Below are 71,193 nucleotides of genomic sequence, written 5' to 3'. Positions count from 1 at the left end.
CGTTTCTCTCTTCCTCAACCTCGATTTCACAGCCTCCACAATGTCCAAAATCAGGAATTGTGATTTATGGGACAACAGCACACTTTTCTACTTCACATCATTCAGACGGAAATGGGCCCTGCAGTATTTCGCCATCCTTTTCATATATAATTTCCTCTGAATATACCGAAGGAGCACATTCAGAGACGATGTCTTTCAGGCGTGTTCCTGAACGCATGTGGTAATTTCCACTGCGCAATCATGCCTGTTTTTTTTTTTAATGCAGCGACAGCTCAAGGAATACAGCCGGCTGATATTAGCTTTGTCCCTCTGCAAGAGGTACTTTTCTTAATCTTTCAAAAATTGTATTTACCTTAGATGACCCAGTCATCTCGTGCAGGTTAATTTCATACTCAATCATGCTACTGACCTGTTGCAGTCAACTTGAATAAGCAGGTGTGTGTGTGTGAAATACAAGTTTTAAACATTTTACTCATCATCTTTGTACCATTTCTTTAAAAAAAAGAATTGCTCACCACTGCATTTTGCTTTTGTGTGAGGTTTACACTGCTTCATTTGTTGAGGGTTTATGCCTCGGTTTTAACAGAAATTACACAAAAAATAAAACAAAACGATCTCAACATTTTACATATATGAAGATAAACTTGTAAAATTAACTGCAAGTGAAAATCTGAATTCCTTGTCATGATGGGGAATTCATTAAATCCTTTTTTAGGTAGTCTCATTGAAGGGAACATCTGAGTCGTGATGTAACATTTATCAGTGTAACCTTGTCGATCCTTCATTCCTTTCTTCAGTAATCATCTCACAATATCCGACCTTGGTCTTTTCTGTCACTGTTTAAGTAGACCTTACCGTTTGAAAAATTCAATTTGAAGAATAATAGGACAGTCTTTAGTATTTTTCTTTTGCCCAAGAGAACCACGGATGACCAAATGAACACAGTCTATTCATTTTCTTTTCAGCAGAGCTTGTATGTCGTTGCAGAACTAACAGGAATACAAAGAGCCAACGTTTGGAGTGTCAAAATCATTTCACATAATAATTGAGAAACAACAATTCCAACAAGTTGTTTCTCTGTTGTGTGATACAAGCACATCCTGAGAATATTCATAATTAATGCATTTTTCCCAACAAGCACTATCAAGAAGAGCCGGATATGAGAGCATTTCTGCAGAAAGCTAAAGCTACTTTAGCAACAAAGCAGCTTTCATTCACTGCTGCCTCAATGATCTGTCGGTTCGAGCATCATTGCCATTTAGTTGTGGGCCTCAGAGTTAAGCAAATTAGGAACAGCAATTGATCGAATCGTTTCACGGGCCAGGTTTGGCCTGAGGGCAGGAAGCCATTCCTTCAGTAACACTCAAAGATTTTAATAAGCTGCTGAATGAAGTGTGTGAATATTTACACTTGACTTATTTGCCATAAAACTCTCAATGCTTGATTATTATTTTTTCTTAATTACTATTATTTGACACATGAAAAAAAATTTGTTTTTGGAAAGCATCTGCTTTGAATTCTTGTAGCACCTCTGGTCTTTCCCTCTTGAGAAACAAGTGGAAGATCATCATCCATTGACAAGCAGAGCCTGGGGGCGTTGGGGGGGGGGGGGGGGGGTGACGTGTGACGTCTGTGTAGCACCAACCTTCATGAGATCATGGCTCTGACTGGCAAACTGTGAAGAGACCTAATGGCTCTGAAACCTCATTGCTGGTGCCTCTCGCTCTCTCTCTCTCTCTCTCTCTCTCTCTCTCTCTCTCTCTCTCTCTCTCTCTCTCTCTCTCTCTCTCTCTCTCTCTCTCTCTCTCTCTCTCTCTCTCTCTCTCTCTCTCTCAATCCCAGGTAGCCCGTTCAAGGCCAAGCAAATAGTAAAAAAAAAAGAAAATCCAAGCTGGTCCAAGTGCGGACCATAAAGTTTGTAGCCCATCAGGGGCGCGCGCACATGCAACCAACACACGAACACACACCTTGTGCTCCAGGTGCGCACGAGGCGCATCCTTCCACATATTTCCTGAACCTGGTGGAGGCTACAAAGTACCGATCGCTGACCTGGTTGGTTGGGGTTGGTTGGTGGTGGGGAGTAAGGGGGGGTGGGGGGGTGGAGGAGGAGGAGAGGGGGAAGGGGAGGGGAGGGGGGGGGGGGTGCCATGATAACACACACATTGTACGGCCAGTCCGACGGAGTACCACTCCCTGGGAATCTACTCCATCATCGTGGCCATTATCTGCCCCTGCAACGTCCTCCAAGACATGATTACAAAAAAAATAAAAAAATAAAAATAACCGTGCACAAAAGAGGAACGCTTGGCCCGAATACAGAGAAAGAGAGAAAGAAAGAAAGCCACCACCAGCCCCCCCCCCCCCCTAAAAAAAAAAAAAAAAAAAGAGAGAGAAGAGGAGAGGTAATGTGGAGCAGCGACTCACCGTGCGGTGGCTCCGTGCGGCAGCGGGCGGCTCGTCTTCAGGCACCTTATTTTCCAAACGCCTGCCGGAGACAAGTCAGCCTCATCCGACTGGTGGAGCGATGCAGCACAAGTGGAGGAAATGGGCTCGACTGTGGCCGATGTTTCCCCACTCCGCTCGAGAAGGGGAGGGAGGGGGGGGGGGCTTTGGAGAGACAGACCGGAGGAAAAGAGCGAACAACTCTCTCTCTCTCCGCGCAAGTAGAAGAGGCAGGCAACACTCCTTTCTCCCCCCCGATCGGGCTGTTTTTTTGGGTTGTTGTTGTTTTTTTTTTGTTGTTGCTTTCTTTCCCCCCCCTCGTCCTCCTTCCTATCCCATCCGCTTCCCCGACACGACTGCGAAGCTCGGTGGAGATCCGCTCGCGCGAGCGCACGTCGAGTAATAATAATAATAATAATAATAATAATAAGATCCAGTCCCGTCGGGCGGCTCGCGGTGGGAAGAAAAAAAAAACGCGCAGCTCCCAGTTTTGCGCACCAGTCAGCGTGTCGCTACCGAACAAACAACTCGCAGCGCAAACAGGGACTGACTGAGTGACTGCGGCGCTGACAGACTGGGTGGGCTGGGCTGGACTGAGCTGAGACCCCCCCACCACCACTCCTCCTCTTCCTCCTCCTCTTCCTCCACCACCGAACACCAACCAACACGACCCCCCCACCACCACCACCTCCCTTTATACTGTCACGCAAAGTCCAACAACCCCCCCACACCCGTCCAAAAACGATCCTTCACGCTTTAAGTAAGAAATATGTTTTACATAACAAGAGAAAAACCAGAACATCCTCATCCTACTTTTGTGCTGCTGGAGCATGTGATATCAACATGGTGAGACTTTTAAAGAGGTATCCACGCGCGACTGCAATCGCAACTTTGTGGCGTTAATTGGACGCCAGCGTGGAAACACCTGTAAACACAAAACTGAAGATTAATTCCAGGAAAGCTCCTCCTGTCGTGTTGTTGAACTTCACTATCTTCAATTCAGACGATCAAACGAAAACCCCTTCGTTTTCATAAATGGCTCCGCGTTGTTTGTGATTCAACACATGGATCTTGTGAATAAGCAATTCTTGTTTCGGTCCAAAATGTTGCGGCTTCAATCTGGCTTCTTTAGCGCCATATGCAAGACAGTGAACCAAATGACTGCACCCAGTGGCCGCCATTAGTCGAGACAGTGCAAATAATGTGGTATACATGTGATGGCCATTTACCGTTACTAAATCTAATGGTATCAAATATTGTGTGGATCGGGAATCATGCGTCTCCTTGAATCTTTTGAAAAGAAATCATAATCAAAAATCCATTCCTTGTGGGTAAAACTGACTTTTTAAAAAGTAAAACGCAGATTTTTCAAAATGAATTCAGATAGAACTGAATATTTCAAACTGTAAGCCATAAATACAGTAACTACCACGAGAAGAGTTAAATCCAAACATTAAACACACAAAAATAACCAAGACTGGCAGAAAAAAACAAAATCTTTCTTGTTCAAGGTCTGGGAAGGCGGGGCTCATCCTCACAGACTTTGAAAACCACTTATCTCACACACAAAAAAAAAATACTGCACTTCGAAGTACTTTGAGGTAATTTATACTCCAGCTATTTCCATTTTGGGCATTATTGCATGATTCTATCCGCCCATATCCCTTTATCCAGCAGGTGGAGTCGATCCCCGGTGGCCGTGGCCAGAGGTCAGCTTGTCTTTCACAGAGAATACACATAAACATACAATCAGACATATTAACATTCCCACTTACAGGCAATTTCTGAACTGTGGGGGGAAATAAAGCCCATCACACACGGGGGAAGCATGTTCATAGAAAAAGGCTGTCATTTCTTTATGAGCTGTGAAGCAACGCAGGGATTTGCAGTTCAAACGGGTAGCACTGGTTTATTTTAATACATACTAGATAAAACTGTGGAGTCCAAAATAGCTGCACCTCCGGCTGATCGCTCATTTATACTGAGTTCATAACTTAGTAATAATAATGTTTGATAAAATAATAATTTGTGCAGTGTTGCTATATTTATTGTAGATGCTTGTACTGATCAAATAATGGGAACACATCTTCCAACAATTTACTGTCTGAGCAGCAAACCTTTGCAAAGTTGTATTGATACACGGGGAATATGCTTCACGGATTCCAAAGGGTTCTCATATTCCCAGGTTTAGTGTCTGTGAGCTTATTGCATTACACTATATTTATTATACAATGTGTGTTGCAGGATTTAAACCACATCCATTTTTAATGGGGGGAGGGGGGGGGGGTCACAGTTTAGATATTTAGAATTTTTTATCCCCTCACAGGCCTCCTTGCGGATTTGCTGAATCAACCAGACATTTTAACATTTGCTTTTCCTATAACTCCATTTCACCCTTTAATTAACTACACAGATAAGTGATTTTTTTTTTTTTTTAAAGAGCTTAGAGTTCACCACAAGAGTCAAACACATCTTATATTTTCATTAACTAGTAATTAAATGGAATTCTTCCACCATGCCATTGCTTCTTGAACAGTAGCTTAACAAAATGATTGGCAAGTGATGGATTGCGATTGCTACGGTTTCTGCACATTAACATTTTAATTACGTTCTATTAACGGCTGTAGCGGGTATGGCCTGGATTAAGTCTGACTTTAGTTCATCAATGCAGTTTTTTTAGATGTGATTTTGAACTCCAAACGTCTTGGCCAAGTAATGTGATCTGTCCTGAGAATGCTGGAAAAGTTGTTAAAATAAAAAAAAAAAAACATATTTCAGTATTTACCACAAAGGAACAGAGTTAAGTAGAAATCGTGGTTGTGAACAGGGATGTGCAAGGGAAGGATATAGTTGTATATTATATACCTTTGAGTCTGGAAATACAACCCTCTGCTGAATTACGCCAATAATTGTTATTGCCAATGCAATGCGTCCCCTCTCACAGTGGTTACTCCCACAAATAGGGCGAAACACACCAAATACCTGGCTGCTTTTTAAAAATGTAAGCAAATCCTTGTTTCTAACTCTCAAGAGCCAGACTCACAAATTTCACTTTGTGCACACACTCTCATGCCTCGTGAGTTTTGTCAAACACCAGGTTGTGGAATTTTGTTGACTTCTTAATGAGTTTAACTCCAAACAATACTGTTGTTACCAGTTCAGGTCCATTTACAATTTAAAAAAAAGTTATGATCTTTTAGAGGTTTGATTTGTTTTTTTTAAATGCATCTTTTAAGGAAATGAATCTACAAACGAGGATGGCTATATACTGGGAAGTGCAGGCACACACATAAGTCAATCGCCAATGTCTCGGGCAAGTGAACGGTAATTTACTAGATGACGATCGAGGAGTACGACTTCCCCTAAGCTGCCCGGGACCATTACGCAACACTTAGTTTACCCATTTACTGCCAGTGGAGGGCTTATCCTTAATTGCACGCACACTGTGGGATTCACAATTAAGCTGAATCAGGATGTTGGGGCTGGTTTGAACAGAACGACCGCTGACGAGATGGAGACCTAAAACCCAAAGTAGACAAGTTCAAACATGAACTAGTCCTGTGTACAAAAGCAGGGTCCAGAGGCCCTCGTCCAATCATCCCCCCCCCCCCCCCCCCCCCCCCCTTCCTTCGCCATAGTTCATAATATCCAAAGAGTTAAGCAGAAAAATATTAACTGGTCTTTATTGAAATAAAATGAGTTGTAAAATCATAATGACTTATTGTTCAAACATCAGCATGCTGGTTTGCTGAACTGACCACATCTGCAGTTCTTCTTTTGTTGTTTCTGTTGTTGCTCCTTTTCCCACGAAACAGGAAGCCAAGAGACACGGTTGTAAACTTCAGAGAAACTCAGACATAATGTCTGCTGTCATGTTTCTGTAAATGATTGCTAAAAGCCTTCGCTTTCACACATGATACGGGAAGTTAAAACACGAGGGCTGACGGGAGTCAAACCGTTTTGGCATCGTAATACTGGATGCTAAACAGAGTGAAGAACACGTTGATGTAAATGAACCCTGAATGTTGTATTTTGCTGGATGATGCTGGCCAGTGGAAAAAACGTGTCACGGCCGTAAGTCAGACACCGTGACGGTCTCAAGATGAAGCTTTGAAAAGCTCAGAGGTAAAAATTTTAATGACTCCCAGCCTTCAGTGTTTCCAGCACCCTGTTGTTTTCCTCTCTCTATAATGAGCGCAGCCAATCGCCGATCGAGATTTTTTGCGCCGTCTCAGAGAACTTGACAACGAGGCAGGGGTGCAGCAGAGCTCGGGGAGAGACGGGGGCGACATCATCAAGTGAACTCCGTTCTGGGAAGACGTCGCGACCGAGACCCATTTCAACTATGCTCGATTTCACAGTCCACCTGGTGGCCTTGAGGATCACCGTCTCCTGCGTGGGATTCGTCGGTAACACGTTTCTCATCTTTTCCATCGCGCGGACCAAGCTGTCCCGGGTGAAATCCTTTGAGACGTTTCTGCTGGGACTGGCGACCGCCAACCTGGGAGAGATCATCATCATCAACGTGTACGACTTTTTGATCCTTCAGATCTCCGCCGACGTCGACCCTTGGTCGTGTCGCCTCTTGAAGTTTCTGACCGTCTTCGGCGAAATCTGCAGCATCCTCTTCACCGTCCTCATCAGCGTCTTCCGCTACCAGAAGCTGAGGGATGCCGGCAAGAGGGTCAACCTCCCCGCTTACCTGGACAGCGTCAGGTCGGCCTGGGTGGTGAGCGGCGTTTGCGTGACGCTCTCGGCGCTGCTGAGTCTCCCTGTTTTTGTCGTCGACTTTCAAGGCTCGGCGGAAAACGTCACGAGAAACAACGGCAGCTGCCCGCCTGACTTCTTCCGCTGCAGCACAAGCTATTGTCCGGTACCGAACCGCGTGTACAAGTACACACTGCTCTCGGCGTGCCACCTGTTGCCGCTGATCGTGGTCACGGTGAGCGGCGGCCTCATCCTCGCGGTGCTGCTGAGCCGGAGGAAGACGGTGACGCCGGTGGTCGGTGTGAGCGGCTCGAGACAGTTGGCCAAGAGGGGCAGAGATCCGAGGCTCCAGCGAAGCACCGTCGCCGTCCTGGCGGCGATGGGGTTGTTCCAGGTTGACTGGACTCTCTACTTGATCTTCCAGTTGACGTTTAGCGCAGCTGATTCTCCACTTTGGGCTGAAGTTGAGTTCTTCATCTCGATTTCCTACACATCCCTGAGTCCATATGTTTACGGGATCGGAAGTAACCTGTTCACGCTCAATACCTTTAAAAAACAATAATAAAAAGCTTTTCAAGCGTTTCTTGTGAATAAATTGTGCAATATGGTGATATTTAATTCATTTGACATTGAACAAAACAGTCTCTTTTATGAGAAAAGACATAACATTGGTTGCAATTTAAGAATCCAAAAACTCAAATTATAGCTCCGGTGCAAATGTATTAATATGATTTTATTAAAGCACAACTCTGAGTTGAAATGTTTCATGTGATCACATCATTAGTATTGTTGTCCATGGATGCCAAAAAGCACAGAGGGGCCGTCATCATTATTCGGGCTGAAAAACAAAATGTTTTGCTCCTGAACGTTGGTATTACCCCGTTATAGACCCAGAAGACGGTCTGTAAATCTCATGTACTGCAGTGTCATTTAGAATAAGGTTTTACAATGACAGATGTCCTCTTAATTGTGATTAAACCGGTCCGTCTTGATACTGAAGCAGGTTCAGTGACCGTGACATGACGAGGTGGAGTCAGAAACTCACAGCTCACAGTTCATTTAACTCAGGTGTGTCCTGATGAAACCGAAAGTCAAAATAAAAGATCCTGCATTTCAATCGATTGAGTTTAGATATCGCGAGTACGACACATATTTCCAGTTCCTGCTGTCATGAACACAAATATTTCTATAATTGAATATTGACACATGCATTACTGTATGAGCTTTTATTTGGCTGCTCAGACTTATTTAATTCTCTTGCTCTTCCTGGTGGAACTGGGTATTTTAACTTGGGTCACATAGAAGGTGCACCAGTCCTCCATATTACTGTATAATAACACAAAACATACAACAAATCTAAGCAGTTTAATGCAATTAATGGCACAATACAACACGTAGAATTCCGTTAAAGCAGGTTTTGAGTGTCTCTGGTTATTTTAAAGACTTGGCTGTTAAGCATCTGTCTTTATTTGAGCCTTATACTAACAAAGTGTGCAAAACGTAAGCATTTCAAAACACTGCAAACTGAATATTTACTTGACAAGGATTTTGTTTTAACTGTCTCGTCCTTATGGGTTCGCCGACCAGATTTATTTCATTTCACATAATTTTATGAACAAAAAGATGGAAAAGATGGAAAATGTAAAAAGAATACAGCAATTCATTAAAAAAACAACAATTTAACCTACTGTCATCCCTGGGGAGCATTGAGACGCCTGCACACATGTGAGATTATTGATTTGATCATCCTTTTGAAGAAAAAAACAAGTCGCACAAAAAAATACAGTTTTCTCTTTATGGTATTGTGAACTTTCCAGCTTTGGTGTATCTATGAGAAGCTGAGAAAACGCTTTGAAATGTGTTTAGGTGATTTCACACTCGCCGGTGAGGAGATGAGTACTAAAGGAACAACTGATGTGAAGCCGATTGTGTTTATGTGAAACCCATTGGAAGTCCATCCCCCGTGTCTGAATATACACACCTTGTGTTTGGAGCTTATCTAAGCTGAGGATTAGGACATGGAGGATTATGCACAGCTTGTGATTCCTTCTTCTTCTTCTTCTTTTTTTTTTTTACCTAATTAGTGTAAATGGTGCTCATATATATATTGTTTGTTTGTTCTTTTCTGTAGAATGCTGATCCTACAAATTGAAACAGTGATTGCCCGCTACATTTTGAGATTTTTAACTTAATATGTTAGCGTTTACCTGAAATAAATCTCTAAATCATCCTGATTACAAGCAATACAAACAGGTATTTTGTATATATGGTAAATATTTGCCCTTTCGCTTTGTTCGATCACACTCATGAATCAAAGTACTAGTTTTTGTGCTTGTTATTTGATCAAAAGTAATGATTATGTATTACATACTTATATATATATATTCAACAATTTTACAAATGAAAAAAAAAAGGTTTTCATTACTAGTTTTTTGGAACTTCGTTAAAATTTACCACACGTCTCCTCAGTCCCCATTGAACAAATTGCATTTTCATACTAGCCTGTGCAACACATGAGATGCACAGGTTTACTGTGTGCATCTGTGCTTCTTTGCACTTCACGAATGTATTTCGTGTTTTTCCGTCCATCTTGGGTCCGTACAACTTCGCAGCGATTCTTTTTGTTGCAGCCGGAGTTGTTTTTCCATGTCCTTCCCACCAGCTTCTCAAGAAGCTCCTGTTCCAGCTTGTGGAAGTTGGAAAACGGTTGAATGTGTTGTTGTTGTCGATGGTGACATTGACAGCTGGGATTGATTGTGAAAAAAAAATAAAGATTTGGTTTCGGTAAGACAGTAAGGAAAATGTGTGGGAACGTGAAAGCAGACGGGTGTCATAGTCGAATCTTGGTGCAATCTCCCAACCTTGTGTGCGAATGGCAGGGGCAGAAACACAAAACACACACACACTAACAGCAGGCCATAGAGGAGGAGGAGGAGGAGGAGGAGGAGGAGGAAGAGGACAGAGTAAAAGGTACACGGGATTTACAATTTCCACTTTTATTAGTCCAGTGGACCAGAACATCCTCTTTGTGTAAATGTTTCAGGGGCCGTACGGTGTGCGTGTTTATTGATCTGATACATGTTTCTTCACAGAAAATCAGTTTTAAAAAAATGTATCCAAATTAATCATATAATTTTTGTGTTGTTTAAGAAAAGATCAAAGCGTCCCACAGATCCAACATCACACATGAGGTATAAGTGCTGATTTTGATGTGAGAATTCGAGAGATATTTGGGCAGTGGAGGTGAGGTCGCACAGCCATCTTATCTCACAAACAATGGAGATCAGAGTTGTTTTGGACGCCAAGTCAACCACTTGCCTTTTCTTTTAAAGCTGCGCGTAATACTGACGCAGTTATGCGGAGTGGTTCCCGAATTGTGCGCAATTATTTTTTGCCCGCTTGTATGTCACTTCTTTTTTTTTATTTCATGAAAATGACGAATAGTGACCCGTAAAGTCGTCCACAGGGAGCTTTCCCATTGGCTACTGACGCCCTACCGCCACCGTGAACGTGTTACGTCACAGGCCGAAAGCACGGATGTGTGTGAGTGTGTGTGTGTGTGTGTGAGAGAGAGAGAGATAGAGAGAGAGAAGGGGGGTGAGCGAGGAGAGTGTGAGATCTACACACACACACTGGATTTTGATCGAAAGGGCTCGAGAAGTGCAGGAAACACACGGGGACGCGGTTGCGGGCGCTCAGCGTGGAGGAGCGCACGTGCGGGACATTTTCGCACAAACTTGCTCCAGAGTTGTTGGAACCTTCGCGCGGCGGACGGACGGACTCCCGCCCCCCAAAAAAACCCCCAAACAAACAAAACAAAACAAAACAAAAAAACAACCTCCGGGATGGTCGAGGACTCCCGCCTCCCTCGCGCCGGCGGCACGAGAATCACGCGCCATTGAGGAGGGGTGATATCGTGCATGCGCTTTGGCTGCTGCTGCTGCTGCTGGTGCTGGTGGTGGTGGTGCTGCTGCGTGCGCTCACGGGGCCGGTCGATGCTCGCGCGGCCTGGCGTGGCTCTTGGCCTCCATTTGCCACTCCGTGTTTACCTTCGAGGGGAGCCGCCGATGCGATCGCGACGCGCAACAGTTTGGAGTTTCAACCGCGAAGCCCGCTGTTGTGTCGCTCGCGCAGGAGAGGCCACGAGGCGCTCAAGGTGAGGCTTTTTTAAACGAAGGCTGCAACTTTTCCAAGTTTGGTGGAGAAGACGGCCTTCCTCTCTCTCTCTCTTCCTCTCTTCCTCTCTCTCTCCCTTTCTCTCTCTCTCTCCGCGGTGTGTGAGGAAGAAAGACCCGCGGGCCCAAACTACTCGGATCCCCACGTTGCTTCGTGTTTTAAAGAGGAAACAGTTGGAGCAGTGAAAAAAGAGAGAGAGAGGGGGATGGAGGTAAACATGCGGATCTGATGCCGCTTTAACACCTTTTTCACGCGGCCGCAGCAGCGTCGGTGTGAATTGATCTTGAGCAGGGGTCACGACATCAAACAACGATTCACACTTGTTATTTGTAAATATTATGTGTTTCCCCCCCCCTTCTTCTAACAACACAAGAGGAGGATTGCGACATCCAGCTTGGAGCGTCTTGCAGCCATGCTGCGTGACGCCAGGCTTCCTATTGGTCACTGTGTTTTTCACCAAGACAAAGTCCACACGTCTCACCCTACTAAGAAATTATTACACCCAGCTTTTGGAATAGTAGGATTACTATCTTAACTGTCCTTTTTTTAAAAAGTGTCATCAAAATATTCATTCATTCCAAGTTGTTTTTGGTTTCTATTATATTAGTCATTCTGCCTCAATTCCGTCACGTGAGAATATCCCGGGTGCGGACTTTATGTTCTCCCTGTGCATCCCTTAGTTTTCTTCAGGTACTTTAATCTCAATTGCTTATAAAATAAAGAGCTTTGTCATTGTGTTCATAATTCTTCCAAGCAGCTTATTTTTTTTGACTCGCTACCACTCCCAGTGGTACAAACTTGAACTGCAGGGTTGTTGGTTACCTTGCAGAGGTTTCTGCAGGGTTTTAAGATGATTTGTGACTTGTCTCAGTTGGAAACTGTGATTATTATTCTGTTCAGCGTCCAAGCTCGCTGTATTTAGACACGATTTATTCCACTAACCTCCTCAAGCCTTCAAATCTTTAATTTAGTTTGGAGGGAACGGATCTTTCAAGGATATTGTCGTGACGAGTCGTGTTGTTGCCCCCAATGAAATTCGAAATTGCATGAAAAGAAAAAAAAAAAAACCTTTCTGATTTGTATATTTAGAAAGATGCTCTCGAAGGTTTAATAATTTAATCCAGCTAGAAAATAATTTTTATCACTGACCTGCTTCCCTCATTCTAACCCCCGTGGATCCACTCCCAGCAGATCAGATCTCTAGACAGAGATGCTTGATACCGCGTCTGAATTCGTGTTTCACATTCCCTCACGTGGCCAAAGTCACCATTAGCTCCTCAAAGAACCACATATAGCCCACACTTGTAAATAAATGATATCCATTAGTGGCTAATTTATTTTTCAGGAGCGTGTGGCTTCTAATAAAATCTCTGTGTGGCGGTTATTGGTTTCTGCTCAACATAAAGAGCGGGTTGCGATACCTTCGTTTGTGAAGACTCAGCGAAACATATTTGTGTTTGTATCTTTCAGGTATTCCAGGTTAATGTAAAATTCTTTATTTCCTTCCTCAGGCGTCGGATGCGTCGCGACGTCCAAGGCCGTCGGTGACGTCTGCCCCTGACTCCGAGCCGCCATCCATGGAGGGGAACGTGGCAGCGCGAGACGAGGACGGCGCCTCGCCCGACGTCCCCTTTTCCGCGCCGCCTGCGTCCATCCCGTCTTCGGCTCCCCCCTTTCCGACCACCGCGAAGCCCAATTTCACCGCCGTGTACGTGGCGAGCGACGAGGTCTGCTCCGCCGTCTCCTCGCCCGCCGGAGGCAGCCCGGCCAAGCCGGCCGAGACGACGACGTGCGCCGCCGCCACCGCTCAGACCAGCGCGCCCACCTCACGCGTGGCGTCGGCCTCCGACTCCCCGGTGCACACGGGGACGGGCCTCGCCGACGCGCCGGAGACTCCGCCTTCCCCGTCTGCGTTGACGTCCCCCGAACCCGGCGGCCCGGACTCGGAGGACAAGCATTCCAGGGTGCTGACCTTCAACGGCGTGAGCGTCACCCTGGAGAACGACAGCGTCTGGAAGAAGTTCCACGGCTACGGCACGGAGATGATCCTCACCAAGCAGGGGCGCCGCATGTTCCCGTATTGCCGCTACCGCCTGTCGGGCCTCGACCCCCTGCGCAAGTACATCCTGGTCCTCTCCATCGTCCCGTGGGATCAGCACCGGTACCGCTGGAGCAAGAACCAGTGGGAGGCGAGCGGGCCGGCGGAGCGCCACTTCCAGGGTCTGGTCCGAATGTTCCCCCACGGCCACTCCCCCTGCCCCGGCTCCGACTGGATGAGCAACTTGGTGTCTTTCTACAAGCTCAAGCTCACCAATAACCTGCAAGACCGCGAGGACCACATCATCCTCACCTCCATGCACCGCTACATCCCCCGGCTGCACGTGATCCCGGTCCTGGAGGGGGACGGGCCCACGGCCGACCAGCCCGTGGTGATCGGGCCGGAGTGCATGACGTTCACTTTCCCGCAAACGGAGTTCATGGCCGTGACGACTTACCAGAACATCCGGATCACTCAGCTGAAAATCTGTTTCAACCCGTTCGCGAGGGGATTCCGGGACGACGGGAACAACCCCCGCCTGCAGAGGATCAGCCGAGGGCCCGAGGCGGAGACGGAGACAGAGATGGAGACGGAGACGGCGCCCGATGGAAAACCTGATGAAATCGCGACCAATGAGGAGAATGTCGTGGAACCGAGGTACGTTTGAATTCTCAGTTGGTGCGTATGATGCTGATTTTGTTCAAGAGTCTTTTTTTTTTTTCTCCTGATGATGATCTGTTATTACTAGTTAATATACGTGTGACTAAAATGAGTATAAATGCAAAAAGCACAAACTCAACTGTAGCTTATACTAATATAAGCATTCATATTTGCAGTTAGTGTCATTTCATTATCATTTCAGATTGTCAATCTTGCTTTAATAAAGTAATAACCGCCTGGCTCCTCAAGACATTACAGAAACTTACTGTAGAGCCTCTAATGAGACCATGCGATGTTTATTTCGTCCGCTTGAGCTGCTGTCACAGATTTATTTTGCTCAGATTCAATTTTTTTCATGTGGTTATACGCAGAATTCAAAGGCGAAATGCGTCAAACTCCACCGCGAACCTTCTGTAGGCCTGCACGAAGTCCTGCGCCCAAAATGAACGACTTGTTCACGCGAGCTCCAGATGCATTTGTTTTTTTGTGGTTTTCATTTGTTAAGAAGCTGCAGAACACGGTGAACATGCTGGAGACTGTAAACCATTAACCGCAAACATCTGAAAAGTTGTACTGTGTGTGAAGGTTCACAGTAGCCGTCTGGATCCCATGTGTTTTTATTTATTTTTTTGTTCATTTTAGAAAAATCCTTCAATGCAATGTTTATCTTTGGCTTCTTTTCGTTGCTTATCACTAAAAAGCTGGTATCCTTCAGAGCAAACTGCACATCGCTCGTGTGTATAACATAAAATTCACGCGCTCACTGTTGATAATAGCTAATTAACTACAGCACACATTTATTTAATTTGCGTACCACATGATTAAAAAGGGGTGGCCTCCAGTAAAACCACTTTGGCAGCTGGATCCTCCGCTTGCACTCAAAGGGGAGTTTCTAGATTACAATTTGCATCGGTCAAAAAAACAAAAACAAAAACGCGTGCACATTTCATTTCACTGTGCCCAGTCGCCACTGCGAGGTCGGTAAGCCTCAGCTGGCAGTCGCTGTGTCAGAACCATCTGTGAATTAGTTCGTCCAGCTCTGGATCTCCTGCTTTAAGCCCACGATTAGCTTTTCTTCCTCACAATAACCGTTTCTCGCCTTTTTGCCAGCCCAGTCAGAGAAGAGTTATCCGTGTCGAGCTGCATGTTTGATCATTTCTCCTTGTTGTGATTGTAAATTGTTTAGCTTTTTCGTCCGATGGTGATAGAGGGTTGTTGTTATTTTTAGTTTGTATTGTAGCTGAGACATCTAGTTATAGTATTTCGGAGATGTGTGTCACTCTTCTGAGACATTATATTATGCCAAACTGCTTCCAGCAGCAGTGAAGTGTCGTCTTTATCACGTGACCAAATCACTTGTCTAATTTCACATTTGTTGTATTAAAGGTACGTCCATAATAATTTCAGCATATACAAAGAGGTTTACTTGATGAATGAATATGATGACTATGTAATCCTATTATACCTATTTTTATTAAGCAAACCCTGCAACAAAGTTTTTACTTCCAAGAAATTCAGTTTTGTATGTTTTTTATTCCAATATTGGCTGCAGTTAAAACATTTTGACAATTTTCTTTAATGCTGCTTCAATCACGTAATTTATATTATGTAAATAATAGTGCTGTCAAATGATCACTTTTTTTCTTTTTTACTAATTCAACAGTTTCCTAGAATTTTTCACGATGAAACTTAAAACTGAAGCTTGTAATGCAGATTTTTTTCATGTGAAACCATGGAATCAATGTAGACTCAACACACCAGAAAGAATATTTACATTCAAAGACTATTTTGTAATTTCCTTTTAGCTTTGAGGGAATGCCGTTTCTCCAAGTTTAGCAAATAAATAAATATATTGATTAATTAATAAAAAAAAAAAAACATCCGCACGTACGCAAACACATACAGGAGGGAAGGAGAAATTAATATTTTACCTTCCCGTGTTTCCTCCAGCGTTTGCAGTTTGGCTGCTGGTCAGCCAACATGGCAACCTGCTGTTTTACTGCAGAATTGCCTCTGTGGGCCTTAAATTCGTCTTCACACAGCGTACAAATTACTTTCACTTCCTCTCAACAGCCGTTTTGAAGTGAAACTTTCTGCCTTAATATATTATAACCATGGTTGCTCGGTATCCTGCTGCTCGGTAGCCAGGGTGCTGCACCTGCGGCTGTAAGGGAGTTAAAACAAAACAAAAAAAAAGGGTAAATAAAATTGCAAGTTGTTTTATTGGCTTTATTACAGTGAAAACGGACACATTTATAACATGAACTGTCGTTATTTCATGAGTCTTCAAAGACATGTACTTATTTGATGTATTTCATGAGTAAAAATACTATAGTCACATGTAAGTGCATCACAAATTTAACAACCCTTCCTGTTCTGCAGAATGAACAGTTGCAGTGACTCTCCCTCAAACTCGCAAGAAACCCGACTGGTGCCCATCATGTCCAACGCGTCGAGTAAAAACGAGCCCTACACCCCCTGCATGCACGGCAGGTATGCTCTCGGCGAGCTCGTCCTCGTGGACAAACGTCCACCAGTTGAGCAGAAGGACGCCGACGCCGACGCCACCACCCCAGAGCCGCAGCGGGGCTCTGAAGCGTGGACGTCGCCCGGATCCGAGGCTCCCGCGTCCACGCTGGAGACGTCGCCCGGGTCCCGCAAGAGGAAGAGGAAGATTAACAGGCGCTGGGCGAATCTCCAGCCGAGAGAGCGTAAACTCTGCCTCCCGGCCCCCCACAACTCGTCGTCGAACACGTCTGTGCAGCCGGAGACGGACGACGTCGAGGGCCTGCTGTTTGTGTCGTTTACCTCAAAGGTGAAACGCCGTAGATGTTAATAGCTGTGTGGAGTTTTCAGCAAAACATTTGTGTGTGAAATCTTATCGACTCGGTTGCTGCCGTCGTGACAGGAGGCCCTGGAGGTGCACATCAAGGACAAGCCAGCTGCTAACTCGCCACCGCCAGCTCCGGGTTCGCCGTCGAGGGAAACCAGTAAGCGGCGCTGGCGTTTCTCGTCGAGTCGGAACGACACCGGCGCCACACGAGCCTCGGATTTTCCTCGAGGCTCGTGCTCTGCGTTTGACTTTCTTACTCACGTGCAAATGTTTTCCCGGCCTTTCAGCGGAGGTGACGCCCGAGACCGACGGCGAGAAGATCGCCCGCCTGCAGCCTGTCCTGCTGACGGACCTCCGAGTTCTCCGACACAGACAGGTCATCCACCCCGTGCTGCAGGAGGGTGAGGGCTCGTAGCCGCAGGGAGACGTCCCGCCAGTCGAGCAGGCCGAGCAGAGTGAACTCACGACAACCCGTTTTCTCTTCTTTCTTTCTTTTTTTTTTTTACCTGTTTTCTTTAGTGGGCTTGAAGCTGAGCTCTCTCGACCTCGCCAAGTCCATCGACCTGCAGTATCTGGGAGTTGCTCTGCCGCTGCCTCCGCCAAGCCGCTCAGAAGAAAACCTTTCTGCTCGTAGTAAGTCGGCCTTTGTTTGAAAATAGCACCTCGTCTGACTTATCGATGCACAGATTTGATATTTTAGCTATACCGTCTGGCATGTGATCGCTATTCATTAAGGTTGGATCTAGTGGCAGACTCTTTGTTTACACAACAGGGATTGGTGGGGAACGGCATTGTGACGACGACGACGGTCACTGCTCACACACACAACCAGCAGCAAAACTGAAAACACTGTAGATTGCATGTCAAAGTCCAGGGGTGCTGTTAAAGTCTAAAACGTGAACCGCACAAGTCGTATTCTGGTATATGGCATTATTTTGTTGATCAGCTTGCACATGCAAAAAAAATTAATAAATCATAGCCCATCTTTATTATACAGATGATGCACATTCCTTATTTAGAAAATAATTATAGTGATATTTGTCATTTTACTCATATTGGTACAAATGTGTGTCGTTACCATAACTGCTTGACTGATCTAAAAGGAAAAGAGTGAATAAAACTGAGAAATAGAATAGTCATCTAGTGCCTCACTCAAACCACCCAGTCGCCAGCATGTCACACATTAATAACATGAGCTGATCAGAAATCTGAAATGTAGTAAAAAATGTACAAGCTTTTGGAAATATAAATAAGTCATCCTGGAAAAATCTAAATGAATCTAGTGCTCGTCCTTATAGATTAGTCAAACACTGTGGTGAACTTGCACAACTTGAGTCCTTTATTACATCCATCTCAGTGGAATCGGCCTCCTCGTTCTATATTTAGATGATTCGGTGATGAATTAACAACAGGCGTCGTAGGAACTGCCTGCTTCCTATTCGCCTCGCGTCACCCTGAGAAGCGCTGTATTTTCAAAACTTGTCGAAACACAGCAGCTCCGACAAGTGAGCTCAGAATAACACGAGGGATTAAAATAGTTTCAAATGTCTTCTTGCTTTGATTCAATTCTTGACGTGAACTAAACATTGTTCAATCATGTGAGGTAGAGGTAATAGAGGCTCTGCAGTTGTGAAAGCGAAACGTCCCCACTGTAGTGACAGGAAACTCTTAATCAACCCCTTAATTGATTGAATCTTTCATTTACCAATAGGTTCCTTGTGTTTTTTTTTAAGCTCACGTACTTCAACCATCTCAATGTCGACTGTGCAGATTCCCTTTCTCGGTTTCGTACTCATTTATAGAAGTTGATAACGGTGCGTTGTCCTCCACAGGTAAGGGATTACCCTTCATCTCCCGGACGGGGAAGACGAGCGACATGACAAAAATCAAAGGCTGGAAAACCAAGTTCATGACGAGCAGTGAAGCCTCTTCGTCGAACTGCGAAGGTAACGCTGCTTTGGCGGCCGTGTCTCGGTTTGTCTTCTGCCAAGATTACTGTAGTCTTTGTAATTAAAAGATTAACTGAACTGAAACCAGCTGATTGCGCTTGTGTCTGATTTATGATTCCTCCCCAGCCGATTAAAGTCTCTTTTTTTATTTATTTATATTCTCTCTCCGGAAAGGATTACAAAGGAATCTCTCCGCCTTCTGCAGCAACATGTTGGATGAGTATCTGGAAAGCGAGGCTCGGCAGATCACGGAGCGCGCCGACGCCTTCTGCACCGACGCCTTCTCCGCCCACTCGGAGGGCTTGGTGACCTATCAGCTGCCCGCCAAGAGCGCCAGCTACGTGAAAACCCTGGACAGCGCGCTGAGGCACCGCGACGCCGCCTCCAAGTCGCCGGCGAAGGCCGACAGGCCTTGCCCGCTTTCCCACAAGCCGCTGCTCTACGCCGCCCTCACGTCGCCGCCGCCGCCGCTGCCGCTGGACGGACCCGCGAACGCCGGGAAGGCAAAGGCTTGTCTGGAATACGCGTCCGAATCCTCACACAACTTCAGTGATTCTCCACCACGGTAAGGACGGAAGCCGTCGTCCTCTTTAGTCCCAGTTTGAGCTTCAATGGGCTGTTTTGGCACATTTAGGGCTGTTGTTGTGTTTTCATCTTAGGTTCATTTGATTGTAAGTTAATTGTCTTTGCAATCTATTGTATTGAGCTTTATTCAACATTTTAATTAGCCATAGAAACAAAAAAAAAAAAAAGTAAAACAGTTGAAATTTTCTCGTTTATTTTAATTGCCGCAATCGAGTGTTTGACCTAATAGCACAGCGACCGCTTCAGTATTTAATTTCTCGATTGAACAGAAAGGCTTGCTGGGATCAGGAGTGAGCAAAAGCAGATTGAAGGTTGAAGACTTGGAAGGAATCACTGGAACTTGTTAGAACACTGAGAAGCCATTTCATCCATTGAAAGACATTAAGACAAACATCGGCGCACGCCAAAGTGTGCCAAAGAGCAATTTTACACTGAAATTATTTGGCTTTCAAGGCTGCGGGAGGTGTGTGTCGCTTCAACGGAGAGACGGTAGTTCACAGCAACGCACTGCTTCTGCATATCATTTGCATATGGCGGATGAATAAGGCTTAATGTCAATTATTAAGTACTCCTATCGGTGTCAGCAAGTAGCTAAAGGTCAGTACTTGTATGCGCACTCGTCTATTAAACAAGTGGTATCGGTGCATCACTAATCCTAACGGTAAGGTACAGAGGAGGGAGCATCATGGTTCTGGGCTGCTTTACTGCACTCTGGACTTGGATTCAGGTCTGGAGCCACAGTTTCACTCGCATGAGAGTTCCAAATGATGAGGATGAGCTAAGAAAGACGTTCTTCTGATGCTGAGCGGCTCTGATCCGTATCGACTAGATTAACTTGGTTAAAGTTTCTCTACCAGCACTTGCATGTTCGAAGAAACGACTCCCGAGTAACAAGACAGGACAAAAATCCGGTGTGACGGGTTTGAATCTGGGCTTTAATGAGGAGAAAACTCGTCTGAACAGCCGTTCGGAGACGCCGTTTGAAAGTAAAAGCCGAGACGTTACAGTCGGGATTTTCCCGAAGACGCGTTTGAGGGCAGAGAGGCTAAAGTGTTTCCGTCTCGGGGTGGACAGACTGTCAGGAGGGCAGAGGAGAGAAGCAGAGGAAGACACGGGTGTGCTGGAGGGTTTTTTTTTTCTTCCTTTTAATGTTTCCAGGAGTTCAGTGAGGTACGAGGGAGCAGGATTATGGGGGGGGATTTGAAAGTGACGAGCAGGATTTGAAAGTCGATGTGGGAATGGACTGAGAGCCAGTGAAGCTGTTTCAGGACAGAGGTTGTGGAGAGGTGAAGTCGTGAAGACATTTGTGTCCTACATCAGATAAGAGACGGGAATAAGATAGTGGACATGTAATTTTCTTTATAAATGCATCATTATATTGCATATTTATTTTTGTGTCGTACAGTTAGGCACTTGGTGTTTGTCTATTATATTAGATCTCCAATCAATTCAGAAAAACAGGAAATTCTAAAGGTTTGGCACTGAATTTCCGAACTGCGGCGTCCAAACCTGCTAAGATTAATTGGAGTAATGAATTATTAGTACTTTTGTCAGCAGTGGCGCAATTTGGTCTTTGAAACACGCAAACATTTGACATCATCTCGGAATCATTGTGTTGTTTCGTAACAGTCCTTTTCCATCATTTCAATCAAACCGAGGCAACAATCTTGGCGTTACACCGTCGGTATAGCCTGGCGCCTCGTCAGATGGTAAATGACAGACGCTCATCTTTTCCTCCCTCAGGTCGTCTTCATGCCCGGCGTTCAGTTGGAAGCCAGCAGCGGGTTTCATTGCGCGCCGCAAGACGCTGTCGCCCAGGCTTTTCGGACTCACCAAGGTCCAGCGCCGCCTGTCGGAGATGGAAATGGAGGCGTTGAAGCAAGGCCTGAGCAGAACGTGCCTGACTCCGGACAGGCGGTGGGTGGCTCTGTCCGCGTTGGTGACGAAGCAGGTAGGAGTTGCTCGTCTGCAGCGCGATCCGGCTTTTCCATTTGGCTCGGCGTGTCAAAGAGTCCAGCGCCTATCAGACGCTGACGAGGCATTAAACACTAAACCGCCACAGAATATCACACATTCTCAACTCTTCCTTTTTCAGAGAGTGTAAAGAAAATAAAAGTGTGGACTCAGATGGCACGGCAGTTTTAAAAAATCATGTGGTGAAAGACTAGAACCCTTTTATTTTTTTGCCTTCATGCAGATTGTAATGGATAATCGTGCATTTCTAAATTCGTCTGCATTGCTCCTCAGACGACAGGCGCCTGTTCAGCTCAAATTTGTGGCACACGACACCGGGTCGGGTCACACTTTGTGGAACGGGTTGAAATATATCGACGCATAAATTCGCGAGTCAAAATAAGCGGGATGCTGGCGGGCGGGTAACTGATGAGAGAACACACACACACAAAAAAAAAAAAAATCAAGTTGTTTCTATTTCTTAAACTAATTAATCACAGGAAGTCTTTACCTCGTTTTGTTTCCCCAGCTTTGTGGGCGCGAAAATCTTTTCTCCACACTAGTCACATCCGTGTTGCGTTGTTGAGGCTTCAGAGGATCAGATCAATTTAAAAATGCTCAAATCAGCCCTGATTTGATAAGGATATCCTAATAATGAGTAAGAATCTAACCTCTAGTGTTCTCGATTCCAACGGCCGTCCTTCTCCCTCCTCTCGTCGATCAGACGGAACCCGGTCCGGTGGCGAAAGTGCCTCTGAAGAAACCGTCTGTAGGATCAAACTGTGAGGAAGCCCACTGCCGCCTGGGCTGCGTGTGTCCCGGCGAGGAGCTTCTGATGGCCCACTGCCGAAACCCCGGATGCATGTTGGACTGCTCCTGTTCACCAAGCGACACGGCCGGGCAAATTACCGAGGGAGGAAGCCAACAACACACCAGCCCCGTTTCCCGTAAGGTCCAACTTTTGCTGTTCATAAGCTTTTACTTGCAGTTCAAAACCCTCTTTAAAAGTTTATCTTAATTGAAATCTACCCCCCCCCCCCCCCCCACCGCTTTTTTTTTTTTAATGTTTGCATAAAACTCCGTCACTTTCAAGTGTTAATGAGTTGTTTTTATCCCCTCCAGCTGTAAATGCTGTGGAACATGTGGCCCGGCCTCGCCCAGGCTCCCATAATCACACACTGTGGAACCACAACATCCAGGATGAGGATCCAGAGCCACTTTTCACCCCTCAGTGTTCTTCAAGCGTCCTAACATGCAGCCAGGAAACTCCTCAAACACGGCCGGTAAAGTCTAATTGTTTTTTTTAAGTTTTACTTAATCGCAGTTTTTTGGGGATTTATGGACAATTCAGGTTGCAAATTTTTATTAAATTAGTGTAACGTGTACTCAATTGATGGAAAATGATTAAAAAACGATGTATTGTTTAGTCTATTTACTGTGTGGTGTCGTTCAGCTGTAAGCAGTTTGTATTTTTTTAAACAGAATTTCTTTATTTACAATGAAAAATAATCCCGATTGCAGATACAAGAACACGACAAGGATCCGGTCGATAACTATTTTGAGAGCTTGATGACGTGTGCTCGTGTCAGAGGCGTCGGCCCAAGGCCCCCTCGCCAAGTCCACACGCAGCCACCGACCGATGCAGTTTGTGAACCAAATACCAGCAGCGCGACCCAGGCGAAGAAAACGCCGGACGTTCAGGCCGGGAACGACACCAGACCCGCGCTCACAACACAAGGTAGACAAAAAATGAGCGTACGCTTCGGTTTTGTCACCCACTTGTAATTATTCATGATTTTGGTTTTTTTTGCCGCGTGTCATTAATGAGGTTTTCTGTCCCCTAGAAGAGAAGGCTGCCCAGAGAAACCCATTCAACGAAAAAGACGCAAAGAAACAGATTCAGATCCAGTCCCTGTGTCCGTGGCAGAAAGACCGCAAGTTGATCCTGCAGGAGTTGTGCACACGCATGAGCCAGGATCGACTCTCCAAGCGTTTCCACGTCGGACCTTACTGCATCAACCCCATCGACAAGATCTGCATGCGAAAGCCCAGCGGCGCCATCGTCAGCTACAGGGTGCGTCTCTCTTTGTCTTTCAGGATCTCCTTTTCATCGCCGTGACCTTTTATTTAAGTGACAATCCCGTTTGTTCTTGTAGCTACAAATCGGTGTTCGGTCGAATGACAGCAGCGACGAGGACGACGAGGAGGAATTTGCCGTCAGTGAAGCGGAAGAGGAAGAGGAAGAGGAACAGGAAGACGACAGTGTTGAAGAGCCCGAGAGGTTCTTGGGTGTGACGCCCTTCCTGGGTGGGGTGTTGCCTGCCGGAAGAATGAGAGTCAGGAGGAAATCTCCCGCATGCCAACAGGGACTTGTACAGGTCAGGGCTTTGTTACCAACATTTCTTCTCTTGTAGCTCTATGCATTCTGGTAAAACGACAAAATATTTGTGAAGCTTTACGGCATAATCTTAAGTGCGTTGCCATCAAACGCATATTTAATGACCAAGACAAATTCATATTGAGATTCGCTGCGAACCAATATCCTACAAAGTCTTATTAACTCGTCTCAAATGATCACAGAATTTATTTAGAAAAACCGGTAATCATTCTGTTCCGAACGTGAAAAACATTTTTGCTTTATCGCTTGATTGCATGAGGGTTTTGTTCTCCTACAGGTCAATGGGAAACACTACAATCACGCCAAGCTGATGCTTGGGAGCGTCGGATCTCTGCACCCAGCCAACCGCCTCGCGGCCTTCGTCACCGGCCGGCTGAAAATACCGAAGATACTCCAGAAAATCAACCAGAAAACTGTCTCCACACACCAAACTGCCGCTGTCAAAAGCCTTCACAATAAAGCTGCTGGCCCAGTGATTTGTCACGTTATACCTGCGAGACACACCTTGGCCCCGAAGACGCCGGTGCAGCCACTCGGTGAGACGTGTTTGTGTCTTTTCTGGATTACGACGTTCATGATCGCACCTTCATCGACCAAGATATTTGTGATCTAAACAAATACAGGCCGCTGTTGCTTAAAAATCATCAGGGAAGTTACTTAAGTTTGTCAATACGTAGACCAGAGGTCTGCAAGCTGATGCTCTGCAGCAACGACTCTATGAGGCTTCCAGAAAAATTTGTCAATTAACATTTTTGCTTTGTTTTTCAAAAATGGTCGAATCTCCTGACTAAAAATGGATCATGAAGGCAAAACAGCCAGGATTGCTAAAAACAGATGAAATGGGTAAAACTACAAATGAAAAAAACACAATTTAAATAATAAAATCACGCAAGACAGTCAAAAACACCTTGCAAACTGCTCATATAGCTAAAATGTAACCATAAGAAAAAGCACAGCTGCAATAAAAAGCTAGAATGGCTAAAAGAGCCAAGACAAGAAAAATCCATGAAAAAGGGACCGAAAATTGCTAAATATAAAATAAATAGTAACATAAATTAAATCAAAATTTTAACTGTTGAATGCCATGAGTGCATTTTTTTCTTCATTTAAGATCATTAGCATGCTTTGCAGCTCCAGTCAAATTTTATTTGGTGGAAAAATCACAAAAACTTAACATTTTAGACTTAGAGCCTCATAATAGTCACAGATGATTTGAAGATAGCCATGGTCGTAATCAATTACAGCGATGTAAAAGGACGTCGTTGCCTCGTCTCACTTTGCCCTGCATTTGTCTCTTTAGGTCAATTAATTCAGCCCGACCTTGCGGTGAAACAACCGACCGCCCCTTCGCAGGATTCACGAGTCCCCACGTTGGTCTCAAGCCAGCCGCAATCGTCCGGCGCCGTTCAGAGCGGCTCCACGCCCTCGCCCGTCTCCCTCACCGTCTCCCCGTCGCTCAAAAGCCCCAGCTTCCTGGACGAGAGTGGAACTTATTCATTCAGGATCTGTCCCCCCTCCAGCGCCGGGACTCAGAGCCTCCGCGGCGTCTCCCTGCCCGGAGGCTTCACCCTCATTCAGCTCCCGAAGCACCGGGCCGAAGGAGCGGCGCCGCGACCCGCACCTCCGGCCACCGCCCCGCCGCCCGCGAAGAAGTTTAGCCAGCTCGCGTCGGGGTGGCTCAACGCCAAGACTCAGGATAAAATCAGGAGCCTGTTGAGCAGCAAGTCGGAGCCTCGTTTCTCCCCCGAGGCGGTTCGCGGCGAGCCGATCCTGTCAGAGGACCAACCGATCCCGTCGGAGGACGAGCCGATCCCGTCGGAGGACGAGCCGATCCCGTCGGAGGACGAGTCGATCCCGTCGGAGGGCGACGACATCGGCGAGGCAGACGGACTGGCAGAATCACACCCGAACAGCCCCTCGGAAGACTTGAGCTCCGACTCCTCCGATTACTCCGACTGCGACGAAATTGTGAGTTGGAAGATGGCGTTCTATCGAGTTGCACGTCGTGGCTGCGGCCGTCGCTTCGTTTTCATGCCGAATGTCGTTTCAGGAGGACCCTGTGGACGTGGAAACTGTGGAAGAGGAAAGACAATCAAAAGCGATCGCTGAAATGAGGGAAACTGCTGTGAAGAACTTTGAGCCTCCAGGGTACTGCGCAAAAAAAACTAAAAAGTAGACATGTGAAACTTTTTTTTTTTTTTTTTTTTACATTTTCTTGTTCTCATTTATCCAGTAATAGGTGCGTGGAAGAGCCAGAAAAATACAGGCGAAAGAACCATACGGTGGTGGAAAGAGCCCGGCGACATGAGCAGCGCATGCTCTTCAACAAACTGGCCACCGTCCTTCGAAGTGACCCCAGAGCCCCCAGACTGACCCTTCTTGTACAGGTCGGCGCATTTCTGGCTGTGGTCAAATGTCAACGCAGTAGAAATTTGTGTTTTTTTAATGGGTGAATGTGAAATAACATAAACCTACAACAGACACGAAGATGTGTTTGCAGGGAATCACATTCTAGATCGCATTGCCTTTAAAAAAAAATGTAAGTGTCAAGTCTCACATGTTCATTTCCAAATGGATGAATGGTTTTTCAGTTTGAAATCTAAACGGATCTTGTTCAGTGTTCTCTGTCGGTGCGGTGTGGTGTGATCAGAAGGGATTCGCATTGGAAGCTCCGTCCCTGACATTAGAGTTTCATTCAGGAGTCGGGGGGGAAAACCTCCTTTCTTCACTGAAGCGCGTCATCCCTCTTTCTCATAGAGGCCCCTTCGCTTTATTAATTCATAAGAGCAAAAACCTGTTCACCATCCATCCATCTTTGACACCGCTTTCCGCTGCGGTTGGAAATGGGAGTACATGGAGAAAACCCGTGCACATACAGAGAGAAATTTAAAAAAAATGTATTTCGAAAAGATATTCTTATTATGCATTTCACTGTATTTAAAGTCAACTTTACAGAAAATGAACTGTCCATGTTACATGGTGGTGTAATGGTTGGTGCTGCAAAGTGAGAATTTTCCCACTTCCAGACTTGTCGGGTTTTTTTTCAATGTAGGATTTGTGCATTTAAATTTCCTGCCAGTACTCCACAAACAGGTCACTGTAAAATGTCTCCATGCATTTGTCCAGTGGGGCAACCCTCAGTTTTTCTCATTGCAAACTGGGATTAACTCTAGCCACCTCTTATTTTGAAACTGGATAGTGGCAAAAGAAGATGAATGGATGTTTTCCCCCCCACCATTAGAAATCACATTGTGACTGTGCTCATCGTCTCCAGGCTTGGGAAGAAATCCGAAATCTGACGAGGGTCTCTGAACTTCTGAAGCAGAAAAAGGAGACGCTGGCTGTGAGGCAGTACGCGTATCTACAAAAGCTTTCTTTATTGTCAGGTAGGTACGATTGTCTGAACGATGAAGGGTGCAAACACGCTCCTGGGGTTGGGCTGTAAATTGTTCATTACTAGGAGCCTGGCATGTTTAAAACGCCATCAAATTCCATGAGTCAAAATGTTTACTGGCACTTGTGTGATTTGGCTTCTTTACTTTTTAGGCAAGTCTGAGGCCCAGATTAAAAACAAGCTGACGGAGATCTGCGCACGACAGAAAATGGAGAAGATTTCCAACGAGAGGTTCTTCTCCAATCTCCTACATTCCAGAGCCGCACAGCTGGAAAACACTGCTTCCCGGTCAGGCCCCAAGCCTTCAGGAGACGACATACCCATTATCCCAGCCCATAACAACATACGCAAGATGTTGTTTATGCTTCAGCCTCACCTGCACAAAGCGCTGACAGACTCCTATGGAAGGGGAAACGCGCCCGAGCCGGGTGAAGTTGTGGATTCTTTCCAGGTCGGAGAACATCGATCAAAACCGGAACACAGGCTGGAGCCGCCTCGAGAGACTTTGGGGAACGCGACCGTGGCCGAAACCCTCAAACGGCTTCGAGGCCAAGCGGATGAAGCTTCTACTCAGTCCTCTTTGTCTTCAGTGAAACCAGACAACTCCTCCCCCCGACAAGGCTCTGCAGTACCGGTTACTCTCCCTCTGATTCGCTCCAGGACCGGCAGAATCATCCTTCCTTCGTGTCTAAAGCCGTGTAAGCCGACACGTCACTGACAAGCACTGTGTTTCACAACTCCTTGGGTTTTCGGTGCGCTCTGTTGACCCTGCTTCCTTTTCATGTCTCCGCAGTGGGAAACGGCTTCTACACGCTCATGGTCATGAAACCCAAGGACAAAGAAGAGGCAGGCGCTTCAGCCCAACCTGTAGCTGTGGAGCGTGAACCTGGCGGCGCGTCAGACGACAAAGCGACACGTTCAGATTTGAATCCGGAGCCTTCAGGTACATCAAACGCTCCGTCTGAACCCGCCGTCCCCATCCAATCGCCGCCGGCGCCTTCAAAGGCCCCAGAAGCTGAGCCGAAAAGCAAAAGGCTGCTCACTGACACGGATATGAAGGAAATTCTTGCCGCCACCCGTCTGACTTTTAATCAGTTGCCTGCAAACGTCCAGATCTCTGTCAAACGTGGCGTGGGCCGCCCGGCGACGCGCCCGGCAACGCACCCGGCTGAAGTGAAAGCTGCGCGCCGTCCTCAACCCATACTAATTAAGCAACCGGGGAAGACTGAGAAACGGGCAGACGGGGACAGCGATGATGCAGAAACCCCCGCGCCGGCCAAACGCAGAAGGAGGCCCGTGAAAAGGCCGTGGGAAGAACCTCCGGCAGCTCCCGCCAAGAGACCAGTGGGTCGTCCGCCGAAATACAAACGAGACGACCCCAAAAGTTCTCGCTACAGCTTCAGGAGCCCCCACAGGAGCCCCCAGGCCGCCGGCGGAGCTCCCAACGCCTCGCGGCCGCTGACGCGCGGCGCCTTAGGGAAGGACTTCCCCAGCGCAAAGAAACGCTCCTGGATCGACATGGAAAAGGAACTGGAGTCCGACGTCGAGTCCGAGTAGGCCCCGGTATCGTCGCGTCGTCACTCCACCTCACGTAGTCTCACACTGAAAGCTCACACCTGCCTGAGGCGGCGGTGGCGTCCGTACAAGAGCGACTCGTCGGCGTAAAAGTGACGTGGCGGACGCCACCGAAAGCTCTTCACCAAACGTGCCTCTATGAAAAGCCAAAGGACCAGGGGCACTGGTTAATGCTGCTCTTTTATCTGCACAGAACCCAAATGAATCTCCTTCCTCTGAACACACAGTGGCATTGAATGTATGAATGAAGTGTTTTGATGTTCTCTGAAGATGGACAGATCCTCCATTAATGTTAATAATGTTCAAGTTTGCGATGAGATGTTAAAATGTATCCCGATTCTGTTGAAGATTTTCAGAGACTGTTCAGGGTTCGAGAGTTGAGCCTTTGCAGTGTGAATGTTAGCTGAACACACTGCGTCGGTCTATCTTTCTGTGGGTTTCTTGGTTTATGTTACTAACTCAGAGGAAATCATTTATAGTTGCACTTTATGCTAGAATTCACACACGATACCTTGGTATTTCCCGTAGCCCAAGTAGTCATGAGGTACAGTAATCTTGTAGCGTTAATCTCAAAACGAATAATTTTAAATCCAATGTCTCAATCACAATAAAAATGAATTATGTTTTGCGTTTTACTTTATCTTTTTTGTATCTATAAAATATCCCCCCTTTTCCTGTTCTTAGTGGATCGTTTGGAAATGCTGTTTGTTGCCATTTTACATGTAAATGGAATAAAAACTAAGCGAATATGAGCTTTATTTTGAAGTGTGATTGTGAAGGTTTTCTATTTCACTTAAAACTATGTTCACATTCAATTAAAAAAACAAAGATGCAATATATATCACCAAGACATTTTGCTATGTAGTCCGAGCAAAGAAAAGTATATAATTTTTAAAAGACCGTTCATGTACATGGGGAGTTCGTACACATCATTTCCATTTTCCATTTCAAGTCACAAGATCCAACAGGATGGACATGAATAAATCGTTCGTCAAAATAAAAGAGGAATGGAGCGACAATGTGAAATCTGAAACAATGGTGCAGTGGTATCTCATTTTAATATAAAGACTAAGGAGGACTGAGGCCAAATTGATGTTGAACAGGAAAGACCATGAGGATAATGTGACTATATTATGGAAACATTTAATATCCCGAACAAGTGGAATTGTACATGCATGATGTCATTGCAATGTCCCAAATTGTCTGAGGCTTGATTTTGTGCTTCATTTGGACAATATCGGTTGAAATGGCAGGTTTTTATCATTTTTTAACAGATTCACCTCCACAGTCTGGTTATACTGGTTGCATTTTCTGCCAATTATTATTAGATTGCAGCAATAGCAACGTGTGTGAAGATGCTATTGTAATATAAAGAGGGGATTAAGCAGTTTTTTTTTTTTTAATATTGAAACACTGCCACAAGGTAAAAAAAGATGAAATTCACTTGAAAAGCAGAGAGTTGAGCCTGCAATCGAACCTCTGGCCTCACCATTACTCACTTGTGCAGCCTCAAGGTCACTCATTGCAAAAAACAAAAACAAAAAACGAGCCCACATATAAGATATAAACACTACATTTGAAAAGAAAATACTTAAAACTAGTGAAATTATCTGTCCATTCATGCGGGTGCATTTTACTTGATAAGAAATCCTGAAATAAGATTTTTTTTAAAACTTGATTTAAAATTATACTGTAAAATCAAGGACTCGAAATATGAAAACAACCTTCAAAACGAGCCAACTTATCCATCATGCCTAAAGGTAAGATTTTAACTCTTGGCAAGTGCTAAATAATTTGCATTGCAGAACCTGATATTGACGGTGAAAAATTAGGCTGATACACCATCTTGTCAAATAGGGACATTAAGAATGCCAACAACATCGACGAAAAACCTTATTTACATAAATGATGGCAGTTTAAGTTGAATGATTGGTTCCCTATGTGGCCAAAGGCCTGCCCCTCCTGGATCTATTGATTTATAATCAGCCCCGATTTCGAATTTATACTCACTGTTTGCTTCGTGTCACTCTGTCACTGTTTAGTAAAGAAAGAATTAATTGCTTTAACCTGAGTAAATATGCTCATGAGGATAAGGATGGATTTTTCCACTGTGGCGCACTCAAACATCTCAGGATCGGCCACGTTTCTTCTATTTTTTTTTTCTTTTCCTAATCCTATTAAATCTGTTCACACAACAACAACAACAAAAGCAATCATTGATGCAATCATGAGACCGGTGCAGGTTCAGATCCAGCAATGCGGGGTCACCCAGGAGGGAAAAAAAAAAGAAAAAAAGACGCACTTGGATCCGCGGTGGCGTAAGAGACGCACGGGCGCTGCAGCAGGAGCGCTTGATGCAAAGCGACAGGAGGACGCGGCAACAAGCGCACAGCAGTTAAACCCACTCAAGAGATTACTGTCCACATGTCCCGGCAGCAGGAAGCCTGCCCGGCTCTGTAAAGTCTCTGCAGGAGGCTATTTTTTTATTTTATTCTTTTTAATTTTCTTGTGGAGAGCTTCTGGGAGGACCACCAGTACTTTTCTTGCGCTCCCCGCACGCGTTCATCTGCGTCTCGACCGTGTTTATTTCTCACCGTGGATGGTCACCTGTCCTCCGGGCTGCGCCTCAAGGCTGCGGACAGGATGCCGGGAGATGGCTTCACCATCAAAAGACGCATCAGGAACCTGCTGCGTTCTCCTGCCACCAAGAGCAAGAAGAACAGAAAAGAAAACCTCAGCAGCAAGGTACTGTATGTCCTCACCTTTCTTCTGTAGGAACACCTGAGGAGAAGCACTTCTGCAATGATCCAATGTTCGGCACTAAAGTAAATCATATGGTGAGGCCATTCAGCTATAATATTGTACTGGTGTCAAGCCAGCCCTCATTTGACCTCTTGGGTCAAACCCTATTCAACCAGCAAATGCTAAGAAAGTGAGTTTTAACCATCTTTACAAGACAAAAATGCACAAGGTGGGGCAGACACACACACACACACTCATTCACATGTTGCTCCACACTTTACCAATGACGCCAACAGTTGCTTTTTAAATCTCACAGCAGACAGACTGCAGGACCAGCCAAACTACCTGTCGCTTCTTCCTCATCTCATTACCACACTACTTTGTGTCTTCTTTTTTTTTTTTTTACAATACCTCTATTGCAAGAAAATAATGGCGTCCTTTGTAATGTCAGCCATTCAGTTAGGAACACTTTTGCATATAAAGAGAGGCAGTGCAACAGTTTGGCCTTTAATTCTGCCTTTATGATGATGCTGTCCTATTTTGTGCCGTTAATTCAATTTACCCCCTCTGCCTCCCATTGAGGTTGCTGCTTGCTGAGATATTGAAGTGGATCGTGCATATTTCACATGTGACACCTCCAGCGCTCTACGAATCTGCTTCTCCGCCAGTGCAGAATGAGCTTAATATGTTTTTTTTTATTTAGATAGTAAATTGATTTCTTCCTGATATGTTGTCTATGCTTTATTTTTTTATTCACGACATGGACTATTCCATTTCATCAAGCTTTTCATTGGCAGTTATGCGATTCACGGGGTCGTGTTTTTATCACAACACATTAGACCGTAAAAGTGTATTGAGGAAGTGGCGTGTCTGTTCGTTTTCATTCCTGCATGATTAATTTCCTGTGTCTGTTTGTCTCTCGCAGAGATATTTGGTTTCTGTAATTAAACGGTTGTTGGTGCGTGTGTGTGTGTGTGTGTGTGTGTGTGTGTGTGTGTGTGTGTGTGTGTGTGTGTGTGTGAGATCCAGACTGACTGCAACAGGCTACTTATAATTTGCAGATATGTGTCTGTATGTATGTATGTATGACATGCGTCCCCCTCCCTGCAGGTGACTCTGGAGAAGGTCCTGGGCATCACTGCCACAGGAAACAGCGGACTGGCCTGTGACCCCCGATCTGGCCTGGTGGCCTATCCTGCAGGGTAAGACCTGTTACCTCCACCTCCCGTCACCGTCCGGACTTGATCATAGCGCAGGGGAGCTTCTGTGGGCTTTTTCCAGCGCTTTATCGCTGAGGGAGGCTTCAAGTATCTGCAAACAGAGGGAGTGATCGTGTTAACCTACTCGTCGTAGGATTTAATCAATAGGATGCCCTCGGAGCTTCTGGAGCCACAGCATCACGGAGTTTAAAACACAGCGAGGCACAATCTGTTTGCATTTTGTATTTGTTGTTGTTGTTGTTGTTGTTGTTGTTGCGCTCAAATATTCTAACAAAGCCGGATTAATACTAAGAATGGTTGAAAAGGAAAACAAAATACAAGAGAATTAGGGTTGTTAACTGTTGTGATGATGCACGGCCATTCTATGCACATAGTGTGTGTGTGTGTGTGTGTGTGTGTGTGTGTGTGTGTGTGTGTGTGTGTGTGTGTGTGTGTGTGTGTGTGTGTGTGTGTGTGTGTGTGTGTGTGTGTGTTTCTATCCAGTTCTGTTTGACAATTTCTAAAGCCTCACACTTCCTAAAATGCACACACTCTGGCAGTCCACCTTTTGTCTTGATTTCAATCTGTGCAAGCTGTGGTCTGGGGAAAGCCGAGGGCTGGTTTTGGAGTGAGCAGTCCAGAAACAGGTGGGCTGCTCACCAACGCAGCGCCGACAGGAAGTGATCGCCACGAAACAAAACTGTGAATGCTAAATACAGCTCCTCCGGTTCCTTTAAAAATCCACTTTCCTCCAGATGTCCAGTTTCCCCCCCAAAAAACTGTCTTTCCACCATACCGAACCTGCTGACTTGCAGTATCGACTCTGTCATTCGACACCAGCATCATGGCTGCAGTGGATGACTAAACAAAGGAGTCGACAACGAGCTGACACAAACCTGCTTCAAACCAGGATATAATCTGTAGTTTTTCCACAAACATTTACTCATGATAAGAAAATGTATAAAGCGTATTTATCCCAATCTGCAGTACCATATCCGCCTATCAATCTTTTCTAACATTTTAAGGTCACACTGATCCCACGTCATGATACGGTCAGTCACACAAGCTCAGTGGAAACATTCCGCCCTCTTTAAAATATGAATTTCTAAAAACGTTTTAAGTGATGCCAGTTACATTTATTCTTTGGCCTGTAGCCCACGTTTCTGGCATTAATTAAGAAAGTAATAATAATCTTGATTGGATTTAATAAATTCATTATTAAATGTTTCCCTAGAAGACTAAAATGCATGACTGTTTGCAAAGTTTTGTGCCTCGAGCTGTAATAATCTGGAACATACCAGAGAGTTTAATTACAGATCAACGGAGATTAGTAACATCGGGCTTTCCTCGTAGTCGCTGTTGGACTCAAGTAAGGCCGTATGGATTCTCGCATTACATCACAGTCTAAAGTCGGATATACACATTAAAAGAGCGAGATCAAGCAGTCATTTGCCAGCCTAATTGGCACAGCTACTATGAGTCCATATAAAAGCACTCAAGGGAATGACATCCGTACAGAAACAACACATATATACATGTTCTGTTCGTACTTTGTTACACGGATCACTGTGTCCTTCCCCTCCGCGGTGCAGGTGTGTGGTGGTCCTGCTCAACCCCAAGAAGAACAGGCAGCAGCACATTATCAACACTTCAAGGTGAGTTGAACACAATTCTGCCCGCTGGGGCCACATCAAACTGTCCAAAGTGGCAGCCGGCCACATCGACATCATGCCGTCCCTTCGCTCTCGCTTTCACAGGAAAACCATCACCGCGCTGTCATTCTCCCCTGACGGCAGGCACCTGGTGACAGGAGAGGTGAGAAAACAATCTTCTTCTTCACTAATGTTCTTTCTATCGTCATTCAACTCGTTGCAAAGTACCATTTTTTTCCCCCGTCTCGCTAATTATCTTCCCAGGGGTTTTTTTTAGTGCACCGAATGATTTAGATTTACATGTTTACGCCAGAATCCGGGGAAATAGATCCTTCCAGGCTGCTCTTATCAACGGGGTAACAAGGAGTTCGGGTTGTCGTGCAGAAAACATCCCAGCAGGAGGAGAGTGATGCTTCAGCCTAACTGTGTGTTTTCAGTCCGCCAAGAGCCCAAATTCTGCCGCGTCACCGTGCAACGTGTGTGAGTTTTTGTTGTTGTTGCCACACCGGCCTCAGTGGCATAACACACTATCCTAATCCTTCCCCGGGCCAATCCAAGCCGATTAAAGACTTCTCCCTGTAAGTGGATGGCCATTGGGTAGTTGTCGTGACTGCAAAGGCCAAAGTTCAAACAACCAAGGAGAAGCCGTGCCTCTGCCATTCACAAGAAAAAACAAAAATGCCAAATTGTGCCAAGCGGCTCCGCGAATGATGGAATTCACCGAAAGCGGTTGCAGATCAAAACAGATTTTTTTTTTTTTTTTTTTTTTTTTAGGAAAAATTTAATCTTTGAAATGTACACGTCCATCTTTCAAGCCGGAGCTAACGTTCTAGTCAGCGAGCAGACATATTAAAGGTGTCTTTATACCTGCTGTGCACTGCGATCAAAGCAGAGCACATCACAGCTCCGCCAGAGGATTTCCTGTAAGCCTTTAAAGAGGAGGAGTTGATGATATTCCAGAGTGAGTGATCTGATAAGAAATGTCCCTCGCACACTCATTCATCTGACTGCAGGTGATTTGCATAAAGGGACGGGCTCTCTCTCTCTCTCTCTCTCTCTCTTTTTTTTAAACTATTTCTCTCCTCTGCATGTCTTTCCACCCAGCCCTCCACTCCTCACTTGAATGCCATCCATTTTCACCGTCCTTCGGGCTGCTGGATGTCACACCCACTGCATTAACTTTGACCTTTGAAAGGTCCTTCCACCATATTATAATCAGAGCCTGCGCAAATAGCCTGGCGACCTTTTGATCTTCTGTAGGGAATAATTTGAGCAGGTCAAGGGTAGAGGGTAATCTTTTACGGAGCTGGATAGACTGGAGTGACAGGTGACAGCCGGGATTCCCAGTAGACTTTCAGATTGAAGGGATGCAACACTAATTTAATATAAAGCAGCTCTTTTCTCTCAATTAACCAGTTTGGAAAAAAAATAAAAAATGTCCTCCTCCTCCTCCTCCTCCTCCCACAATCCTTGTTTCCCCTTCATCAGAGCGGTCACCTACCGGCGGTGAGACTGTGGGACGTGGCGGAGCGAAGGCAGGTGGCGCAGCTCCAGAAGCACAAATATGGCATCTCCTGTGTGGCTTTCTCACCCAACGGCAAATACATAGTCAGCGTGGGGAACCAGCACGACATGATGGTCAACGTCTGGGCGTGGAAGGTTGGTCGCGCTTCAAAACTCCGTGGCTGACAGTGATGGATTACTGAGCAGGAAGCGATGGTTAACAAATTTGGTGGCAAATTAATCAAACAACCACACAGGGACACAGAATGCCCATAAAGGGACACAAAAAAAAAAATTAAAAGGCAGAAAACTGCAAAGAGAATATATATATATAAAAAAAGAATATGAGATACAAAATAAAACCACAAAAAAACCTTAAAGAGATACAATCTATTTAAACTAGCATTAATTAAATCTACAAAACAAAGCAAAACAAAAAAACTGCAATAGAGGTGAGTTGATGATCAGAGAGATGCCGAATCAGCACAAATCAAGTTCACCTTAAAAGCAGAGACATCTAGAAATCACCTCTGAAAGACACAAATACATATGATAAGAGACAGAACAATGGCACAGGGGTGCAAAATCAGCACAAAACACTGAAAACTGCTTAAAATTGGTGAAGCGAGACAAAAGTGACACGTGGAATAACCATAAATAATTGTGCCACAGTGTATGAAAGGAAGTAGAAGGTTTAAAAGAGAGAATACATAAAAAAACATCCATCCATCCATCTTGTGACTAATTTACCTGCCAATTATGTCAGTTGTTGATAAAAGATGTTCCGTCATTTTGAATTTATGGGATTCTTGAAAGAAAATTTGTGAACTAATGATACTATGAACGATGCGTCAGCGGTACTGCGGTCACTTACAGTCGGACATCGAATGAGGTAGTAAACAGGAGTTTAGCTAAATAGTAACATTACGATAAATGCTTTGGCTGATTAATTTTTGTTGATTTTTTTTTTTTTAAAGAGTTGCAGCTTTATTCTTTGCTAATTGCTGTCAAATGTATTTACGTCACAACAGCCCATTACAACCCAACACTTTAATCCAAGCACTGCAACAAACATGTCACGGTGACGTCTTTGTGATACTTGAATATTTTTGTTCTCCTTTTGCAGAAAGATTTAATTGTGGCTGCAAACAAGGTATCGAGTAAGGTGACCGGTGTGTCTTTCTCCGAGGACAGCTCCTACTTTGTAACCGTTGGAAACAGGCACGTGAGATTCTGGTATCTCGACCACTGCAAGGCCAACAAGGTATTAAAAGTCCTCCTTAAATAAAAAAAACCCTACAAGGCGCTGATGTTGGTGTGCTACAGTCGTGACACACATTTGAAGTGTGGATGCCACCGGCGGCGTGTGGCGTGCCACCACCGCCGCCGCCTCCACCGCCTCGGCTTTTATCAGCTCACACTCGCCCCTCTGCGGTATTTAGGCCAGTGCCCCCGTGCCTCTGCTGGGCCGCTCCGGGCTGCTGGGGGAGCTCAGGAACAACTTCTTCTGCGACGTGGCCTGCGGACGCGGCGCCCAGTCCGACTCCACGTTCTGCATCACCTCCTCCGGCTTGCTGTGTGAGCTGAACGGCAGGAGGACGCTGGACAAGTGGGTGGACCTGCGGGTGAGCGATGGACGGTTATTACGCCGGACGCGATATTGTCAGGGCAGCAATTTTTTTATTTTTTTTTGTTCCGTTTAATGTTAATTGTATCTCCCCGAGCTGACGTGCCAGACTGTCCCGCTTTTGATGGATCGGCGTGCCGGAACGCTCTACGGCCTATTCGTCCTGCCATTTATGTGATTCTTAGTGCTGTACAGCCAGTAATACTTCAGCTCAGTACCCAGCTGTGATTTTTAATCACTCGGTGACGACGGAGGTGTGCTGGTCCCGCTCCCGCCCTCGGTGAGAGGATCAAAGGAGAATTAGCGGCAGGGACAAGTACAGGATGTGTTTGGAAGATTTCCAATGAGGACACTTCTAATTTCCTCTGTAACCTTTGGACGCAAGAGTTGCGGACTCATCTGAACTATGTTCTGATAACTGTGCATACGGAAAGTTGATTCACTTTGAGAAATGATCAAGTTTGCAATATTACCCTTTCCTTTTGTTTCTGCCAGTACAGCTTTGAAATGTGATCTTCCTCCCTGTTTTGTAGACCGGTGTGGCCCAGTCCCTGTCTCTGTGTGAAGACATGATCTTCTGCGGCGGTGCCGATGGAACGGTGCGAGTCTTCAGCCCGGTTGACCTGCACTTCATCTGCACGCTGCCACAGCCGCACCCCCTCGGCTCTGACGTCGCTGCCGCCACCGACGCCAGGTGAGGGGGGGGGGGAGCGCGGCAAGAGGAACACGGCCTCTGCCTGGCGGTGATCCATGGCCAGATCAAATGTCCCCTATTTTTAGACGCTCCTTGTCTCAGGTGGCACCTTTCTACAGCCCCGAGTTGGATAAATGGCTGACAAATGACTTTTATTTCCGAGAAAGGCTTAGATTCAGAGTGAAGCACTCATTCAAATTCAACTTCTCTTCCCTTTGTGGATTTTCTTCATCTACTCTGACCTAATCCGGCACTCCAGGGACTCGCTTGTTAGTTAATTGGTGACTCTAAATTGGTCTACGTAGGTGATTACCTATCTCTGTTTGTCCTGCGACGGATTGCCAACCTGTCCAGGGCGCGCCACGCTTTTCAGCTCGGATAGTCTCCAGCTCCCTGCGAAATCCCCCCTTCGGGACAAAGTGGAGGTAGAAGATGAATTGATGGGTGGATTTCCTGCTGTTTGTGCCGTGATCTTTACAAATGCGCCCCCAACTCGTGTCTCCGCAGCCACCTCTTTAACACCAAGGCAGACGCTCATCACCCAGACGCCATCGCTGTCACCTATGACCCGCTCAGCCGGTGGCTCAGCTGTGTGTATAATGACCACAGCGTGTATGTGTGGGACGTGCGAGACGTGCACAGAGTGGGGAAGGTGTACTCTGCCCTCTTCCATGCATCATGCGTGTGGGACCTCGAGGTACAGTACATTCGCCATCAATTTCCATTTGCTAATAGCGAGCCGTGAAAGTCGACGCTCACAATTTAGTGAAACGGCGCTTTGCTGCTGAGAATATCCATTTTCACAGCCAGAACCAGCTACCAAAGCTGTGGATTACAGTTCATGTTAATGCCCCTCAGGGAATGTAAATCTGGAGTGCAGCATGGGTATTTTATAAATCCACACTGTTTCATCATAATGTAATTAGTCTCCCCCCATCGAATCCCTCACTTGCGCTTACATCCCGACCCAGATGTTTCCAGATGTTCCTGGAGACCAGGTTGCCGGCGTGTCGTCGGGTGCATTTCTTACCTGTTCAGCTGATAACACAATCCGACTGTGGCGCGTGTGCGACTGGACACAGAGTCAACCTCAGAACATCCTCAGCAGCGTGAGTTTGACTTATTTCTGCGCAAATGAAGACGTCGACTTTTAAAACTCTCGCTCATTAAAAAGGGAAAACGTGTATCCCGTCGTTGCTTCGTAGGATCTGTTGAGTGTACTGTACATGGACGGGAACACCGGCGCCTTGTTGGATTCAGAATGCACGGTGAACGCCAGCGCCGACAAATCCTCGGACGGGCAGTCGGCGGAAATCAGGACAGGCATCAGGACAATCTGTATCAGTCCAGACGGCAAACACCTGGCATCTGGAGATCGCAACGGGATGCTGAGGTAGGACGGGGAGGACTGCGACCGACACGGAGGACCGGCTGAGATGACCTACATTATAAGAACCTAATTTTGTAATCGGCAGGGTTCATGATCTCAGCAGCATGGAGGAGATTCTCAAAGTGGAAGCTCACGACGCTGAAATCCTCTGCCTTGAATATAGTAAACCGGAAACAGGTGTGTGTGTTTGAGTTATTGACTTTAATGACGGCACGCTTGGCTGCACATCAGTCGACTGATTAAACGGTCTTATCCTTGTCAGGTCTGAAGCTGCTGGCTACAGCTAGCAGGGACCGTCTCATCCACGTCTTGGATGCAGGAGACGACTACAGCCTGGTGCAGACGCTCGACGAGCACTCCTCATCCATAACAGCCGTCCGCTTTGCTGGTGAGCCACTTGAGACACTGTCAACATCTGACGGCTAATCTTTCCATAATCCTCACTTTCATCCCAACTCAGTCCCACACAAAGTCCCTGTTTTTTATTTATTTTTTAAAATTTTGCCTGCAGCATTGCTTGTTTAAATAATAGATGATGACTACATGTGTAGTCAGGTGGAGGTGTGTTTGCTGGAGCAAAGCCATTTGCTGTTGCACTTGAAGCTAAAACATGAAAGCTTCAGCGATGGTCTGGTGTTGAAACTCGATGAATTGATTCTACGGGCTAAGTATTAATGATCTAAGTGTACTTGAGTATGTCTTAGTCTACTTTGGCCTCTTCAACGGCAGATACTTTGCAAGGGAAACTATGTGCACGTTCCAAAGGGGATGTGTTTTATCTTGTCATTAAATACACGCAGGCGTGTTTCAAGTATTGTCATAGAAACTAATCGAATAGTCATCGGCAGTTCGCCTCAGAAGTTACAACCCCAAAATTGGTTTCAATTTCTTTTCTGCTTATTGAACGTGTTGAGTAATTACTTTGTCTATATGTTCCCCAGCCAATGACAGCAAGGTGAGGATGGTCAGCTGTGGAGCAGACAAGAGCATCTATTTCCGCACTGCACACAAGGTAATGTCTGGAAACGTCTTTTCAAAGTTAAACATGGATTAACAGTGCCACTAAAGCTTTACAGCGGTGACTGCATATCTCCCTCCACACAAACCCGCCTGAATTAGAAATGCATTGCGCATCTTGGTGCTGTTTATTACAGCTTTTTATTATTGTACAAGTGTTGCATGACTGAAGTGATTCCTGAATTTTCAGTCTTGAATGTCTTGTCTAGAGGGAATGTATCTCAAAATAAGTGAGAAAGACATTGAAATAAGTTCAATTTAGTTTATTGCTTTTACTATTTACAATATAGGCATTTCATGGCACAATATATTGATAGAAGGGAGAACATGAGTACAATTCTACAAGTATTAAATGCCATGGTCTAGTCATCGAGACAGAAGATGATTTTTTTTTTCAGCTTTTTTTTTTTTTAGCTCAGAGGAGTTTCACAATACGTGTTCAGAGGCTCTAATCAGAGCACCGAGAGCTGCCAGTTAGAAAAGCCAGTCCTGAAGCAGACGTCACATCACATCTTCGACTCTCGGAGCCGGTTTGCTGATCACTTCGAGAGACCGAGTTACTCAGTGGAGGAAGAGGTGGCCTCGCGCTTCCTTCTCTCCTCCGATGTTGCTTCTGGGTTACTGGGGCAGTTTAGTGTTCAGCCGGAGTTGCGTAAGTTACAGCCGTTCGTATTCGACTCAATTCAGGCCGCTGCTCTGACACAGAACATTACATTTCATAGCTCATGATGAATAAACGCTTGTTAGTTTAGAGTCCATCCTCTTCTCGGCGTCTCGACATTTATGGGGGATTCATTTCAGGGAGTTATTGTGACAGGTTTGTGCTCCTGCTGAGCCTCGTGAGCGTCCTCTGTGAGGGCTTTTCATTGTGAGCTGTGTTTTTAAATGAACTGTGACAACAAGATGATGATGATGATGATGATGATGCACAAATGCTGTTCTTCTATGGCCAGATTTCACTTATTGTGACTCAATGGCTGATATAAACTGTGTTTAGACCTATTCTTTTAGAATATGTAGTGTATTTACACTGATTTGAACAGATTGAATTACATTTTATTCAATTGTACCTTTCAGTCTAATGTGACATTTTGCTTTAATAACAAAATGTGTAGCAAGGTTTTTAAGGTAGGGGTCAAAATCTCATGCCTTCCACTTAACGGTGTCCCTCAGTGTGTTCCGTTTTAATAATGTGCACACAGCTTTGTTACTGTTGGCTCATTTCATGAGCTGTCAGCACTGTGTGGGTCAGTCTAATGATTGATTCACTCATTCATCTCAGCTCAAGTAACATCAGCTTGTAGGAGTGGCAATACCGGTCCTCACATGTTAACTTGGTCTATTCGAGTTAGTTGATCATTATTAAGATTGAATTTATTCACCTGCACTCTCTCCTCTGGGTGATGTAATTTGCAGCAATCATCGCTTTTACAGTATATTTAAGGACGGGTACTGGAAATAACTGCACTTCAGGAGCATAGGCACGGTGCAGTAAGCAGAGATTCAGTGCGTCCTTGATTGCAGATTAACTGGATAACATTAGACCCATGACTCAAGTTCAAATTTCTTTTTTTTTTGTCCTTTTCTCTCTTATTTGCACCACTCTCCTTCTTCCCTTCCTCCTCTCCTTCATTGGGTCTGATATGCATGTTCTACTTATTGGGAGCTGCTCAAACCCGACAATATGCTCTCACTTTGACTTAATAAAGGTGGAATAAGAGTATCAGGGTGCTTGCTGTTCTTTCCTGAAACCTACAAAACAAGGACACCTGTACAAATGTTATCTTAACTGTGTCAGTCATCCAAGTGCAGTTGCTTTTCAAGACAAGAATCAGGGATAATCTTTTTTTTTACTATGTTGGATGAGTGCTGTTGATTTGAATAGTCAAATAAATGTCTGTCTTTTTCAGTTTAATAAATCAGCATACATGCATTTGATGTTTTTATATGGATATCTGTCCTACACATTCCTGAAACTGGCTTGTCATAGGTTTTAAACAGTTTTTTGTTTCGTTCAATGAAGTGTTGCTACGTGAAAGCATGAAGGTCTGAAAACTGATGTGGAGTTTGAAACTGCATTTCATATTTCTGCATGAAAACATGCTTGAGTCTCTCGGAAAAGGCTGAAATCAAATTTTGGTTTACCTTGAAAATCCAGCTAATTATGCAAAAAGGAATAATCTCTCTATGTCTCCGTTTGCTTCTTGAGGTTCAAACTGCGCCCTATTTCAAAAGCTCACCATTATCGGCTTCTTCAGTCTTGTTTTTTTCTGTTTGACAGACGGACACTGGCACAGAGTTCAGGCGTTCTCACCACCTCGTGAGGAAAACCACCCTTTATGACATGGATGTCGACGTCAACTGCAAGTACGCTGCAGTCGGGTGTCAGGACCGCTGCATCAGGTCAGCAGGATTCTTCAAATTTTGATTTTCTTCCCACAAAGACCTCTGAGGCCAACCGTTTGTAAATCAAACCTCATATTAACCTCAACGTCCTCTCTGACTGCAGGGTTTTCAACATCAGCAGTGGCAAACAGAAAAAGCTCTTCAAAGGGTCGCTGAGTGAAGATGGCAGTCTGCTCAGGGTAACATTTTCCTCCACAGTCTGCCCTATGCAGGTTCCTTTTTTCCATATATGTGAACTCCTTCTTGTTTGGCCTGGCAGGTTCAGATCGATCCCTCAGGTCAATATGTGGCCACCAGCTGCTCCGATAAAAACATCAGCGTCTTTGACTTCTGCACGGGGGAGTGTGTCGCCACGATGTTCGGACACTCCGGTAACAGAAACAACATTTACTTCCCGGCGTCATATTTCATGTTGCCCCACTGAGCTGAGGATAAATTACACTTTTATTGCAGCAGGGGAGCGCTGCCAGCAAGCATTATATCGCTAAGAAGCCATATTTTATATTTTGCAGAAATTGTCACCGGGATGAAATTCACCAACGACTGCAAGCATTTGATTTCCGTGTCAGGGGACAGGTGAGAAAACCTCCCGTATGAGTGGGTCATCATAGCAGTGAAGAGAGTATTAGAAGTCAGGGTGATTTATTAATCAGCCAAAACATGTGCCATATATTCAAAATGAGGTCAATAAGCCACTAAACGAGCAATGAGTAAAAATGAGAAAATCTCAAGGCGCTGCACTCGATAGGAAATGACTGTGGAAATGTGTTTTGCGGAGAGTTTCCTCAATCGTCGAGCCGCAATGGAATCTTGAATATTTAATGCGTGCTTTTATCTCCCAGCTGTATCTTTGTCTGGCGACTGGCTCCCGAACTGACACTCGCCATGAGGGAGAGGCTCTGCCGGCTCCAAAAGGACCCAAACGCATCGCCCTGCAAGACCCCCAATCTCAGGTGACGAGGCTCAAGTTGCATCGCTCACCGCTTCCATAAACCCTGTGCTGGTGGTTAAAATGAGCCCACCTGGTATTCACATCTCATGTAAGGCTAGACTAATCCTCGCAGCAACACTCAGCATTTTGATTCTCTCTCTCTCTCTCTCTCTCTGCGTTTCTTCCAGGCGGGAGGTGTACAGCGCTCCGACGCTGGGTGGTCTGTCCTCTGAGAGTGACCGTGAGCACGAGGAGGAGGAAGAGGAGGAGGAGGAAGAGGAGGAGGACGGAGTGGAGAACGATGCCGCCGTCGACCCCGAAGACAACACCACCTGTAGTTCTTCTGACAGCAGCCACGGAGAAGAAGACGCAGGTACTGTCTCATTACAGCAGCGCCAAGGCAACTCTAGAAATTGTAACTCGCGGGCTTCTGTGGTTGTTTTCGCAACTTCCAGTTAGTCAGTATGAATAAACTACACATAAACAAGACGCTTAAAAAGCTCTGGGGTTTAACCTTGTCACTCCAGAAGTGTTCTTACTTTTATTAAAAGTATTTTTTGAAAGCTTTAAGTGCAGGGTGAAAACAACTATACTGTTTTATACTCAGCGAGCCTTCAAACTTGCAGCTGTGTGCGGTAATGTAAAGCCTCCCTCGGCGATGAATGAAGGATTTGGAGCAAACTTTGGCAGTCATTCATACATCCAGGGAAAAGGGCTTGCCTGTTTCATCAAACCGTATTGTCTTATTCATCACACACATACTCTGTTCGAGGAAACCAGAGGGACCACGCATGCAAACTCACCAACAAAAGGCGTCTTTATATAACAATATACATATAAGACGGGATGTCTCCCCATTGAGAGAGTCGGGTGTTAAGCTGACCTGCAAGTGCGTAATACAAAATGAAGCATGAAAACTAAATAGTGGAAACCTTCAGTTTCTAACTAATTATAAATTAAATAAAGGGAAACATTTTGCCACTGTACAGACAGTTGGTGTCACATGTTCACAAGGCATGACAGTCGTGTCGTTAACAGGAGAGCTGACGCACCGCAGTGGTCAACGTGCGGCTGTCAAATGCTATCACGGCACAATGCTGCATTGTGGGTTTTTTGTTTTTTTTTAATTGTGCACAATCCTCTGGAGGTGGTAAGTCAGGAATTGTCCTCTAACAAGCATGTTTGCCAGTCGCTACGCCGGCTAAATGTAGAAGTGAGCAGAATCTTTCGAAACAAATCCAGACAAATCTCTACGAATGCCCTCCAGCTCATGATAACTGGGCTCATTATCCCAACAGGAGGCTCAGATGAGGCACAGGACTGGGAGCCGACAAAGGTGAGTCCCTCTCAGGCCAGGATGAGTTTGAATAACATAAACATTATCGTAAACAGACGCGTCCCGTCGTGTCCTCTTCTTTCATACACGTGTCCCAGCCCGGAGGTGTCAGCCAGGTCACCCCCGACTCCTCGAAGCGTCCTCGGAGGCGTTGGTCTCATCGAATGGGTTCGCTGGAGCTGATGGTTAAATCCATGCTGGACCTGAGGCAACTGGAGACCTTTACTCACAAGAAGAACCCCAACGATCCTCCTGACGACAGAGAGAGACGGAGCACAACCAACCACCCGGAGTCCGTGGAATGCTGGAGTGTACGTCGAGGAAAGGAGCGGGGAGCTGAGCTCCAATATAGATCCATGTGAAGTATGATTGCACTGCTCAGTCACCTACGCTCATTTTCTGCTGCAGCAGCCGGAGGAGAAATCTCGGAGGCATCGACCCCGGCCGCACGCCGACTGGCTGTCCTCCCACACATGCAAGGGCACCAAGGGGACTGACGGAGTTGTGTTCTACCCCGAGGAGAATCGGGACGACACCAGTCCACCGGGCAGGTAAATCCCTGGCCTTTGACACAAAGAGTGATTTACGTCGAAACTCTGCTACTCACTGCTTCCGCCTTTCTGTTTCTGCACGTTCAGGGAGTACGCGGTGAAGGAGCAGCACTGCAGCAAGAGCCAGGAGGACAGCCGCAGCCCGGACAGTGCATGCTCGCTGGGCTACGGCAGCAGGGAGTCCAGCCCGGACCGCATCCTGGACGGTGAGGGTCCAAACCTCATGATGAGAAAACAAAAGCAGTGAAGCGCTTAACATTGAAGTCTGAGAATACACACAATGCAATACAATTCACAAAACGTGGATCGATTGAGGCTGAAAGACTGAAAGTAATAGAACAAAGAAATGGCCGAGCCCATTTAGATATAGAAAAAAGGCATATGTCCCACATTTCTAACTTGCAAATGTTAAAAAAAAATAAAGAAATCAGAGAAATACAAGTGACAGGATGCACAATTTTACAAACTTACCTCATCAAAAAAACTATTACTTTCAGTTTTATGCAACAGCACCACAATTGCGAAGCAGGACGCCAGAAGAGAGGATCTCTGGGGTGTTTGTAAACAACAAAACAAAACAAACAACTCTAAGAATATCCGGTTCTTAGTATTTAATGAGACTATTTAGCATGTGTCCAAATTAACTTTGCAGCGAATACAATGGTATTTTGTTGCTTGCAATGTCAATGTATTAACCAGGCTTTACTCTTTCTTGGAAAGCAAATGTAGTAGAGATACTGCAAAGAGCAACTGGACTCCTGCTCGTGGCTTTTTTTTTTCTTTCTTCTTTTTGTTCAGAGAAAGATGATTATCTCAATCTCATCTCTGGTGGCTTCCTTTGGTCCTGCAGGTGGATCGCAATCAGGCTATCAACCACTCCAACCTGACATGAGGGAGAGAGATAGAGAGAGAGAGAGAGAGAGAGAGAGAAAAACATGCATGCACACATACATATATTCCTGTCACGTAACAACATTTTATGCCTCACTGAGGGCTTCCCCTGGTGCAGCCAGCAGAGCTACTCATGTAAAAGTGATGTATTGTTCGCCTGAGTAAAACACAGATTAATGCAGGAGGAATTTTAAAAATATTTCACCCCTGCATGTTTTATTTCAGTATTTTCATACCTCTACATTTTTTTCAACCACACCCCCCCCCCCCCCCAAGTCGTACATTACTTCTCAAAGTGTGTCAAGAGCAGGATTTAAAATTAGGGGCTCCAATGTTCACGAAAGCCCCGATATCTCTTCAACATACAGTAAAGCTGCTGCCCGCCGAGAGGGATTTGAGCACACAGAGCGCAGGATTTTTCTAGTTTCCGACGTGATAGAAATATGTCAAATAATTCAACCACATAAGCCTCGGTTGTATACAGGCTGGTCATTTGTAAGGGATTATCTTCTACCTACTTGCTTTATCCAGCGCACATATACCCAAGTCGAAAAGGGGTGAGATATAGAGATTTATTTATTTTTTTCTCTCTCCTCTCGGTCACATGTGTGCCTCTTCCTTGTTTTTGCTTGCAGACTGCGAAGATGTCGAATCTTTGAGCCATGACAGCTCCGACGAAGAGCGTGAAGAGAAGGAGGAGGAGGAGGAGGAGGAGGAGGAGGAGCAGACGGCCGTGGTCACGAGTATGGACGAGGCCCTGAGGATGGTGACCGCTGGCCACAGTGAGGAGGATTTCCTCAAGCAGAACTTTGAAGCGCTGGCGGAGGCCTGCAGCGCAGGTAAGGAGCGGTGGATGCTGGGACGGCGTTCACACTGTAAACACCATTTCCAGTCTCCTTGGCTGTTACACCTTTAGGATTCTCGGAACACATTAAGTAGCCTTATTGTAGACACAGCACTAAAATTTAACTCCCGAGAACAGAGGATTTTAATGCGTAAGACTGGCCTCCCATGGGAGGATGCCAGGATGTTTCAGGAAGGGCACGGCAGCAGTGAAAACATTGCATCCAAGTTATGCCTTTTCCCCCGTGTTCCCAACTCTTTCCTTGTAAAGCTAAAAGAACTCAATGGAGTGTAAAATCACACATAGTTTTATTAAAACCCACATTTTCCGAAAACCTCTGCCCTCGAATAGCTGCTTCTCTAATTAACCTCACATGCAAATACGGACCGTGATTTTTTTTTTTTGCCTGCTTCATTTCATATATTTGCTTCTTTTTTTCCTTCCTGCCGTCCGTCCACAGCTGAGCGCAGCAGAGTCCAGAGGATCAGTATGTCTTCACGTTTCTTGGCCAGAGGACATAATAACAGGTACCGGCGACCACTTCAGACCAGCGAGAAGTCGCGGCTGTAATTACAGGCCCATGTGGACTCGTGCACGCTGTTCTGTCAGACCAGCTGCGCGCCGCCCCACTCTCTCTCGCTTTGAGAATGCTTTGTTCCCGCTCTTTGTGAGGTTACTCATGTGTCACGGCAATGTTTGTCTTGATGAGGCTGAATAGTTTGAGAAAATGTAGTTTTTTGCTTCAAATAGGAAGAGGAACCTTGATTAAATTGCAAAAATGTGTCAAAAATGAAGTTCAGTACTATAAAATAGCATAAATATAATTTTGATGCAACATTTTAATAAATATCGTATAGTTACGCAATCTTTATACAGTGATGAATGCAGAGAAGCATACACCCATATGTAATATAGAAAAGTTTGATCATATATCATCTTATATTTTGATATACTCTATAAGAAGTAATACAATGTTCTGATCTAATACCAATTCCATGTAATGCAGCTGATTTCCCCAAAGTAAATACTCATGTCTGTTTCCTCATCAGAGAAGTTTTCATTTCTTCCCCCAAGATGTTTTAATATTCTTTTTACAGCCTTTTTTTCTCTCTCTTCCTTATCTGCTCGTCTTTGTAGAGCTTCGCCTCTGACGGCCAAAGCGAGTGGAAAGGAACAGGGAATCGTCTCGGCAAAGCCCCTGGTGTCAAAAGTCCGGCCGCTGATGGAGGACGGAGAAAGTAGAACCACGGAAGATAAAACCCCCGTGTCCCCCGGCTTCACCGAGGGGCCAAAGTAAGAAGAGAATACAGACGAGTGGTTGTGTGAAATGTATTTTTAGACGCGTACTACACTGGTCACAGCACTTATGTTTGAGGGGAAAACCTGCACGTTAATGTGTTGACATGATAGATAGATAGATAGATAGATAGATCATCATCCATCATCCATCGTCCATCCATCCATCTCAGCAGGGATCCGGAGAAAGACGGCGCCCCTAAACTTCGACCCCCGAAAAAGAAAAACTCAGGTTCTCACTTGTGGCGACTGTCCAACCCTTCTTCCAGAACGTCACTGCTACTCGGCACAACGACCTCCTTACAAAAATCCCACTCGGCGCAAAACTTGTCCACCGACTGTACGTTTCATCATCATTTCCTTGTTTTGTCCTGAACTACAAAAATCTGCCTCACTAGTATGATTTACATATAAAAATCCATGGCGTGTGTCAGATTTTCTCTGTAATATAGCAGATCAATCCGTCTACCCACTAAGTATGACTGTGAATAATTGCCTCGTCGCTGACAGATTTAATTGAACGTTTTGGCACACATGATTAAATGTGCTTCTATTTTCTTAGACAAGTTGCATTAATCTCTCTATTGTCATCCTGTCTCCAGCTCCGCGCTCCCCGGTGCCATCTAGTGACCGAAGGGAGTCACAGAAGAGGCCTCAGCAGGGTTTCCTGAACGACAACACTTCCAGACCTTCCTTCTCGTTCTCCTCTCCCTCCTGTGGGTCCCTGCAGTCTCTCCAGTCCCCTCTTCCGTGGGAGAGCCCCAAACTGAAGCCCCACCACTCCTACATGAACCCCACTGCCAGCTCCATGGCCAAAAGCAGTCGCTCCTCGTCTCTGATTGACGACATCCAGATGGACACTCCGCCTCCTTCCCCCCACTTCCCCAAGGGCCGGAGGTTCTCGGAGGAGCTGGAGGTCGAGCTGCCCCTCCTCACCTCGTCGCCCGTCGCTGTTTTCCCATCCTCCGGCTCATCGACGTCCTCCCCCCTGTCCCCTCCGCCGTCCAATAACCCCTCCCCAACTTCTGCTCATTGCATAGCAGCTGTTCTGCCGGCCTCCCTCTCTCAGAACGTGCCTCCCTCTCGCATCCCTCTTCCCAAGCAGCCTCTCAGCCCCCGGCGCAGCCTCTGCCTGGAGGTGAAGCCGAGCTCCAGTGGGTCCGGAGGCACGTCAAGGACTTCTACTCCCACAGTAGAAGCCGGGTGTGATGTAACTCCTGCTCCTGGGATGAGGCACGGTAAGACAGTCCGCCATTTATCTGCAGATGTGCTATAATGACCGAGCCCATTCCCACCATGGCGTGTGTTAACATTGCTTCTGTCTCGTTATTTTCAGCACGAGCTCGACTCTCTCTTAGTTTGGATCCTTTTTATCTCAGTTCCCTGAGGCAGAAAGCGGACTCAATTTCTCAATGGTACAATTTTTTATATCACTTGATAACATTCTTTCTCCCACAAGTTATTGGCATTTTTTCTGCTTAATGAAGATCTCGGTCACCGTTTCTATTCTGTTTGAGTTTTAATCATGACCAGCAGCTGATGTACATTTGCGTGTCATTTATTTCCAGTGTCAAGGAGGCAGGTCAGGCTGCTGTAGCTAAAGAGTGCCCCCTGGTGCCTGAACAGACCCTCACATCAAGCCTCCAGCCAGGTCTGACCTTCCACAACTTCCTTATCAGCCAATGTTTGTCTTCTTTATCAGTGAAACTCTTCACGTTGCTCAGACTTCTGGCCTGTTTTTCATCCCGTGTGTGTCAATTCCTCTGTCTCGCTGCCGTCCTGCTGTATATACTGTGATCATAAAGACTCACTTGAAAACGAGACGCTTCATCTCAAGGGACTATCCTTCAATAAACTGAAATGTTCACAGATGAAGGGAGAGTCGATTCAGCTGTCGGTTAAGGTTGTGTCCCAAGAAACTAAAGGGAAAACAAATGCAAATGGATTATTGTCAAATATGTTTTACATTCGTCCTTCCTAAATTGATAAATACTTCAACCTTCCGGTAGATGCCAAGTCTGTCTGTCTCAGAGAACATGCTCCTAACAGCCTGTTATTAAACATTATTCTCTGCCAAGTCCAGGTAACAAGGCTTTCTTCACGCTGACAATAAACGGCGTCGTTTCTTTTCCACACTCCTCTCTCCCCTGTTCCATGTATGATAACCGCCTCTCCAAGGCAGTGCATTTTATTTCACTTCACTTCATTTTGAAAACACAGACGCCCATAATGGCCATCAAGTGATATCTTGTCCACATTTGTATCTACAACTGTGTTGTTGCTGGAGGATATAAACTGTGAAATCCTTTTTTTTCTCACTCTGGCGCCTCGCACAGTTCCTCCTCTCTCTGGGATCGTGCTGCAACCTCCTCATGCGCCTTTAAAAAAAAAAAATCCCTCATAGTTTCTTTTCTGATACCAAGAGAGTGCTTTAATGCTCTTCAACCTTTTACTCAATGTTCACTGTGCGCCTACTCTGCTCGATTGCAGTGTGTGTGTGTGTGTGTGTGTGTGCGTGCGTGTGCATAGAGAGAGACGACTTGGTAGTTTTTTCTCATGCTGAGCTACACTTGAAAGTCCTTCTCTCGATCTCTATCCGCAGATTGTTCAGTCACCTTGGAGGCTTGTCGGCAGGTTGCTGCCGACCTTCGCAGCAGTCTGAGGAAAACCGTCATGATGTACACCACGGTCAGTTTGTGTGTCTGTCTGTGTCCCAGAGTAAAAACATCTATAAAAAAAAAAAAACATTGAACAAGAATTTTGGAGATCTCTAAAAAGTGCAACTCCTCACACAGGAACTGAAAGTAAAAGCAGCAACACCTGCCAAACAGTTTCTCATTGAAATGTGAGCTTGCATGCCTCTGCTTGAGGTTATCTCAAATGACTTGTTTAGTGTGATTTGCTGACGGTCCACAACTCACATGTTTTCAGCTTCAAGAGAATTTCCACATCAGAGTTGAAGCATAACAACCAAACAAATAAGAAAAGATCAGTTGTTGCATTAGGACACAAATTGCATAGTGGTTGAACAATTGTCCAGTTTCCCCAATAAAGGAAGCTTAAAAAAAAAGTATCTCATTGAATATATTTGAAGAAAATCTAAGTCCAAGTGTCAGTAGTAGCCTCTTAGAAAAGTCTTCATATTCTCCACAGCCATAGAGTGGAATAGAATAGAATAGAATAGAATAGAATAGAATAGAATAGAATAGAATAGGATAGAAATACTTTTAATCCCAGAGTGAAATTCCTTACTTCTCCACATTTACCCTGAGCTCTCCAAACTCCTACTTCTATTAAGCAGGGATAGAAAATGGATGGAGTGATTGAAAACTCTCATGTTGTTGAGGTGTTCACGCATGATACCTTCTAGGCATCCTGAGAAATTTCCTTTTAAAGTGGCAAACTTGACCACTGACCCTAAGGTCAAAGGTCAACACGGGCCTTGCATGCAATCCATTTTCCCAGCCGTTTCATAGCACCCTAAATTTTAGGTCATTTGCAGGGGAAAACCCGACAATTCCACATGAAGAAAGTTGATATCCTCATCTTAATAGTAGAGACGGTGCTGTCCTCCATCACTGGTTGCATAAGAGAGCAGCCCGGGAGCTGAAAGCTCTTCTACTTTTAGAAAGTCGAGGTACCTCCAAACGGCTGCCGTGTGAAAACAAAGTGTTCTCCGGTTTACGCTGCATGTATTATAACAGTCCGGGCTCACAATAGTGTCAGCTGTTACAACCGAGTTTAGATGAGTGGTTTAATATTTACTGAGTTCTTTGAACCTCTTCAGAAGCTTGTGTGGAGAGTTTTTCAATTTTTCAGTCATAGTATTGAATTGTTCCTCCGAACGTGGTTCCTTTATGTTAAGTTTCGTGAGCGGATACACCTGCTGGGCCTGATGTTTGGATTTCCTTCGTGGGTTCATGTGTTCACTAACAACAGGCACTGGAGGGCGAGCAGCAGGCCAGTGAAGATCAGCAGGAGATGAGGAGCATCTTGTCTGAGGCTCTTTTAGCAGCGAAGACTGAGCTGGCCTCGTTACCTCACCCCGCCTCGACGAGCGAGCGTCCCCGAGAGGACCAGGGGGGGACGAGCGAGGGAGACAAGACCATGGCTCTGCTGGAGCAATACGCTGAGCTGCTGCTGAAGTCTGTGGAGAGGAGACTGGATACGAAGACCTGAAGGCCCAGATAATAGGAGGATATGTAGACACGCACTGTGAACTGCGCTCTTGTCGTTTGCACATAGATTTTCTTTCTTTTATCTTTTTTTTAAACTGTCTTTATGAACTGGAAGCGGATGAGATGTTAGTATATTTACAGGTTCGATAAATGAATGTTGAGCACTGCGCACAAATGAAATGGTTAAAAAAGTTGCCTTGTTTTTTATGTTGCCACGGCTGTTTGGTTGTTTGTCTTTGCTCTACTTTCACACATCAAATTCCCGTTGAGTGATGAGTCACACAATGTTACAAGCGGAGACAATTGATATAAGAATGACGTTTTACACGAGGAGCAGCGTGAGTCAAAACACTTGTGGAGAGAATGGAGCTGGCTGAGGATTGCTTTTGGTTTCAAATAATGCAATGGGTGTCGTTGAAGTACAGAAAGCAGGTTTGGTAGACACGCTTTTAATGCGAGGAATAAGGAACAACGTAAGTTCGTGTTGAAAGGGAAGAGGAAGTCGGGTTGATATGTGAGGAGAGAGATGGTGTGCTATACGGTGAAAGATGAAAGACTTCCTCTGAGACGTGTAAGTGACATTTATGTATCACCAACATCTTCCTCGCCACAAAAGTAGCTCATTTTAAGTGAATCACTTCAGGGTACATCAGTCATGCAAATGTGCTGCTTCACTGATATAAGTGTTTATTTGGTATTCTCTATTTGTATGAAACGTTCCTTTTGTTTGTCTCATATTTATGTTTGTTTGCTTAAAATAAAGAGCAAAAAAATAAATAAATACTGAAGCCGATGTCTTAATAATAACTTTATTTAGGAGTCACACCATGAGACAAAGGGTCGTACAGTGGTGGTTAGCATAGCGCTTTGAGTCCAGGCCGGAGGTGCTTTCAATGCAGAGTTTGCATGTTCATACTGAGCATGTGTGGGTTTTCTCCTGGTACTTTGGAGCTTTAGTGTTAAAAAAATAAATTTAAAAAAATCATACGTGTATAGGTATAGTTACAACAGTGGTATAGGCGGTTTGAATGGATGACCCAACAGATATTTGAACTCGAAAAGCAAATAACTGGTTCAATGGTAATAACTGGTATTCTAAATTCACCACCACATGCGTTTGAGGCGAACTGATGACACCAAATTGCCCCCGAAATGTGAGCGTTTCCAGGTATTTGCCATTTTATAGAGTAAATGAGTACAGTGGGTGAATTTACAAATCGCCCAGAGATAATTTTCCAGTCTGAATCATGTCAGTTAGTATCATTGTGATTATAAAGAGCTTATTTAAAAAAAAAAGAATACTGTAGAATATACATACTAGAAAACACAAGCCTGTGCACTATTGTAGCAAATGTTATATTTAGCCCTTTGAAGAAAAGTATAAAATGAGCTCAGCTCAGTCTGTATTAATCAAAAAGAAACACACAAAACAAAATATTTGTTAAGCTTTCTGCAAGATAAGGTATATTAATGGTTAAGGTTGTGGGTATACCGAGATGTGCATTTCTGTCTGCTGAGACTTACACTCATATTCATGTATTATATTATTATATGTGAGTAGTAGTGGGTTTTTTTTTTTGTTTGTTTGTTTTTTCAAGGAAGTGTCTCCACGTTGACATAGGTGAGAACAACATCGTGCAGGATGTTGATCCTGTCGATGCGGTTGAACTCGCGGACACGGTGACGGAACTCAAACATTGGGATGTTGTTCACTGCCACCCTGAAGGAGTCGGAGCTGCACAGGATCTTCATCTGAAACACAGGAAAACACTCAGTGAGGTGGTTTACAAAGACACACACGTGGCGCAGGCGTCAGTAGAAAATGTAAATAAAAAACGAGTGTTGCTGTGGGTTTATCTGGTGAATAAATATCTTTTTTTTTTTTTTTAAAGCTGTAAACTATTTATACTGGTGCAAGAAAATCAAACTGTGCGAGTTGTGTCGGTGCTGGTATTTGTTGTGCACACACAGATCCATGCCAGCATCTATGGTGTAGATTTGCTCATGTGTGATTTGTTCAGCGTGTAGATTCATGTACGCCTACAAAGAACTGTAAATAGTCACCTCAAGTCAGCATACAAGTGGATTTCACTACGTTCTGCTAGGGGGAAGATAGAAGAGTTACTTCCCAGATTTTTGAGGCCCTCCGTCTAGATTTGTATCGTCACGTTTGTTAAATTTCATCTCGGTGCAGTAATACCTAGAAGACACTCGAATGCGTCTAAAATTATATCATATAACAAAAGACACACATTTAAAAAGACTATTCTAAACTTCGACAATAAGTGGACACAAATAACTTGTTTTGAGGGTTTTTTTATGTCAGTGTGCACACAGCGCACTCCACCTCCTAAGTATTTGTTTTTCCCTTTGGCATTTTGTGGGCAGATTAGAATCAATGAACCTGTCAATTCAAATGCATGCTTACAAAAATAGTCCCTTGATAAAAAAAAAAAACCTCAACAAAACATTACAAGTTGCATCCCTTGGCCAGGATGTGAAAAGCTGGACTTTTGCTTATTCTCTTAAAATGTTTTGTTATAATAAATCACATAGTACAACAGCTGTGCTTCTTAGGGCAAATTATTAACTGTAATTACAGATAAATCTCTGTCATGGCAGAAGAGTTGCAAAATCCACTTGTAAAAAATTCAACCTATGTGCGTATTTGAACAGATTTAAGTATGTTCTTATTACAGACACTGAGATTTCAATACATGCACACACATATCAGTTTAAGCACACAAAATGAGAGACAAACACACCTCTGCACATACACGTTGGTAGTTTAGCTGTATTTCTACCCATGGGGCAATGTAATGCTGTGCAGGACAGACAGTTAATGACACGTTCATATGAATGTTGGATCACTTAATAACATGGGAATGCATCTGAACATGCGATGATTATTACGGGTGTCAGTCGGCTCACATACAAGGACGCCTCCTCTCATTGGTCGCCGCTTTGCCCTGCTTGTTTAACATGGTTGTTATTGATGTTACTGAGCAACATGAGACCCCCACTGACCTCCAGGAGCCTCCCTGCAGTACAGCAGCTCCTTTATCTAGGACCCTTTTCCATCTTTTCCAAACGTTAGCCTGATGTTAACCATGAGAAAGTGACCTAGAGTGAGTCAAATGTAGCACATGTAGCATTTTGAAAGAGCAGCACGTCATCGTGAAATTAGTAGAGCACAACAACCATGACACTGTGGTTAGTTTGAGTTAGTTTTACTTCCTCAGCATTTAGTTTTAATCTATATTGTTATTGTAGGTGGCATTTTTCTTTTATTTGAATGAGTTGAACTCGTCACGGACAGTGTTTTAAAGGAGCCCGTAACAATGTGGCATTGATTTATTGACATCAGGATTCTTCAAATAGCATATTTGCATTTAAATTCCTGGAGCCAGTGGCCCTTGTCTGTTTGATATTTTCAGCGCTCACCTCAAAAGGGCTCCCCAGTGCGAAAGGGAAGGATCCCTTCAGGTCCCTCTCTTCAGGGCCCCAGCGCTCACCCAGTTTGTGATTTCGGACCACTACTTGTTTCCCGCCCTCGTTGAAGCGGGGGTTGATGTGAAAAGCAATGTCGTTTCCTCTGAGGAAGTTCACTGTGAACCTGGGGGAGAACGAACGCAACACTCTTGAATGAATCGAAAATTTTGCGTAACATGTGTCCTTCATGTGATTGCCGTCAATTTTCTTGTGCAAGCTCAAAGAGAACATGGAGACGTCAGTGGTGCGTGGACATAGGCTTACATTTTACCATCAGGTTTCACATGGCCCAGGATGGTCATCATCATTTTGTCATACACTCCTCGGGTCAGGTTCAAGTTGTATGGGACACTCTGAAAAGCAGAGAGACCCAATAAGCACGACAACCAACCAACAACACAACATGAGGCATGTAAGGTGAAGTTCTTGTGCTCGACTCACTAAAGGACCAGACGTGGGTTGAAGCCAGTGTATCGGCACCAGAGATGGATTCTGTCCAGGCCATCCCGACTGTCCCGGGTGATAGGACCACCCAGGGTGGGCGGCCCATCCCGGTACGCTTGGGTGGATGCTGGGAGCGGGAGCGGGCACCGGGGCTGGAAGTGGAGTCTGTGCTGGGACTTGAACTTGAATTGGAGCCGGCGTCTGCTGGGGCTGGTACTGAGTTCCGGGCCAACAGGGCTGGCAAGACTGCATCGGGTTTGGAGGTAAAGCCTGAGCTTGAGCTGGAACCATGGTCGCGATCGGTGCAGGGGCTGGAGCCGGCGCCATGACTTGAGCAGGCGGCGAAATGGTCATTGGAGCAGCGACAGAGACGGCTGGTTGTGTCCCGGGCCAGCAGGGTGTGTTTGGCTGGCCGGGCCAACAGGGTGCAGGCTGGGTGGGCTGGATCAGCTGGGTGGGCTGGGTGGGCTGGATGAGCTGGGTGGGCTGGGCAGGTTGGATGAGCTGGGTGGGCTGGATAGGCTGGGTGAGCTGGGTAGGTTGGGTGGGCTGGATGAACTGCCCCGGCCAAGCAGGGAACCCACCTGCAGACGATGGAAGACTGGGCCAAAGGCCGTTCGGCTGGGGGACAGAGCCAGAGGGCGGACAGGGGCCACACAGAGCATCAGAGTGCTGAGGCGGGGGTGGAGACGGGGGAGGAGAAGGGGGAGGGGGAGAGAGAGGAGGGTCAGCGGGCAAGACCGCGATACGTGGAAGAGAGAGAGTGGACAGGATGGAGGACACCAACTTGAAGTTGCAAACATGGCCGTTTGACATAAGCAAAAAAAAAACAAAAAAACATACAAACAACCAAACATCTGTATTTAGATTGCTGCAACGATAATAATAATAATTTGTGTCTTACCAGGGCGGCGACGTGAGAATTTGATGAGGTACTTACATCCATACTGCCTATAAAAATGAGATCATTTACATTTATTTGCTTGACTTTGGACGTTTATTTTGGACATGTGGGAGCAACACACACACACACACACACACACACACACACACACACACACACACACACACACACACACACACACACACACACACACACACACACACACACACACACACACACACACACACACACACACACACACACAAGCTTATTCATTCCTGTAGTTCTTTTATGAACACATTTACTAATAAACTCGACATTTCCCTATTTACAATAAAATAATTGATGAATAATAAATCATCCTGCGTCTGCGGCCTGCCCTCCTCCCTGCACGTGTGAACACCATTGTTTTGTAATGTTTTTTTGAACTGGGTCATGTTTGGTCATTTCCTGAGCTCCACCTCCATCTGTTCCACAATCTCATTTTACATATTGAAAGACAAAATGACTACAATGTTGAAACCCACCATGTTTAATCTTAAAATAATCTCTCGTTACAACCCCCATCTCTGTGAAAAAACAACAAATAAATAAATAAAGTTTTGAATATTTTTAAGAAGTTGGTTGCTTTATACATTATTTGTCTTTGTCTTGTCAGTAATGTTTTGTATTTTTGATTTTAAAAAAAGTGATTTATATGATTTTCTTTCACTATTCTCTTTTGTATATAAATTAAAAACGAAAACAAACAAACTTTAAAGTATTTTCATGCCATTTTAAAGAGACCTTGCCTGTCAAAACCTAAAAAATAAGAAAGAAAAAAAAATGAACTTGTTGAGGGAAAATAGTTCACAAGGTGACCAGCAGAGGACTCTACAGCTCAAAGTGTCACAAAATGTTGACACTGGGATTGTATTAATCAAGACGTCCTGAAGCTCACCGACTGCTGCGGATTGTGCTAATTGAGTGAGGCCAACAACCCACAGTCTCCTGACTCGTGCTGGGACGTTTTAACACACTTAAACAGGAATGTGCAGCAACAGGCATTCACTTGTTTTCACCTGAAGCCAATAATTGTTGTGAATGTAGATTCACATACTGAATATTTACCCATACTTGGTAAAGTTGTAATGGTTTGAATAGTTACTGGGAGTAGCCCAGTGTTTGGTATTAGTAACAAATTCAACAAGAACACAGTTAAAAATCCTTATTTATTTGCATGGATGCATTTCACAGCTTCTCAGTGCAATATTGCTTGGTCATTTGACTAATTATAAGATAAGAACCGAGATTATTCGATGTATTAAACCACAACTCTGTAATCACTATCATTCTTAATCAGTAACTGTATAACTGTAAAATTTGGATTATTTAAAAATGTCCTGGATCATATGAACTTTTCATTTTGTCCCCTTCTCTCAGTAGGTAGCACATCATTTCAAGAAACCTTCACCTTGTTACAAGAGTCAGATTTTTTTTTTACATTAAAAATAATTTCCATTTAAGACAAAATGTGAACCCGCTAGTTGTGATCTTAATATATAGACACAGAGTCAGTGAAGGGAAGGAAGGAGATCTACCTGCTGTTGTATTTGGTCCTCAGGTGCACACGGGAGCAGGCTGCAGTTTGGGTCAACAGGTCGGCTCTCAGCCAAGCACAATGAAACACTCTTTTATAGCCCCCGAATCCACTCGTGGACATGGCTCCTCCTCGCTTCATCACTCCACTGTCAGAATAATGCCTCTCCCTGTGCTTGAAAATATTTCAACGAATCACACATTTTCACACGAATTTCTTTTGATTCGTTTAATTTATTCAGACGAGATACTTAGAGTCACGGTGGCATTAGAGTAGATCAAATGCCGAGAGAAGGAAAGCGTGCGCTGTACAGCAACGTCTTCTCGCTGAAATATAGTCATTTTTAACAGCGTATATGTATATTTTCCAGAAACGTGCACTTTATTCGCCTCAGCTGGGCCCGTTGACGTCACAGCGAGAGACACGTTTTGTTCTGGTGAGCTTCACTTCTGTGATGAGCAGTCATAAGATTGAAGGCGACTCATGCCGTATCTGTCTGGGTCATGCAACATAACACAATTACAGCAGATAGACAAATAGGTCAGGATTCTGCGCTGCTTTCTGTATGTCCCAATGCTTCACCTTCAGGTTACCTCGTTGAGCTGGATTTGTTGGGGTTCCCTCTTCTCTGTGGATTATTACTGGATCAGATTAGATAGGATGAGCTGGCCTCACCCCCCCCCAAATAAAAAAAAAAAACCTTATTAATGGTAAACAAGGGATTCATTGGTCAAACTCTTGATAAGCTTCCACACAATTTTCCAATAAATCTCCCGGGAAACAGCATCACAGCAAATAACACTTCCATGTGCGGACTCACACAGTTGCTGCGGTTGTCTCTCCAACATTATTAGATTACCGAGCTGAAAAATGTCAGAGATGTCAGAATTTCTTAGAATGCAAATGCTTAATCCCCCCAGAATTTAACCCCGAGCCATATGTACTGCTGGCTCTGTAATATGAAGCTTAATATAGTCACGATTCTCACGAACACTGGTCTCCACTGTCCAAGGACATGGTTTCGATGGACATTAGTGAAAAATTGATTCTATTTTATATAATATAAATTTTATATATATGCTGATAGTAAAATTTTCAAATATATTTCCTGTATGATTCCAATAATATAAATAGTCCTTATGAACAGGTCATAGGTCATACATGAAAATGCTCATGGATTATCACCATAATACAGTTGTTTAGTCTTATATTAAAAATGTTTTGAGACTTAAATGTACCTTTCAAATATGAAATAATATTAAGAAAAGATTAAACTCATACTATATTCGTGATTTCTCACTAGATGTAAAGGCGTCACCATTGACTCCGACTAATTGTTCAAAATAATCTGCCATATGCAACAAAGGAGCCGAACTATATCTTATTAGATTTGATGTACATGTGTTTGAAAGATGAATAAAACCTGAAGTTGTCCCCCCAAAAATGGTCACTTACCGAAGGAAAGATTAAAACCTAAACCAGCGAAAAAACATGAAATCTTTCCTGGACAATTTTTTAAACAATTAATCATCACATTTGTCATGTCAGACCACAAGACCAAGCTCCTTTTGAAAATATGTGTGTCGTCTAGTTCAGTCGTAAGGAGACGAGCAGAAGGAGGCTGAGCTCCACACATGAACAAAACCCAGCCTGTCGTCCCACGGTGGCCAGAGCGCTCCATCAACTGCAGTTTTCTCTCCATCTGGTCTAAATCTACCCTCTTCACAACACTGTCACGTCCATTTCCCCCTGTGCTGACCCTGCTCCTGACACACTGACCTGTTTGACCCGACAGTTAATACTTTACGAAGCAAAACTGAAGAATTACTTAAGCAGGTTTTCCTCAATTTCTGGACACGTCATCCATTTTATTCGGGCACTTCCTGTTTTTCTGGTCACTCGTCTGGGTGAGAAGAGACTCTGTGTTCAGTACATCACGAGTCCCGATGCAGAAGGTGTGTCAGTCGACGGGATTGACGTCACAATAAGGAGATCATGTGGCCATTTTGGGCCTTTGGAGCGCAGTTCAAAGTTCATGTTAAATTCACATTCAAAGTGGGATTTTTTTTTTCTGTTGTTGTGACTTATCAACCATAGATGGATCACTGCACATCCAACCTGTCTTTGTTTTCTTTTTTTTCTTTTTTCTTTTATATAAGATACTTCATGGGGTTCATCTGTATCTCATTATTTTATCTTGTTTTCTTACATCCCGATTTGTCCTTTTGGTTCTATCTTAGTCTGCAAACCTTTGCATAGGTTATTTATTGTGCTGATACTGACATGATCAAACAAACACAGTTGAAAACTAATCCACTTCTGTGACCTGGTCAAATAAAAACAAAACGTTTTTCTTTCTCTGTAAAAACAACTGGGCTCAGCATCGCTCTTGTTTCCAGAGGCACCCACATACTATCTGATCATGTTGTATTATTCCATCAAGCACAATACAGAGACACGTGTGTGCGTGTACGTTCAAGCTCATTAATTCATCACAAGTGTATGAGAGCAGCCTTCGGCCTGCTTCGGGAGCTCAGCTGTTCCTCGCTACGCCGCACATTATGTGGGTAAAAGGGCGCGGTCAGATTAGACGACGTGATAGGCTGAAGCCTCTGGCATTGTTTGTGTGTGTGTGTGTGTCCAGGTATATCGCTGTTAAAAGGGGCTTTGAGGAATCTGTGGCATCTCTGACATGACCAGTCGACCACTAATACGCACGTTAATGAAAACGATGCCTGATTACAGTTGTTGCTGTGATGCATGAGCTGAGCTGTCAGCACCATGTGGGTCAGTGTGACTGATTCAGTTGTACTCATTAACTGAAAAAAAAGTGAAAATGGACAAGGAGGAAAAGGCTCCTTTCTGATACGGTGTCGGACATGAGCAATTCACAGGAAGCTCAAACACGTGTCTCAGCTGGAGCAGCGTTATTCATCTCACAATAGCACTGGTACCAGCGCCTCACTGCTCACATTACAATAATGCATCACTTCACAGTGAATTATTCCCAACACATCGTGACAGTAATCCAATAGTAAGACATACAACTTCATGAAGATTCATGTCAAATATGTTTTTCCAATCGTAATCATACAATATATATCACTGCTTGCACGAGACCCAAAAGCTTAAGGGTGCACACGTCAAATCGCTCAGTCGATATGAGTTTCTGTGTTTTTTTATTTCAGGTGAAGAGTTATAATTACAAACAGGATTCACATGAATCCATGGAATTCACAAGGAGACTTCAACTTAAGCTTGTTTAAGTAATGATACACAAATTGGAAATGAAAATCGCTGCTACGCACAAAAAAAGAAAAACCTCCAAGATGAAGTTGATATGCAGACATAATGCAAGTGTAATGGATATAAAGTGGCTGATTTTGACTTTGAAAGTGCTTCCTGCCCATGAATGTCCACCACGTGCTGGTGACATATGCTGTTCATTGAGAGAGGGAGTAATGATGTCACTTGCTGGCGATCATGTTTTGTGGTTTTATCCAATGAGGGAGCCGAGGGAGAAGGAGGGAACCGTGAGGCACGCTGCTGTTAGGCAGAAGAGTACATTCTGGCAGGAGCAGGGATTTCCAAAGTGGTAACGGCGGCATTAGCCTCTGATAAGCTCCGGGCCTCCTTCCAACGCTCGTAAGCCGTGAGCGCCATCAATCCTTTTAGATTTTCCCTTGTCTTCACACTTCTTTTCCATTAAATGCGCAATTACCACACGATGGATGGATAAAGAGGCGAGGATGGAGCGTACTCAAAAGAGGAGTGCATTTCACCTGTGGCTGCACGCTGCCGGAGCCGTGTGCACTTTCATGTGTAGAAAGAATGAATGAACACAGTAAATCAAACACCGTGTGTGAGAGTGAACGAGATGGCTCCAAATACTATGACAGCGCTGCAGTTGCCATGGGGACAGAGCATGTGGAGATGTGACTGTGTTTACATGTGGATTTGTGCGCGTGTGTTAAAAATAATCACGTCCACTACGAGCTCAGTTCATTAATTTTTTTTATTTATTTTTACAAAAGATGACATAATTTACTCACTGACTCTTTGTCCTCTTTCACATCGACTGGCCTCTTCAACTTGAGGCTGTTAACCTGAGTGCTACCACTATATACCACTAGATGGGGACGTCAAATCCTGATTGTGGGTAGTTCCAGATATCCACTTATTATTCTGCCGACTCTCCATCGCCATTGACTCGTTCACAGCAAATCACAACAAACTGTAACGTCTGACGGTCTGCACTGTCGTTAAAGATGCTAAGCACTAAAAACACTTTATAATTTGGAAAATAATCAGAACAAAGAAGATTGGAGGTGTTGGTTACAAAATGGATTTAAAGAAGAAGAAGAAGAAGAAGCTCTCCTTTAATGCAAAAATGCTGCATAATGCATGTCAAAATAAAAAAATACAAATCTTTCAGCCTTTTTGGCTGAAAGCTCTCAAAATCCAGAGAAGGTTGACAGCCACCTTTACACACTATGTTTTGTGATACTTCAAAGTAGTTGAATCTTACAATGATGAATTCACATTATTTTGATACTGTGACTTTTTGTTAATCTCTAAGCAGTTGGGGGGGGGGGGGAAACTCTATAGAGTGACGTGCAATTAATGTGGTTGTCTTTTGCTCATCACTGCCTGCAAGATTGCTTCGTCCAGACCAAACACAGACTATTTATAATTCATTAATTTATGATTGAAAACTCATATACTTCCTAACCCCACCCCTTCAACTCCCCTGCCCCTCATGTAGCTATAGGAGAATAGATGTGGGCTGTTCATAAAGCCTATAATAAGAGTTTCTTAGCCTGGAATAGACCCCAGCTGAAAGGGTGTTTCCCATCACTTAGCATCTGGGCTCACATTTCCCAGTGGATTTATGGGTGGCAGCAGGGAGGCTGCATGAGAGACGGAGCAGGCGAGGGCAGTATCATCACAAGAGGACGAATCACTGGAGCAGGGAAAGAGCAACTACTGAGCAGAGTGTGTGCAAGCAGGCATCTGTTGTTTGACATGTGTAGCACATGTGTGTAGTCGGGGAATGCGCTTCAGATTTTATGAAAACTCTTTTTGCATTATTCTCTCCTGCATCAAAGGGAAAATTAAACCTCCAATCATAACTGATTTAGTGTTACAGAGGCAAAAAGTGATTTGTAATAGGATTGTGCACCACATATCACGTGTAAAAAAAAAAAAAGCTAAACAAAAGAAAACCAGAGATCAATAGGTAATGTGATACTGTGAGAGGTGGTGGTGCTGGTTGAGACCGTCACGCCGTGTGCCTCTATAGTCCTCGGGGATTACAACCTGTTTCCAGCTTCACTACAGGAATAAACACTGTACACTCAGCCCTAAAATACTGTCATCAACCTTTAAAGTTCATAAGGTATCGATTTCCCGGGAACTGTGGTGAAACTGAAAAAATGTGGCCATGTTATTCTTGTTCATCTTATTCTATTTGTTAGGATTTAAGTTAATGTGTTTGTTTAAAACCACAAGAAATGACAAAAACTGATAAAACACCTTAAAAAAAACCCAAAATGATTGTATTTTTAGAAGACAAAACATTTAGAAATAGGGAAAAAAATGAGTCAAAATGGTTATAAATTTTAAGTTGTGTCAAAAATTCAGAAAAGATAAAGTGAAACAGCGAAAATCCCACACAAAACAGCTGAAAATGCATAGAAATGTTTAGTTCAGTTCAGACAACTTTATTTAATCCACATGCACATACGGTCAGTCACAACATGAAAAAAAAATAAATAATCCAATCTGTCAAGGAAATATATTTGGGACAAAAAGACACGTCAGACCATTGTGAGAAGCCCAAGAATACAAGATAAAACCACATGAGATAAAAGACATGTTAGTAACAAGACAATAAAAAAACAAGAAATACAAGAAATAAGATGTACCCTCTGGATAAAATCTTTTAAAATGTATGTAGGTATGTCTAAACTATATATGAAAGGTTATGAGCCAAATTTTAAAGGTTAGATATGTGGAGGTGGGGTGGAGGTGTGGAGCCTAATGCAGCTGTGCAGGTGCTCCTCTCCTCTCCTCTCCTCCCCTCTCCTCTCCTCTCCTCTCCTCTCCTCTCCTTTCCTCTCCTCTCCTTTCCTCTCCTCTCCTCCCTTCCCCTCTCCTCCCCTCTCCTCCCCTCTCCTCTCCGCCCTCTCTGCGCTCATTCGCTCTCCTCCAGCAGCCCGGATGTAGCGCACAGGAGCGCACAGTCCTCCACTCACTGATAATAACATGGCGCTGGCAGACACATAACGGTGCCCACCGCACTCACCATATCCCCGGTAACAGACCCAAAATAAACGACGGGACATGTGAGCTCCTGGACCCCCGACACAAGCAGGTAGGTGCAGAGGGTTTTATCCGAGAGACGCGCTTTGACGGTGCGTCTTGGAGGAAGAAATGGGGCTGCTGCTGCTGCTGCTGCTGCTGCTTCTTGCAGGGGAGCAAAAAAAAAAAAAAAAAAAAAAAAAAGCAGATCTGGAAAGACGAAATGCTTGTCTCGGGGTTTAGTTTATTGCCTAGTGTGTGTGTGTGTGTGTGTGTTCATGGCTCACACTGAAACAGCAGTGTCATCCAGGGCAGCCTGGCGTGGTTGCGCGCACGATGCGTCCGCGCGCAGATAAATCTGTCATTTTGTAGCACTTGTGTTGTCATGGCTGTCAGGCTGTGCGCGCGCGCCGACCGCTGTCCTTGGTATTGAACTGGGTGGGCATCGCGCGTCTGATGCGTGTTTGCACGCCGATTCACACCGGGGCCTGCGTGGCGCGTCCGACTCCGCGCAATCGTGTCATTGTTGCACAAACGAGGAGCGATCTTCTTCTTCTTATTATTTTCTCTTTTAATTGTTGCAGATCGAAGGGAGGGAGGAATCAGTGTGATGCATGTCGAGCCTTGCAGGGCTCGTAGTGTGAGCGTGTGTGTGTGTGTGTGTGTGTGTGTGCGCGCATGTTCTGCTGCTTCAGTGGTGAGTTTAACAGCCTTGATGCACTTTGTGTCTCGCATGGATTTTCTTTATGTCTGCTGCTTGCTGCAGCATCCTTTTTTTTTTTTTTATGTCAACGTGGCCCCACACGATGCTTCCTCCACTCCATGACAGTGACGATGACAGTGCAAGGCATTTATTTGCGCTGCCCCCCCCCCCCCCTCTCTCTTTCTCTTTGCAGCCAACCCGAGTCTGAGTGGGCTAATGCTAATGTAGGCCAGGTAAGGGCAGGAACAGATGGCTTGTTTTCAAGTTCAGTGTGGCTTTCGGATTAGAATGTGTAGACGAAAATTAAAAGTGGTGGCTGAGCTGGGGTTCCCCTCCTAAGCTCATAATCGCAGGCACAGCAACACTATTAATAGGGGCAATAATAAGATGGACAAAACCTTCAGGGCTTGCCTTTATTATGTCCTGAAACATCACACATAGGTCAGGAGTGCTTACTACATTTCTCCACATTTGATTTTATCGCCACACTCGATGTGAATAACCTTGTGGTGATTCATTTAATTGGTAGTTTTGATCTACCTGCTAGTGTCCAGTCTCTCTCTCTCTCTCTCTCTCTCTCTCTCTCTCTCTCTCTCTCTCTCTCTCTCTCTCTCTCTCTCTCTCTCTCTCTCTCTCTCTCTCTCTCTCTCTCTCTCTCTCTCTCTCTCTCTCTCTCTCTCTCTCTCTCTCTCCCCCAAGTCCAATTGCAAGACATTTGCAAGTCATTGCTGCTCAGATGTGTCAGTCTGCTGCTTTACTTTTCCTTATGTGACAGTAAATAGGTCTTGGGACTTCCAGGAGGACGTTCAAGTACATCATTAGACGTTTTAGAGACCCATAATGACAATTCATCTTTTCCTTCGCTTCCATTTTATTGACAAGTAATTGATTATTGGCTGCTTAATCCCATCTGGGGTTGTTTTTCTACATTCTGTGTCCTCTGAATCAATTAGGGCAGCAGATAAGTCTTTAGGCTGGTCTGACTAAAACATATGAAGCATTTGATCTGCAGATTAATGGATAATGGAAGTAATCATTAGGTTCAGCCCTGTGAGGACTTGCTATACAGACTATAGTAAGATAAATAAACTGCCTGTTTCATTCGAAAAATGCCATTTTATTTTCAGTTTCCCTTTTTATCAGATACTTATGATATATCATACAATGTTGTAGTGATGCCGTGCTTCCTTTAAAGGCCTTTTGCACATTTAGGGATGAAAAACTCCTCCATTGTCAAAACACAAGATGCAAAATAAAGCCTGGGGTCCTACACTTCCCATAATGCATCTTGCTAGGACAGCTAACTGAGACTCTTTCAGCTGCTCTCTATAAACGTGTCGACTCTTCTTCTGTAGAATTGCTTGGTTCCAGCATTCACTATCAACTTTTCCAGGAGTCTTGTCCGTGTCGAGGTGAACAGAACCCGGCCTCTTTGTCCTTTAAAAGAAGGTGGAGAATGCTATTTAAAAAAAAAATCGGACGACACTCGGAGGCTGAGTCAATGTGTTGCCGTGTGCACGGTTGCCTGCGCGCTCGCTGGTTATCCGCTCTGTAATGTATTCGGTGCCAGCAACGAGCACAACAGCTTTACATAATGATCAAAGCTTGAGGGATGCCAGAGCATGGCTTCAGCCTGCAGTAATAATAATAATAACCTTTGAAGTTATCACCGCAACCTCATTCCCCTCATATTCAGCCTTTCTCTTACTGTTAGTCGCTCCCTCCGTCTCTTTTTCACACGCACACGTTCGCAAGCACCCACTCAACGGTCCTCTTCTGTTTGAATGTTTCTGGATATGGGGCGACCACTTAAAAGAGGATAGCGATAATGAACACATGACTAACTATTTTAGTCCCTATGGTTCTGCACTCGACTGCTCTTGCTGTCTATGAGGAGGCAGGCTTCGCTGCTTTGCACAAATTCACAATTACGTAAGAGTCCGAGGGAGTCGTACATTGAATAATGTAGCCAGGAGACAACAATCTACCTCTTTATTTCTGTGTATTGTACGTTCCTCTCTATTGGTGCTGTTTGATTTTTTTTCCCCCTGAACCTTTCAAGACCGACCTCCTATACAACGTGCTTACAATCGTGTCTGAAATGCAGGGATAGAATTGTGTTATTTGCTATTGAAGAGTCTGATCCAGGCCTCTGTTTATGTGGGAACCTCTTGAAAGACTCATTGGCCATTTTAACAAAGTGCCTGGCAGACTCACGCTGGTCGATCTCGCTAATCAAGACGCCGAGTCGGGAAGCATGCAAACAAGGCTCGGATCGAGAGCGGAGGAGAGCGACAAGGAGAAAACTGTGGAAGAAGGCAGGACGGATGAGACAAATAAAGAACGGATGTGGGAGTAAGGCGGGCAAGAGGAGGGAGAGGAGAAGCCAGGCAGGTGACCGAGACGAGGATGGTGAGATAAAGATGCAGCTCAGAAGTGATGGTGGTGTTTAACAGGAAGTGGAGTCAAAATGAAAACACGGAGGAGGGGAAGTATTGGAATGGGATGAACAAAAAAATGAGGAAATAGAAAGGGGAGGATAAGAGGATCACAAGTCCAGGGGCTTGGAGAAATAATATAAAAAAAAAAAGAAAGGTGGATGGAAATGGTGAATATAGCTAAAGAAGGAGCACCTGTCTGTCTGTCTGTGTAGTGTATCGGGCTTTCTTTCAGTCTGTCACTTCTGTTCATTTCAGCAGCAACCAGGCACCATGTCTGAATGCCAACCTCATCTTGTCAGCATTTTTTGTCCCAGGTTATTGCTTTTTGCTGTTTTTTTTTTTCTGTCCTAGGATTAGAACAAGAAAAAAAAAGAAAAGAAAATCTTCCCCTGTGTTTTCTGCATGACTTGGTGTGCTGGTGACAAAATGGGTGCGGGGAAAGATCGAGGGTATGAAAAAGACATCATGACAAGGGAAGAGGAGACGAACAATGAGGATGAACAAAAAGAGATATTTAAGGAGACTTTGTGCGTGTAGACGCGCACGTCGCCGCCTCTCCCGGCCGGCCGTTCCACTACGCCACGGTTTACGCGGCACGTAGAAAAGTGAGCGCTCGCAGGCGCCGTCTCGTTGTCTTCTGAACTTTGGCAAATCCGCCGCGTGCACGGGTGGCGAAAATTACGATTGAGCCGGATAACGTCTCGTGTTCTCCAACATGCAGACGTCCAGTCAAAGAAGACCCTCATCAGGCCGAGTCATTTCCGTGTCCTTTTTCCACCTGAATACACACACACATGCAAGAAACACATGGGGCAAAGACGTTGTACGTTCCCCATTCGCCTCTCATCCAGATCTTAAAGGCGTGGCTGGCACTATGCTAGTAGTGTGTGTGTGTGTGTGTTGGTCACGAGGCCAAAGCATCGTAGGGTCCTGATGAAGAGGCTGAGTGAAGCTTGTAAACCCAGCGGTGCCCTCAGGCCACTCAATCCTGTATCTGCCTCCACTACTGGCCCCTGCAGCTCTGGGCTGAAGGAGTTACGCCACATCTGAAGCGTTAACTCGCTTCATCTTCATTGTATGCTGCCAAAAAATGAAGAAAAAAAAAAGAAAAGACATTAGCGCCAGCGTGGCTGTGATCGAGGCCAAAACGCTGTGTGAAGGTATTGCAATAGTACACTGCTGGAGGAACCAGTTGGTGCCTAATTCCAGTTTAATCGCTATTAAAGCGATACCTGTTTACAATGGTTAGTCCTCGAAAGCCAATTGCTCCGTCTGACCGCGCCCATCCCCCTTGCACTTGAATTCAAAACATAATCTTTGATTTGTTTGACATTGCAGTCTGGAGTAAAGCGACGGAGTCGCTGGTGATCCCACGGTGACGTGGAAACCTCGACAGCAGCGTCGAATTTGTTTTGGTTGGAGGGTCGCAGAGAGCGGCTCAAATCGATATCGAGTCAGCGCTTAATAGCTTTTAAAAACTGTTTGCCGTTAGTTTTAGTGCCAGTATGGATAAAAGCATCAAGAAAAAGTGTTCAATTAATTACATTTCATTACTGAAATCCTGAAAAAGTTTTTTTTTTAAAGTGCAGTTTCTCCAATATATATTAACAATATTAAAAAAAAAAAAAATCAATAATGTAAATCGCTGTTAGATCTAAAAAAAAACCTCCGAGCCACAGCATTTCTCTTCAGGTTAACGTTGACAAAAGCAGGTTACTTCTCAATTTCTGCAGCCTTCAGCAGACACATTTTCACAAACAGTACGGCTCTGATGCAAATGCTGCTTCTCCAGGAAAAGTCGCTCTCACTGCTGCATCCTGGGTCTTTTTTGTCGTTTTACATCGGTTGCTCTTACTAAAACAGTGAGTAAGTCAGGAGTAAGTTATTGCTATCTTTGTAACTTTTACGCAGATTAAAGCCTTCTACCGGGCCACAGGCTTTATGTTTGACACCCTTTCCTCACGGAGACTTTCTAATTGAGACATTGTACCTGCGTCTGTATGTAAATGACGAGGCGTGGTTTGACGTGTGCGACGCTCCCTGTCATCTCTCCGTTCATGCAAAGCAACTTGTAGCAGTCTTCCAATCTCACTCGGAGCGACGCGTGCCAAAGCTGTTTGTTTTTAGGCACTTTGTTAGATGAATCACACGCATCAAATTATTGCGGAATTAAGTTTCAAACTCGCACAGGAAGATTCAATCTGGGCTTTACCTTGTTACAGCGCTAATGCGAAACTTCATTTTGACCTAATCCACTTTATTTTCTGTCTATCTTTTCAGTCTAATCCCCGTACAGGACTGTTGTGTTGCTTCACCGTATTAAAATCCCTGTTAGGAACCAAACGTTGGACATCAGAGTGTCACAAACATGACTTGTAACC

General features: G+C 44.8%; 4 protein-coding genes across 5 annotated transcripts; 3 read left to right on the top strand and 1 right to left on the bottom strand.

Annotated features, from left to right (window-relative positions):
• Positions 1-6,787: 6,787 nt before the first annotated feature.
• Positions 6,788-7,711, top strand: ora6 (olfactory receptor class A related 6; the record flags this gene model as incomplete). Its single annotated transcript, XM_080513996.1, has 1 exon — positions 6,788-7,711. One exon carries the CDS (start codon positions 6,788-6,790, stop codon positions 7,709-7,711), a length of 924 nt encoding a protein of 307 aa, XP_080370122.1.
• A 3,373-nt stretch (positions 7,712-11,084) lies between these two features.
• mgab (MAX dimerization protein MGA b) lies at positions 11,085-29,407 on the top strand. 2 transcript variants are annotated; one of them, XM_080514102.1, is made up of 21 exons: positions 11,085-11,305; positions 12,837-14,020; positions 16,406-16,838; positions 16,932-17,013; positions 17,144-17,257; positions 17,376-17,489; positions 18,689-18,802; positions 18,980-19,370; positions 21,134-21,341; positions 22,068-22,290; positions 22,466-22,626; positions 22,865-23,081; positions 23,191-23,417; positions 23,500-23,721; positions 24,019-24,277; positions 25,042-25,709; positions 25,792-25,889; positions 25,975-26,128; positions 27,016-27,127; positions 27,288-27,833; positions 27,929-29,407. In XM_080514102.1, the coding sequence occupies exons 2-21, from the start codon at positions 12,903-12,905 to the stop codon at positions 28,690-28,692; spliced, it is 6,225 nt and encodes a 2,074-aa protein (XP_080370228.1). In that variant the 5' UTR covers positions 11,085-11,305; positions 12,837-12,902; the 3' UTR covers positions 28,693-29,407. The 2 variants fall into 2 exon arrangements, with proteins under 2 accessions (XP_080370228.1, XP_080370227.1); XM_080514101.1 differs by having other exon boundaries at positions 23,188-23,417.
• A 1,946-nt stretch (positions 29,408-31,353) lies between these two features.
• LOC308143256 (mitogen-activated protein kinase-binding protein 1-like) lies at positions 31,354-52,968 on the top strand (the record flags this gene model as incomplete). The annotated part of the gene is made up of 33 exons (XM_080513995.1): positions 31,354-31,455; positions 32,563-32,654; positions 34,244-34,306; positions 34,409-34,466; positions 35,792-35,962; positions 36,933-37,070; positions 37,249-37,431; positions 37,967-38,127; positions 38,635-38,824; positions 39,099-39,236; positions 39,333-39,520; positions 39,603-39,694; positions 39,780-39,905; positions 40,459-40,529; positions 42,816-42,937; positions 43,044-43,119; positions 43,200-43,311; positions 43,453-43,516; positions 43,783-43,893; positions 44,060-44,244; positions 45,170-45,207; positions 45,306-45,503; positions 45,616-45,758; positions 45,846-45,964; positions 47,285-47,488; positions 47,954-48,020; positions 48,631-48,786; positions 48,966-49,129; positions 49,392-50,027; positions 50,126-50,204; positions 50,358-50,440; positions 51,392-51,477; positions 52,729-52,968. 33 exons carry the CDS (start codon positions 31,354-31,356, stop codon positions 52,966-52,968), a joined length of 4,656 nt encoding a protein of 1,551 aa, XP_080370121.1.
• Positions 52,969-54,560: 1,592 nt separating this feature from the next.
• Positions 54,561-57,849, bottom strand: LOC308143254 (uncharacterized protein; the record flags this gene model as incomplete). Its single annotated transcript, XM_080513993.1, has 5 exons — positions 54,561-54,719; positions 56,412-56,583; positions 56,724-56,812; positions 56,901-57,524; positions 57,844-57,849. The coding sequence occupies 5 exons, from the start codon at positions 57,847-57,849 to the stop codon at positions 54,561-54,563; spliced, it is 1,050 nt and encodes a 349-aa protein (XP_080370119.1).
• Positions 57,850-71,193: the final 13,344 nt, after the last annotated feature.

The sequence above is a fragment of the Blennius ocellaris genome (genome assembly GCF_963422515.1).
Source record: "Blennius ocellaris genome assembly, chromosome: 18".
NCBI classification, from domain to species: Eukaryota; Metazoa; Chordata; class Actinopteri; order Blenniiformes; family Blenniidae; genus Blennius; species Blennius ocellaris.
This window is presented reverse-complemented; position numbering and strand designations above follow the sequence as displayed.

What these genes read in the sequence shown, in the direction of transcription:
- mgab (XM_080514101.1), top strand. Translation starts at nt 12,903, where the DNA reads ATGGAGGGGAACGTGGCAGCGCGAGACGAGGACGGCGCCTCGCCCGAC. An exon ending in AGAAAACCTTTCTGCTCGTA is followed by an intron (nt 17,490 to 18,688) that starts GTAAGTCGGCCT and finishes TGTCCTCCACAG; the next exon opens with GTAAGGGATTACCCTTCATC. An exon ending in AAACTCCTCAAACACGGCCG is followed by an intron (nt 22,627 to 22,864) that starts GTAAAGTCTAAT and finishes TCCCGATTGCAG; the next exon opens with ATACAAGAACACGACAAGGA.